Source organism: Papio anubis, chromosome 4 (genome assembly GCF_008728515.1).
Source record: "Papio anubis isolate 15944 chromosome 4, Panubis1.0, whole genome shotgun sequence".
Classification (NCBI taxonomy): domain Eukaryota; kingdom Metazoa; phylum Chordata; class Mammalia; order Primates; family Cercopithecidae; genus Papio; species Papio anubis.
In genome coordinates, this window is record NC_044979.1 from 74,471,436 (window position 1) to 74,543,524 (window position 72,089).

A 72,089-nucleotide genomic window follows, 5' to 3' on the forward strand; every position below is an offset into this window, starting at 1 on the left:
TACACATGGGCAGGGATTTTTGTGTTTGTTCACTGCTGTATCTGCAGTGCCCAGAATAAGTGTCTGGCAAATGGTAGGTACTCGGTGAGTATATGTGGAAAGAATCATAACAATAGCATAAAACAGACTTGCAAAGTGCTCTCTAAGAATGCCAATACAATTTCAACAAAAGCAGTGTGTCACAGAGAGTTGGGAGCCAATCCCTTGGTTGAGGAAGTATTTCCAGATATGGCTCTTTTTGTTATTGCTATTTTTCAAAAATTATGTAATTTAAAATCTTCAAAAATTGTAAAATGTTTAACATTAAAAAATAGAAAAAAAAATTGGCAGGCCACAGTGGCTCATGCCTGTAATCCTAGCACTTTGGATGGCCGAGGCAGGAGGTTCGCTTAAACTTAGGAGTTGGAGATCAGCCTGGGCAACATGGCAAAATCCTATCTCTTCAAAAAAACATACGAAATTTAGCCAGGTGTATCGGTTGCATGCCTGTAGTCCTAACTACTCCAGAGGCTGAGGTGGGAGGATGGCTTGAGCCTAAGAGGCAAAGGTTGCAGTGAGCCCAGATTGCACCACTCCATTCCAGTCTGGGCGACAGAGTGAGACCCTGTCTCAAAATAAAATAACAAACAAAACTAATCTACAGTATTAGAAGTTAAGGCTTATTGTTATCTCTGTGAGGCAGGTGTTTTGATTAGAAGAGGACATAAAAGGGGCTTCAGGTAAACTTGAACTAGTCTATGATTTAACCTCATTGTTGATTACACGAGTGTGTTCACTCAAAATTTGACAAGCTGTATACCTATAACTTGTCAATTTCTTGAATTTATATTACACATCAATAAAACAAGTTAAAAAACATCATTTACATACTTAAGTAAATTCTAAGAATCAAATAGTATCATTGTAAGTTTTTTTAAAAGTCATGTTCTTAATTATTCTGCAGAAAGTTTGCACTAGTTTTGACTTCCACAAACAACATAAAATGCAATTTATTTGCATTCTCTTTAGTACTTGCCATTATAATTTTCCTAATTTTTAATGATTTTATGTAAGAAAAATTAAGTATATACTTTTCTCTCCAACTTTTTATTTGAAAAATTTCAAACTTACAGAAAAGCTGAAAGAATAGTGTAATGGACACCAATATATCCCTTATTAGATTCACCAACTCTTTAAGTTTTTGCCACACTTGCTATTCTCTGTTTCTATTTATACATACGTGTATATATATGTATATGTATATATACACGTGTGTATATATATTACACATGCGTGCGTATATGTATACGTATATATGTATATTTAGTACATATACATATATGTATATTTAGTACATATACATATATATTTAGTACATATACATATATACGTATACATATACATATATACATACACACGCATGTGTAAATAGAATATATATACACACACACATCTATCTATCTGCATTTCCGAGCTACTTTTAAAGAAGTTTTAGACATCATGACAATTTATCCCTTAGTGTATCACTTAAGGGTAAGAATATTTTTTGACATAACCACAACACATTTATCATTACACTTCTATATTGTCAAGTAATATCTAGTCCACGTTTATAGTTCCACAATTGTCCCAATACTGTCTTTTCTAGCTGATTAAAAAACAGGATTCAATAAAGTTCATTCACATGTTGCATTTAGCTGTTTTATCTCTTCAGTTTCTTTTTTACCTAAAATAGTCTCTGCCCCTGACCATCCCCCTGCACCCAGCTTTTCATGATATTAAAATTTTTCAAGTCTAGGTCGCTCGAAAACCTCCTGTTTGTCTTCAAATATGTATGACCGTGGTTGATTTTACAAGCTCATACTGTAAAATTATTACAGGTTTTTAGAAGCACATGTATCACCAACTGTAACAGATTTTCATTTTTGGATATTGGTTAGTCAGAGCAAGACACTGGATCTCCAGCCAGGCACCAGATGTTTTTATTGAGGGGAAAAAAAAGAGCATTAAGAGCTTTTAAATCTTATGTTATTACTTTGATCATATAAGAAATAATTGTGACATTTCGTGCTTGGAAATGTATCGCGGGGGCTTTCCTTCATATTGACACTATATATTACTGAATGGATCAGTTAATATATAACCAGTTTAAAGGACCTGAAAATGTAGTGACAGCCAAGAAGGATATTTTGAAGTTTGAAATGATCCCTATATAAATAGAACGGATCAGCATAACTTTGGGATAAAATTAGCCGACAGTTTGTGGACTCTCCAGCATGCGCCTGTTTGCTTGGTGCTGTTCTCTTGATAAATCACAACAAAGCTTCCAGAAGGAGAGGAAGGATGGACGGCACCACTGCCCCTGTTACTAAATCTGGAGCTGCCAAGTTAGTTAAGAGAAATTTCCTTGAGGCTCTAAAGTCCAATGACTTCGGAAAATTGAAGGCTATTTTAATCCAAAGGCAAATAGATGTGGACACTGTTTTTGAAGTCGAAGATGAGAATATGGTTTTGGCATCTTATAAACAAGGTAAAAACATATAGGTGTTATTGTAAAACTGGTAGAAAATGATTTTTTTTTTAAATGCAATGTCAGTTATCCACTCTAAACAGTAGCTTTAGTATTTAGTAGTATTGTTTCTTTAAGTATTCATTTTAAAAATATTTCTAAATTGATATTTTCTTTCTTTTTAAACTAAAACACATGGTAGACTGATATATATGTATAAGTTGTGTCTCTCCTTTTCTTTTCCCACCCTTGGGCCTAGGACTTGAAATGTCAGACAATCATTTTTAGCAACGCACTCTCTGTTTTTAACTTTTCTTCTGACTATGATGATATAGAAGGAAGAAAACATTTCTAGATTATGGCTAAGCAGATTGTTGAAACCCTATCTTAGACAATGTACCTGGTTTAAGAACAGGCTGCTAATTCTCCATTAACAGCCACTTAAAGATATATCCTCTCTATGTCCATGTGGATGAAAAACAGGACTCTCCCCAGCATTTGGAGGGTTAATAAATGGATAAAGCAGTGTCATAGGCACCTTGATGGTCTTCATCATTTTAATGAGTTTTCAGTTCAGGCACAAAAGCTGAATTCAGCAAAACCAAAAAGTTAACTTTTTTCCTGGACTACAATAATTGTTCAAAATTGTAGATATGCTTAATACAGACTACCTGCCTTATAAAGACCTAAGGAAAACAAAAATTAGAACTTTTTTTTTACCAAGAAATTTTCTGGAACCCATGCTTAATAAATCAGAAATAAATTAGCGTTCCACTGATTCTGATTTCCCAAATCAACTGGCTAATGGAGGGGAACGTGGGCAGTTAGATCATCTGGTGAGCATACTGCAAACATGCTGCTCAACATCACTAATGTTTAATACAAGATAGATGCTAAGGTCTTGTGTATAGCATTTAGAGACAGTCATTATTTTCATGTTTAAAGATTATTTCGGGTCATATATAAATCATCATTATAATCCATTTCCAAATACAAATGCTAATGGTACATTATCTATTTCTTCATTAATTTACTGTCCTCTGTCAGTTCTGAGGGAAGTATAGAAGAGTTGAAGCTACTTACTGTGTTTAAGACTTTTACTCAAAGGCTTTATAATATTTTCACATTAGTGGCATTAATATATTGATGGGAAGACAAAGAAGGGATCTATTTTTTAAACAGTTTATGGGGTCTCTGTTAGAAAGAAAATTTGTATATACTATTTAATTAGATTGCTTTCATCTTATAACTTTGTTCAGTGATAGAGTGTCTGAATGCTAAACTAATTTTAAAGATGTTTTTAAAAAGCTTATAATTCTGCCTAGGGGGAAATAACTCAGGTTCAAGTCAGTGGGTAAGTTATTTGACCGTGAATTGCAAAGACTGTCTACTCTCATCTCCTGAGCAAGTCAAGTTGCACAGATTGTGCAAAGTTTCTGAGGATATAAGAAACGAAGTTTTAGGTGCAGGCTCTAGGGAAGTGGAGGGGAGTGGGGGGGTCGGTTCTCCTGCTTCCACCAGTGTCATCACCCTTGAAGGAAAAGAAAATACATTTTAAATTATTCTTGTCAATGTGAGCTGACTCCTACAGTCCTCATAGAGCTAAATTTTCATTCACAGGAATTGAGGTGTTTTCATAGTGTTAGGACTGTGGGATGTGGCTTTCAATTAAGGAGATAGCAAATTACACCCTCTGGAAAAGGAAAAGAATAGTTCCATTCTTACGTATGCCAGGTGGATGTTTGCACAGAACTAGTAAAATTTGTGGTCTTACTTTTAGGGTTTATGCAGGAAATTTGTGTCTGTGCATTCAGGTGTAGAAAGAAACACACTACTCTGTTTAATATGAGTATGGGCATAAGGACCTGTCTCTTTAGTCTTAAATCCAGGTTAAGACCTCATCTTAAAAGTTTCTTCAATTTTTTTTCACATGCTTCCAGCTTATCATCGATCCTTTTAAACTTAGGAATGGAAAGTTAGGAATGGAAATGATAAATAGAATCCTAGCTGCTAGAGATCTAAGTGGTTATATCAATTTCTTAAGTCATAAAGTCATTGTCAGGCAACAGCCTGGAGCTGAGCAGTCTACAGTGGTTAGTTAGTTGTTTTCTAAATAGTTCAAAGGAACAGGACCCATTTCTATGTGGTTTTAAAGGGTATGTGGCTGGATTAAAGTTTGTGAGACTTTATTAAATCAAAGGAGAAGTTTTGGCCATTGGACACTGTTGAACTGCTACATACTGCTCTTTGATTGTTTTTAAAGCACTTTTGAAAAGCTCTACACAGAAGTGCATGAATAAGCGTGCAACTTGATTACTTTTCACAAAATAACAAACCTATGTAGCCAACATCCAGATGAGGAAACAGAACATTCCTGTTTACTTTTAAAGTGTGGGAATCTTCAGGTTTCAGTTATTTTTGGCTTAATAAGAAAGACAATGTGCAAAACCTATAACAAATCTCATGCTACTCTTAAATTTCCTTGTGTAATCAATACTAAAATTCTGTATTCAACATTTGATAGTCCTATAGAAAATGAAAAGTAGTACAATCAATTCTAAATCATTCTTATTTATTTAGAACATACAGCATTTTTATACGATTTAAAAATTAACTAAATTTTATCCCGAAATATAGTCCATCTAAGCCTATATGAAAGTCAGTGTATAATTTTTGAAAAAGGAACTCAGAATTCTGCTGGCAAATAAATCACCTAAAATCTAAATAGTGCTCCCCAAATTTACAATCTAGTTGGCACACCAGTAATCAAAAGTTGAGCTCATAAGCAAATATGAAATGTAGATTTTGTGAGGAAGACCGAATAAAGCTATTGGAGTACAAATAAGTCTGGAAGCTCATTTCTGCTTTCCTCTGTAGCACTGGGCCCATCTCATTGAGTATCTTCTCTTTCCAGTTTGACAGAAAACAGAGTTCATGTTCAAACTGTGGATACTATCTTTCTCCAGTACCTAATCATGATACTTAAAGTTAGAGAGTTCTCACTTTACTTTTCTAAGTTATTTTAAGCTTCATAATAAAATCTTCAGATGAAATCATGTTTTATTAATTTAAAGAAATTTTCCTCACATTTTGTAAAGCAAACATTTAAAATGTACTGGTTGGCATTTGAGAGACTTCCCTGGGAATGGCGGAGAGAATGGGTCTTAAAAGCAAAAACAAGTAAGCAAAAATTGTGTTTACCAGGTGATCACTTTAAAATAAAAATGATACAAAGAAAACGTAAAGAACAACTTTCTAACTACCAAATGCGATACGTCATTGAAAGTCAAGGGATGTCAGTGATATAAAATTTATTATGAGCCAAGCATAAAATAAATCTTTAAAGAAAACACAAAGGTTCCTTCTATTGGTTTTCACTGGTGAACTCCATACTGGAAACATGAAGCACTGTCCATAAAATTGTTGTCAAAGGCTTTACCAACTACACAGCTTGATCTTCCTTCAGATGTATGAGCTGTGGCTCATAAATGATACGGGCAAAATTTCATACTTATCTCTTTGGTAGGAAACTCCCTAGTCAGCAAGGTTCATCGGAGTCCTTTTATTAATCAGGGTAATGCACTTTAAGTACTTCGTTTATGGCCCATAGCCACTGATTCCTTGGTTGGTGGTCATATTTTTAATTAAAATAACCAATGAATGATTTCACTTGAAAACTTTCTGGCAGGTACTCTATCTACTTTACTAAGTAGTAACTTACATCCAAATATTGTGAAAGCTCTTATTTCCACTCTCCGAATGAATAATTTCTTTATCACCTAATTTTCCTCTTTGCCAGAAATTCACTCTCCTGCTTTCCCATTTCCATCCTAGGGTTCTTTTCCTTTCTTCGATGTTCAAACTTTTTTCTTTTACATTTTACACTTCAAACTTGCTTTTTCCCCCTGCTTCTCAGGGGAACTTGGAGTTATCTGGAAAATATTAGCTATTAAAAAATAGCCAAGAATTGTGCTTCAGTCTGTAATCCTTCAGGACTGTGTAAATACGTGGACACAGGCAGAGCAAATGTCTGCTAATCCAGCCACGAGCAGTGCGTGTAACCTTTGGCTGTAATAACAGAGGCTTCTCGTGTGTGGGGTTCTTTTGACTCAGATAACATTATAGCTGATAACTGTTGCAGAGCCCAGGCTTAGCTGAAGGTTTACCAGAAATGTGTACATCCTCTCCAGACGCTGGAGCAGAACCAAGCCCCTCTTCCAAAAGAAGGCCCAAACACTTTGCTCCTTGCTATATTTCTAGGCAGCTTTCTACCCAGCTATTGGGGCATATCTCTTTGGTTTCAGATTTAAATTAAGCACACACACACGTGTGCGTGCACACACACACACATACACACACACAGGATTAGTCTGCATATTTTTTTTTCCAGGGATAAAACTTCTAAAATTCCTTTAGAACTTTTAGCTACAAGTGATATCAGTTTGGAGGTAAACTGCATGAAGCCTTTGGATCATAGATGGCTATTTAAAGATTTGGGGGCAATGGAGTTTGAGAGTTCGAGCTGATTCTGTCAGTACTTGTTATATGAACATGGACACTTTATACTACTTAACCTCTTCCAGACTAATTATCTTCGTTTGTAAAATGGAAACTTTGACAAGACCCTCTCTAAGTTCAGATTCCTGCATATAGATAATTAATCATATTATGCAGGTGAAGCTGTGTAAACAGATTATGTATCATGGTCAAAGCCACATGAGCATGGCCTGTATTTGGGAGTTCCTGTGGGGTTTGTACATAGGGGAAATAATCTGTATTTTTCTTTTCTTTTTAGTGAGCTTCTTACTCAAACAGAACTCTTCTGCAAGGAGCTGTCACTGCACACAGACTGTAGACATGGGGTAGTGTGTGAGTGGTTTACATTAGAGGGAGGCAGCCGCTCCTTCACCTCCCATCCCCAGCTCCCATGGGCTTGGTCTCCTGGTTCTGCCTCACCTCTGTCCTTTGCGCAGTCTAAACACATAGTAAAAGGGCAACCTGAAATCTGCAGAGGTGAACAGAGAGGGGCTTTGAAAGACAAATACTAGGAATAAATCACATTCTAGGTTCTGAAGTCCTGGGAAAATTTTGCTGTGGGAAGAAGGGAGTGTGTAAAAAATGAATCTGCCTGATCAGTTAATTGTGTTTCTAGCATGCTGTGATCATTGGTGGTTATATTTTGGGGGACGAATTCTGATCTCTTGACATATCAGCATCAGCACAAGATTGTGAACAGGCACAGCCTCCTCTGTGATTTTTGAAGATAGTTTTACCTGTGGTTTGGCCCTCCATGACAGTAAGTGTGTTTTACTTCCACACTTACTACACAACGACCTGTAGGCCCCACCTCATTTTAAAGTTATGATTGTACGTTCATGTCCCTTTTGCCAGGGGCTGCTCTTTTCTCTGCTCAAAGCAGCAGGCTTTCCTGATATGCTCGGGGCTGAATTATTCAACAATCCCTCCCCCCACATTACTACCAAAGTTTTGCAACACAGCCTCCAGATACACTTCAGTACACCCTAAACCATAGCCTGCAATCTGTCCTCTTCCCATTTCTCCACTTCAGCTCCCAGGGGCAGCAGCCAAGGTGTCTTGTTGCCACCTACCTACACACACTCCTATCTTAGGAGAGGTGAGTTGTAGCCACAACTCCATTCTGGGAGTTGGCTGATTTCCAGGACTTGGTAGTCTGTGAGCCTGATTGACCAGTTAATGTTTACGATTACAGGAGATGCAGAAAAAACTGACTGAGAGGCCAAGGATGACTGATTCACGTAATACATGGGCAGGAGAGATTCTTTAGGTGCTACTGGCAAGGTAGGAGGAGGAAAAAAATTCAACTAGCAAATGCATTTCCACATCAGAGATGTGAAATATTACAGATGAATTATGGATCTTCTTCCTTTCCTTGTGATTTGCGAAGCAGGCTTGGAGGTAATTCTATTCTGCTTCCACAAAGACAAAGACAAAGACAGATAGAAATTCTGCATTGCGGGTATTCTGAGTCTATGAGTTTGGATTGAGGCAGGCAACTCATGGCTCTAGCAGGATGAAAAAGTGGCAGTTTTCTCATCTGGAAAATGAAAGGCTTGGACTGGATAATCTTCCCTCCAGTGCTGACATTCTGTGTTTCTTTGATTTTACATCAAAATGGTGTTTTCTTAATCAGCTCTCTGCTGCTTCCTTTCTGGGATCATTTTTCTTCCCATTGCAGAAGCAGGCGCAAGTTTCCAATCAGTTGTCACAGAGAGCTGCCTAATTTTTGCTGTTAATCAGCAGGCAAAACACACCCTGGTTTTCAGACCTGGAACCAACTTCTTAGGCAGTTAGAAAAGACTGTTTTTGCCAATTGCTTTTTGAGGAAATTTGAGTATTAAAATGACTGATTAAGTATTGATGTTAATATGATTCATTCATCATCAAAAGCAAGCTGCATAACATACAGCTTAAGAACTCTGCTTGGAACAGAGATTCAACATACATAACTCAGTAGAAATGTATAAATGAATCTATATGCACATACATAGTGTGTGCATATCAGTTTGCATACACATACACACGAGGCGTGGAGTTGATACTCCCCAGCTCAGACCATCTATGACATTACTTAGTTCTGCCACGGAAAGTCCATATAATCCAACACCATCTCTTCCCAGTGTCTGGAATCTCAAATTAATACCTTAGAATTTAATTCTATTAGCTGAATATAGATTTTTCCATAAATTCAGATAATCCTGAGAGTGATCACACTTTAAACAATCCTCAGTCCATTAGACCTTAAGGTGAAATAACTGGATTTCTTTTTAAAGAGTAGATTTGGATAAAGGGAAAGGTGGAGGGAGAGAAAGCAAGATGGCTCTAGAATTCTGAATGGAGTAAAAAAGGGATTAAAGTTGTGTGTGTGTGTGTGTGTGTGTGTATGTGTGTGTGTGTGTGAAGCTATGTTGGAGGATACATTGCAGAAAGACAAACTTCTGGTTGAGTTCATTCATTCCTGTGGGATTAATCACTGTGCACAACCTTGTAAAGAGCTTATTCAAATTTAATTATTCTTTCCCCTCCAGACAGAGAGACAATAGCTTATTTTAATTTTATTTATTTTTGTTAAAAAGCAATACATGCACAGGATACTACATTTAAAAGTTACTAAGGGGGTATTCAAGAACAAGTGCATGTCTGTCCTGATCCACTAACCCTCCAGTTCTTCTTGGAGGCCACCACTATAACCAGTTTCTTGTTCTCGGTGTTTACAAATATAATTGCTTATGATAGCATAGTCTGTATACTGTTTGGCTCTCTGCTTGTCTCACTCAGTAATATATCTTGAGATCTTTCCATTTCATTCTATACAGAACTGCCCCATTTTTTTAAATGGTTGTATAATATTTGATTGGATGGATGTATCATAATTTATTTAAGAAGTCTCCTATCAATTGACATGGAGGTTGTTTAACCATTCAAAGAATTCTGTAGTGTAGTGCATGTTCTTATATGTAGACCAGGTTGTCAAGATTCCTAAGTGCGGGAGCATGTTTCACAGAGTACAATACAAATGGTGTTCTTTGTGGAGTTGTGCAATACAGTGGTCCTTTAGGATGTTTCACATGGGTGTTTATGCTTATAGCAAATCCACAGGAGTGGCATGTCTCTAGTGTTTTTCACTTAAATGAGAGAAATTTAATACCTGATCACCAGACCCACTTTTAATGTGGTCATCATCTTCAGAGCACCCTCTAGTAGTTCATCATTTCTTGTAAGGGGCAATGCCCAGAAGTAATCATAATATTCTAGATTTCTTCTGGTCTTATCTAATCAGTGAAGAATACAATGTTTGCTTCTCTTGTTCTGGGCACTACACTTTTATTGATGTAGTTTCAGATTGTATTAGTTTTTTGGCAGCACCATCCCACTGTTGGCTTATTTTGAGATTACAGCTCAAATCCCTAGGTTGTTTCTCAAATAAATGACCATTAAATCATATTCTGCTTACCTTGTACTTATAAGTGGAATTTTTATAACCTATAAGCAAACTTTTGATTTACTCATGTTAAAATCTATTTTGTTGTTTCAGACCTAAAGTAACTTCTATGCTGTGGCTGTTGAATAACTATCTCTTCATCTTCTTGCCCTCAGTATTTCTTTCTGTACCTATTTTCCATTCTCCACTCATAAAAGCTTAAATGCTATGGCTATTGACATTGACATAGAAAGGAAGTTTATAAAGTCATCATAGTTATAGCTTGTCAAACGTGGCAATAGTTGGAGACTTATAGAAAAAAGACCAGCTCAGCATATAGAAGTCAGAGATCAGAGGGAGAAGAGAGAGAGAGAGGCTGAGAGAGAGAATGCACATTTCCAAAAACCAATGGGAAAAATTATCAAAGATCTCAGTTCTAGGCGCATCTACACTTCTCCTGCCCAATTCATTTATGTAGGGCTGTAGACATCATTAATTATGCAACATATCTTATTTTCCTGTTTATTTTGGCTGCTAGGAAATTCAAAGGCAAATTTGCAATGCCATTCTAGTGTACAGGATAGAGTTTATATTTTGTGTATGTATTTATCTTACTTTTGACATTTTAATTTTCCTACTTTTTTATTTTGCCCTTATTTTCTAAATCATTTTAAAAATCTTAAGGTGTGTGAAAGTTGAGAGTTGCCTTAAATTCGTCTTTGGAAAGAGATATTGCATAAATCAACAGGCAGGCAAATAAAATTTTGGAGTGATAATTTTTAAAAAAGATTAAACACATTCATATGTTCGATTGACAACAACTATAGGAAAACAGATTTTGGATAGAATAAAAATTATAAGCTTGCAACTAACAGCCTTGGAATCATTCAAGACAAACTCTCAATGATTGACAGCTTTAAAAAATATCCTTGAAGCATCTCAAGTAACTCACCATGCAAAATAAAATACAATTACGTAAATGAAAATCCCAAAATTAAATGCTTGTAAGACCTAGAAAGGTAAAGTAAATAAAGGAACAAGACGCAGTAATAAGAAATAGTAGAGACAGTGAGAGCTTGAGAAAACCTGTTCCCCTGATGAACATCAGAATACCCTATTAAACAAAATGCCTGCAGACCCACTAGCTGTTACTTTAAAACCTCTGTCATCCCCTCTCCACTCCACTTTTGTAAATGTGACCAAAATAAAATATCTTGTAAAAATTTGCATAAAACAGGGAGAAAGCCTAGGTCAAGAAGTTAAACTTTCTTTCCTTTTTTCTTTTTTTTTTTTTTTTCTTCAGGTTATTGGTTGCCTAGCTATAAATTGAAGTCTTCCTGGGCCACAGGCCTGCATCTCTCTGTCTTGTTTGGTCATGTGGAATGCCTTCTGGTGCTACTGGACCACAATGCTACAATCAACTGTAGACCCAATGGGAAAACCCCTCTTCACGTGGCTTGTGAAATGGCCAATGCGGATTGTGTTAAGATCCTCTGTGATCGTGGGGCAAAGCTCAATTGCTACTCCTTAAGTGGACATACAGCTTTGCACTTTTGTACAACTCCAAGTTCCATTCTCTGTGCCAAGCAATTGGTTTGGAAAGGTAAGCCTTTCTGGGTGGCCAACATTGTTGTCTGCTTGTATACTCATGGTTTCAAGACTTTGTGACCATGTGAGGTAGTAAGCATAAAGATGCAATTACATCTAGTACAGAAGGCCCTAAAAATACATAGTTCTGTTGATCCAGGTAATTTAGTGATGATCACATTGGAATCTTATTATTATTATTTAATAGCAGGAAGTTCATTCATTTACTTAACAAATATTTATTTAGTTCCCATTATGCATCAGGTAATGCACTAAGTAAATGAAAAAGAGAAAATACACCTGCCCTCAAAGAAAGTATATTCTAACAGGGGAGGTAAATACTAACAAAATAAATTCATAAATATATAATTATACATTGGGAAAGTGTTGTGAAGAAAACAGAGTTATGAATGAGAATGTCAGAAGTGAATTACTATAAAATGTGTAAAGGCTTCTCTAAGGATATTATGCTAGGTAGGCTGAAACTTTAAGAATGAAAAGGAGGGCCAGGTGCAGTGGCTCATGCTTGTGGTACCAGAATCTTTGGAGGCTAAGGTGGGAGGATCACTTGAGCCCAGGAGTTCGAGACCAGTCTGGGCAACATAGGGAGACCCCCATCTCTACAAAAAGTAAAAAAAATTAGCCAGGCATGGTGGCATGCACCTATGGTCCCAGCTACTCAAGAGACTGAGGCAGGAGGGTCACTCCATCCCAAGAGGTCAAGGCTGCAGTGACTTGTGATTATGCCACTGCACTCCAGCCTGACTGACAGAGTGAAACCCTGTCTCAAAACAAAAAAACAAAAAGCAAAAACAAACAAACAAAAATCAAATGGGAAGGAGACAGCCATTAAAAAAGAAAGCTGAGAGGAAGAGGGGTCTAGCTATAGGAAACAACTTGAGCAAAGTTGCTAAGAGAGCAATAAAACTTGGAATATTAAACGGATAGAAGAGGGCTACTATGATCAGAGTATCATGGGTGTGGGGTAGGGTGGGAAGGACAAGAGGGTAGAGGAGAGAGTCACAAGATGACATTGGATGTGTTAGATCCTGCAGGGCCTTCGAAGGTGAAAGTGTAGGGCTCTGAAATAGAGCCACAAGAAAGTTTTCAGTAAGACAGTGACATGATTTCATTTTCCTTTAAAGTCATTATTCTGGAGTTAGGCAGAAAACAGATTGGAGGTGGACAAGAATGGAAGCAGGGAGACCAGTAGGGAAGCTATTTTAATAGCCTAGGTGAGAGAAGATGGTGGCTTGCACTAGGGGCAAGTTTAGATAGGGAGTTTAGGAGATGGGTTTGCAATACATTTTGGAAGTAGAATTGTTGGGATTTGGAGATGGATTGGATGTGGGTGGGGTGTGAGGGAAAAAGGAAGTCCCAAGTATCATTGCCAGGTTTCAGGTTTTAGAAAATAAGCAGATAGTGATGCCATTTTTTGAGATAAAGAAACTTGAGGAAGAAGCACCTATGTAGGGATAATAATTAAATCCATTTTTTAAAAAGTCAGTTTATGGATGTATAATTACCATGCAGCAAAATTAACAGTACAATTTAACATTTTGAGAAATACTATTTTTGTGAAACCATCATGCCAATCATCTTAAAAAGTTTCCTGACACCCTTTGTAGTTAGTCCTCTCCCCTTCTACATCTACTGACAACGCACTGATGTTTTCCGTCCCTATAATTTTGCCTGTTTTCAGAATGTCATATACATTAAATTATAAAATATGTAGGCTTTTGAATCTGGTTTCTCCCACTTAGCATAATGTATTTGAGATCCATCCATGTGGTTGCATGGACCAATAAATTCGACCTTTTTATTGCTGAGTAGTATTCCATTGTATACACATAACAAAATTGATCTACCCCCAGTAGAGGGACATTTGGAATGTCCTTAGTTTTTGTCAATTTTGAAAGAAAAGCTGACATAAACATTTGCATGCAGGTTTTTATGTGGATGTTTTTATTTCTCTTATGTAAATACCTAGGAGTGGGATGATGGCTATGTGGTTAATTTACAAGACTGCAACACTGTTTTCCAAAGTAGTTCTATCATTTTGTATTTCTGTCAGCACTGTATGAGAATTCCAATTGCTTGGCAGAACTTGATAATGTGAGATAAAAAACAAATTAGGCTGGGCATGGTGGCTCACACCTATAGTGTCAGTGTTTTGGGAGGCCAAGATGGGAGATCTGCTTGAGTCTATGAGTTTGAAGTCAGCGTGGGCAACATCAGTTTGCAATAATTACAAACGTATTAGAATGGCTAACATATTAGCTAACATTCTAAATGTCCCTCTACTGGGGGTAGATCATTAGAATGTTAGCTCTTCTAATATGTTTGTAATGGTATCTCATTGTTTTAATTTGAATTTCCCTGATGCCTAAGGATGTTGAACATGTTTTCATGTATTGATTTGCCATCTGTATATTATTTACTTTGGTAAATGTCTGTAAATTTTGTTCTTTTAAAAATGGGTTGCCTGTATTCTCTATTGATTTGAGAGAGTTCTTTATATATATTCTGAATACTAGTGCTTTATCAGATACATGGTTTTGCAATATACTTTCTTCATTCTGTGGCTTTTCATTTTCCTAACAGTATCTTTCAAAGAGTAGTATTTAATTCTGATATTTCATTTTTATAAATTTTTTCCTCCTTCTTCTATGAACAAAAATTTCTTTTCCTATGTTTATTTCTAGAGGTTTTGTCATTTCAGATTTTACTTTTAGGTCTAGGATTCATTTTGAGTTAATTTTTTTAATATGGTATAAGTTATGGGTTAGGTTTGTTTTTTTTGATATGGATGCCCAATTGTTTCAGCACCGTTTGTTGAAAAGAATATTCTTTCGCCATTGAATTGCCTTAGTATTTCTGTCAAAAATTGATTGGCAATATATGTTTGGGTTTATTTCTGGACTCCAGCCTATTCCATTGACCTATATATCTTTTCATTTTCCTAATGCTGCACTGACTTGGTTGCCATGGGTTTGTATCAAGTCTTGAAATCAGATAGAGTAAGTCCTCCTAAATCTGTTTTAAGTATGAGAGTTTTCATATCTCTTTGAGACTTCAGTGAAAATGTCAAGGATGCACTTTATATAAAAGTATAGATTTCAGAACAGAGCCCTGGACTAAAGCTATAATTTCAGAATTGTCAGCCTATTGATTGTATTTGAAGCCAGGGAAATCAATGGAATCACCTGGATAAAGAGTATATACAGAGAAAAGTGAATCTATGAATAAGCCCCAATGAATTCTAACATTTCAATGTTAGAAGGATAGGGAGAAGCCAATAAAGGAGAGTAAGATATACTGATAAGTAAAGTTGGAGAAAACCAAGAGTATTTTGGCAACACAAGGACTAAGAAAGAGGTAGTAGGTTCCAGAAGCAGAGAGTGGCCAGCTATAGTGATAGCACACAAGGTTAATTAGATGTTCATTAGATTAGGTGACAGAGTTATCACTGACAAAAATAGTTTCGGTGAAACAGTGTTAAAAGTCAGATTTGAATGGTATAAAGTGCAAATGGGTGGTTAGAAACCAGAGATGTCACAGGTAAACAGTTGTTGAAAGGAAGCGAGGCTGCAGAAGTGAACATAAAAAGAGCATGATTGCTGGAGGGGCTGGAGGGAGGTCACAGGAAAGTATTACCTACAGTTGGAGATCGAAGAAAAAGCTTGTGTGCCAAAGGAAATGATTCATAGAAAGAAAACAGTTGAAGATGCACAAGACAAGATAACTGAAAGTCTTTCAGAAGTTGAGGTGAGATTAAATCCAGAGACTATGGGATACATCCTCTTTTCTTTTCTTTTTCTTTTTTTTTTTTTTTTTTTTTTTTGAGACGGAGTCTCGCTCTGTCGCCCAGGCTGGAGTGCAGTGGCGCGATCTCGGCTCACTGCAAGCTCTGCCTCCCTGGTTCACGCCATTCTCCTGCCTCAGCCTGCCCAGTAGCTGTGAACATCCTCATTTTTAAGAAGTGGGACAAAGTAAAAGATGGTTTTAAATGCCAGAATGTTTGTAGATTTGATGACGCTAAGATGAGGGAGTTCTGATGGCTTTTCCCCTCAACAATGTGTCGGGCAGTCATCAGCCAAAAAATGAGAGGAGAGCAGGAAGTGTGGACATTTTCACAAGAATGGAGAAGGAATGGGAAGTTCCGGAGGAAAAAAAAAAAAACGGGAGAAGAAGCTTACTAAAGAAATGTAGTAGGATTACTGGACTTATAAAAGATGCCGTGTGGCTAGGAGCCGTGGCTTATGCTTGTAATCCCAGAACTTTGGGGAGGCTGAGGCAGGAGGACCATTTGAGGCCAGGAGTTTGAGATCAGACTGGGCAACATAATGAGACCACATCTTTACTAAAGGAAAAATAAATTAACCAGGCATGGTGGTGCATCTGTAGTTCTAGCTACTCAGGAGACTGAGGCAGGAGAATTGCTTGAGATCAGGAGTTTGAGGCTGGCTGCTGTGAGCTGTCATTGGACCACTGCACACCAGCCTGTGTGACAGAGCAAGATCTGTCTCAAAAAAAAAAAAAAAAAAAAAAAAAAAACACAAAAAAAAAAACAAAAAAGAAACAAAACCATGATCTTTTCAACCTGTGGAAATGAAGGGGAAGAAAAAATTCAGCCCAGCTTATTCTCCTTCTTTGGTTCACCTGTTAAAAATGAGGGTGTATCCCATATTCTCTGGATTTCATCTCATCTCAACTTCTGAAAGACTGGAACCTTTCAGTTATCCTGTCTCATGCATCTTCAACTGTTTTCTTCCTATGAATCATTTCCTTTGGCACACAAGGTTTTTCTCTGATCTCCAACTGTAGATAATACTGGTCTGTGACCTCCCTCCAGCAATCATGCTCTTCTTATGTTTGCTTTTGCAACCTCCCCCTTAGGAAGGAAGCTACAGGGACAAGGTTAGGCATCATTTGGAGCTTACCCACATTTTCTATGTGTGGCCATCACCACTCTTCACATTTATTCATTCATTTATGTTTAGATTTAGTTTTTATCTTTACTGATTTTTAAATTTAATTAGTTTAAACATGCAAGCTTTTTATTTTTAAGAGTTTTAGGAATTTTGGAAATTATGTATTAATTTATTAACTTTTTAATTAAAACATTTTTTGTCTTACTTTGCAATAATCACATTTAATATCTACTTTCAATAGATTTCCAGTAAATGATGCAGTGTTACTAACTATAGTCATCCTGCTGTACATTAGATCTTTAGAACTTATTCATTCCACATAACTGAAACTTTGTTAACTTTTTATATTGTCACCTTTTTATGTGACTTCATCAACCACAAACTGACAGAGTGGCCAAATCTTTCACTCCCTAGAGGCGTCACCTTTCCCAGCTGGTACAGTTATTCCCCATCTCTTTTGTTCCTGTCAACAGAGGGAGACTACCTAGAGATGAGAAGGAAGAAAGAGGTAGGGGGAAGCTTGGGCAATGCTTGTAGGCTGACACTAATGAATTAGGCTTACAACAGTCAAGGAGAGAGAATGGAAGTCCATTAAAGATCCACTTACTCTTTCAAGCCATGTCATCAAAGGCTGAATTCACATAGAAAATAAAGATAAATTAGAGAAAGCAAAAATGTTCAACTTCAGTAGGGCAAACATCATAAAATTAAAAGGCAATCATAAAAGTGGGAAAAATATTTGAGACTATATGACAAAGGGCTTACTATATACAGAAGTTTTTCAATTAAAGTAACGAGGCTAACAACTAAAAAATAAAAGAAGAGAGAAAGAGGTAAAAAATAAAAAAAAAGAAAAAGAACAAAAGGACCAAGAACAGGAATATTTAAGGGAAAAAAAGGAATAATCATATAAATAGCAAATAAATGTATGACATAATGATAGCATTTATTGGTAATCAGTAACATGTCAATTAAAATAACAATGAGATATTTTGTTGTTGTTTATTACATTAATAAGCATATGAAAGATAATACATATGTGACAAACACTTAGGGAAGTGCTCTCACACACTCTTAATAGAAAGGAAATAGGTACAAGCCTGGGTGGCAAATTGATAACACATATCAAAAGCTGAAAACTTTCTTTTAACTTAGAAATTTCACCTCTAGGATTAGGGACCAATTCTAGGCAGGGGACCTTTTTACCCAGGGCTATCATTTACTTAGGACCTCAAATTCAGACTTGAGATGTTATCTCTGAACTAGGTTTTACCTAAAGTCAAAGAGATAACTGAGGAGACAGAAAAAGAGACACTGATCATGTAACTTAGAATTGTGCGTGGTCACGTGACCTGCAGTACACTAGAAATTAGAGACTTTCTCCTACTTCTGTAAGTTTTCAGAATAATGCAGTTAGAGTATATTTTACTTATTTTACCTTATATTTTTGTCTTAGAAGTTTTGATTGGTTAAGAAAATCATTTAAAATGTACTGCAATTGAAAATATATAGATAGGCACTTTTAATTTTTAAATGTATTTAGAGTCTCAAAAAATTGCTTGAGTCCTATTTGCCCTCAGAGAGTCATTTATATTACTGAAAAACTGAAAAACACTTACATATCTAATAGAAAATTTCATGTTGTTACCACCACGCTGTGCAGATATTTAAAACGATGTTTAAAAGAATGTCCGTTCACATGAGAAGGTTGTAAAAAGCAGCTTATAGGACAGTATGGACTGTATAGATGTATTTTTTAAAACATTGTATGTGACTATGCATATCAAAATAATATTTAAAATGTCAGAGTCAAACTTGATATCATAGCTAATGCTTAACTGTAGCTAAGCAATTTCAAAAGGGCTAATGTATTATTTCAGATCCTTGCTGTTAGAATAATTTTTTAAAGTGTGGCAGCTGGCAGGTATATAAATAAGAAAACAAACCTGTGTATCAGATCATTGGGGACAATTTCAACCCATCTTATGGATGAGGAAATAGAAGGAGAAAGTAAGTGTTTTGCAGGTGGGTCTTCTAACCTGGAAACTAAAAGACTGTGAGCATCTTGTCTTCTTTCCTTTGCATTTTTATGCCTCAGCTTCTTGGACAGTGCTTGGCACATAGAAAGTGCTCAATAAATAGTTACTGAAGTTACTGACAGATCTGGGAATGGCTCCAGAAGCCCTGAGTGCATGGATGGGGACCCACTGCCACCTAATAAATGAAAACTGCGTGGTTCATGGTTAATGAAATGCTGCTCTTCATCAGTTTTACCCTCTCAGTCTCTAGAGATATAGCCAAAGGCTAAATTTTCTCTCTCTTAGATTATATCATAGGTACTCTGGGGGAGAACTCAAATACATCATTTTGTAGCAGGACACAGGAAATTGAGACAACATACAGACAAGGAAAATAAGTCAGGCTAACATTAAGCTGAGGACCAGAGAAGTCCATTAGAGGAAGAACCAATGCCATGGCAACTGAAAACCGATGTAATTTCATTTGCTATTTAATGGGCTCTTTGTGGAAAAGTGCTCTTTGTGGAAAAGGCTAATTGAGGCCAAAAAATTGCATCCAATTTTCTCTTAAAGGATTTTTCCCTGTTTTTTCAGTGTTGCAGAGCCTGCTTTGTCCCCATGCTGGATTTTGTCTGCTATTTTTCTGTTTGCCTTTCTACTTAATGCCCCCATCTCCTGGCCTTTGTTTCCTTTGGTGTTAGTATAATAGTGTTCATCAGTTGAGAAGGCTTATTTACCTTGGTGAAAAACGTCCTCTCCTTGAATCCTGCATTTCCCTATGAATAAAGAGAGTCAGGGCAGGTTTAGGTGGCTGCCAAGCAGCATATTATTGCTACCTATTCCATTCGTAAGAGGAAAATGAAAGCTGCCTGCTTTACTCCGCATGAAGCAAATCCTGACAGTAGGAGAAAAATTTGTTACTGCAGGAAAGCCATAAAAATTCAAATGTTCCTTAGCAGAATGTAGCATGGGGGCAATGTAAAGGGGACCATGCCTTTTAAAAGACTGTTCCCTGCTACTTTATGTGACAGTGACACAACTCACCCACATGTTAGGAAATTCCCTGGTCAATGAAGTGTAACTTGGTAAGGCAAGATGTCACTGGCCTTCATTTTAATCCGAAATAGATATGCCTGCTGGACAGACACGGCTTTTACCACCTCATCGCCTTCCATCTTTTCATCTTCTAAGTTATACATTGTAATAGCATAAATCTGACCAGTCATTTGCAAACCACCCTCAGGATTTTTGCCTCATCTGCTGTATTGCGAGTACCACCTGTACAATATGAATTTAATGTTCTCATCAAATTGATATTACTTATTAAATTCAATTTTAAAGGAAATCTGATATTACTATAAAAAATCAAAACCCAAAATCCCTTGACATACATTGAGGGTAACAGTAACAGTAAATAAAAGGCAATTAAATTCTTGACCTCTGTCTGCTCAGAGACCCTCTGTTCTCGGATGGCAGAAAATGACTCTAAAAAGCTGCGTCTTCTGGTCACTGCTTTTTCCAGAAGCTTTGCCTCCAATCATTCTGCTCTGAGTGAGTTAACTTGAAATGAGTTTGCAGTCCCTATCTCACACCCGGTCAGTCAGCAGTTACTCCAGTCCCGTAAAGAATGTTCCACGAAAAATCATACCACACTTCGGGGAACACAACCTTAAGCAGTGCTTTCAAGTTGATAGTCTATTTAGTGCTGAGATTGTAGAAGCATCTCTTTAGAATCAGGAATGAAACAACTTTTCTGCTCTCATCACAGTCTCTTCAGCCCTGTCCTGGAGGTCCTAACTGGCACAAAGAGAAGAGAAAAATAAATAATGTATGACAATTGAAAAGAGGAAGCAAAATGGCCATTATTTAAAACAGGATGTTTGTCTACATAGAAAATCCAAGAAAATCTACAATTAAATGGTTACAACTAGTAATTGAGTTGCAGAGGTAGTGCATTTAAGATCAATATATAAAAATCAATTACATTTCTGTATACCAGAAATAAGCAGCTAGAAATTGTAATGTAAGAAAGGATATATTTATAATATCACAAGAAATTTAAGGGGCCTAGAAAATATATTTAGCAAAAGAGGTGGAAGAAATATGAACACTGTTTAAAAGACATTAAGAAGATACCATATTCAAGGTTTATTATGAAATATGTAGTACCAGATTATTCCTTCTTCAGAGGCAACCACTTTTACTTCCTTGAGCTGATTAGTTTGATATTTCACTCCAAATTACTAAATAAATACCACTTATTTATCCATAAAAGTGGAAAAGAATAAGTAGCAATAGAAGCAGCTTTATGAGAATCTATTGATTGATTCTAATGGAAAATGAGGATCTGGCTCCTTTTCCGCTCTCCGTGTCCCTCTCCCCAAGTACTTCTTCATTTCCTGTCCCTTATGATGGAGTTACATTATAACTATGAGGCTTGTGGTCAACTATGATAGCCTCTTTTTTTGTGCAATGTTTGTTATCTCTGTAGAAAATTGTCTTATTTCACTCTTTGGCTTAATTTTCTACATACTCATTGCTATTTAACCTCAAAGCTTTTGCCAATAGTTTTATTTTATTTTATTTTATTTATTTTTAGAGACAGGGTTTCACTCTCTCACCCAAGCTAGAATGCAGTAGCATGACCATGGCTCACTGCAGGTTTGACTTCCCAGGCTCAAGCAATCCCCCCACCTCAGCCTCCCAAGTAGCTGAGACTACAGGCGCATGGGCCGTGACTGGCTAATTTTTAAAAGATTATTTTTAGTAGAGACAGGGTCTTGCTATTTTGATGAGGCTAGTCTCCAACTCCTGGCCTCAAGTGATCCTCCTGCTTATGTCTACAAAGTGCTGGAATTATAGGTGTGAGGCATTGTGCCTGGTCAGACAATAGTTTTAATCTTTTCTGAAATATTTAAACTTAGTGGGTATTTTATCAATTTTATTTTCTTGAAAAAGTTCCTTCTGGAGTCTTCAGACCTGCTCCAACTAGGTTCAGGTTGATGTGCATCTGGTGAACCGCTGTCATCCTGGGATCTCCATTCCCTACCATCCCAGGAACACCCTTTTCCTCTCCCCTGTTTCCTGGACCCCAAGTCTTCCTAAATCTTGGTGTCTTGCCTGTTTGGGTTAGATAAATCCTCTGGTAGCTTTCTGAGAAAGGGTGCATGAGACTATACATGCACCCCAGTGCATGAATTCTACCCCACGACTTAGCGTAGAGTTCTTGATTCATAAACATTTTCTTTTAGCATGGTGAAGGCATTGCCCCATTGCCTTCTAGTTTCCAGTACTGCAGCTGGAAAATTGAAAGCCATTTACTTCTTTGTTTTTTTATGGGACTTATTATCTTCCTCTCTGGGGAATTTAGATTTTTTTTTGGTCTTTGATGTTCTAAAATTTCACAATGAACTGCCTTGGTAGGTTTATCTTCATCCTTTGTACTGAGTCCATTCAATTCCACAATGCTTGTCTATCAGTTCTGAGAAATGTTCCTGAATTGTTTCCTGCATGAGTTCTTTTCTTCTGCTTTCTATATGCTATCTTTCTTGAATTACTATTATTTGGATATTGACCCTCCCTGGACTGTTTCTCTAAATTGTCTTGTATCATCTCTCCCATTTTACGTTTCTTTACTCTCTGCTTTCTGGGAGATCTTTTCTAGGTTGTTTTTCTCTGTTTTTATTGCCTCCGTCAAGTATATTAGAGGTTTTCCTTAGATGTCTTATTATCCTTGGCTGTCTGCCTATATTTAAGATCGAGTCACTAAAAGCTGATTCAGAATCTAATTATCTAGGGAGAGTGGTTTTTTTTTTTTTTTTTTTTTTTTTTTTTGCTGTACAGTATCTGGCTGGACATTTCATCTGAGGAATCTCTGACATAGTCTCTTATGAATTAGTCAGATTCTCTGAAGAAAAATGTTTGTTTTTTTTTTTTTTTTCTAGAGAATCAAGACCTAATTGCCATTATTCCAGGTGCTAACTTAGGGGAAAAGGCTGGGGATGCAAATATAGCATATCTGCTATCTAGAATGCCCTGTCCCTCTTCTTTGCTGAGCAAACTTCAACTCCTATGCAAGGTGTTAGTTCAGACTTCACTTCTGAGGATCAGTCTTCCTTCATTCTTTTAAACTCAATTAGGACACTATGCTATGTTCTGTATTCTCATATCTCATTGTAGCTTTCCTTTGTGGTACTTATATTTTATTTGTTGAATTCTTTGATTAGTATCTGCCTCCTTCACTAAACCATAAGTTTCATGAAAGCAGAGACCATTTTGCTTGGCAGAGCCCAGTGCATAGTACATATTGGGTGTTGATTGTTAAAAATTTATTGAATGCTTAATTGACAACAAGTTCTAGCACTAGCGAAAAGAGTGCGATTGAACCAGAGCAATTTCATGATCATTACCGGTAAAATCATGCTCAGTTGTACACATTGCTTCTTTCCCATATGAAGAGAGTATGTCAGGAAGGAGGGAGAAATCAGAAGTGTTAAATACTATGGAGAGATCCAGTAAGTTGAGAGTTAAACAGCTGCTATTGGATTTAGTGACATGGATGGAACTGAAGATTATACCAATCAGTTGAGCGATGGATGTAGAAATCAGAGCGGGGGCGATTGAGAACTAAAAAGGAGGGTGTCTGAAAGTGTGAACAAGCCTTTTAAGGAGTATTTGTGAAGAGAAGACGAGAAGTAGATGAACAGGAAAATGGGTTTGAACTTTTTTTTTTTTTTTTTTTTAGATGGTAGAAACCTGAGCATTTAAAAAGCTGATGGAAAAATCCACCAGTAGGGCATAGATTGAAGACAAAGAAGAGAGGAGGGATAATTTTTGGTGTGAGGATTCTGAGAAGTTTGGGAAATGAGATCCAGAGCAGGTAAAGGGATTGACTTTGGAGAGGAAAAACTTTGTTCTATCATAGCCAGAAGCAGAAAAGGAGAGAATGAGAGTTGATATGTGTGGTGGGAAGGCTTTAAGGAAGCTTCCCTTCAAAGGGCATTTTTTATGTAAAGTAAGAAGTGAAGAGAGTTGAGAGTGAAAAGAGAAGAAGTATAAAAGATTCGAGGCAAAAAGAGGTTTGAAATAATTGTTACAGAGAATATATTATATTTTCTGTAATTATAGAGAATAATTATTATAGGGAATTACAGAGAATGAGAAACTAAGTAAAACAGAGAAACACTGGGTTTCTGAGCAGTCTGGAGGGTCCAGCTGAGTTCTGATGTTTGACTTTATGATGGTACTAGTCTTGCACAGGTGGCACAGGTGTTTTTTGCCACACAGCACTCAGCTGCTTGGGTGCAGATGCTGAGACAGCAGACAATTGGGCTCACGCAGGGTTAGGGTCACTCATAATGGCCCCAGGTAGATGCTATGAAGAGATGAAGGGAATTTAAAGTTTCAGCAAAAGAGTTATTAAAATGATAAAACATGGAACTAAGCTGGATAGAGAAGGAGAGAAGAAAGGAACATTTAATGGACAAAGAGAACACAGAGAGGGATCTGATGGAGTCCAAGAATGGTTATAGTGGACACTGAACAAGCAAGATGCATAGATAGAAGATTGTGGGCAGAGGATTGCATATGTGAATCAGTGATTTCTGGAGACAGATAAATTTCAGGTAATGACTCAGTCCAGGTTTGACTGTGGGTTGGAGTCATCAAGTCAGAGTAGAAGAAAGTCACTGAAGGGAATGAAATTCAGAAACGGGGAGACCAGGAGATTGGGTGGGTCATTCATGCAGTATTAAAGACTCCCAGAATAACGTCAGGAATTTTTGAGGAGAGGAGTAATGTGAGGTAGGTGCCAAAATCTTAAGAAACAGATGGGAAGATAATTATATTAGGGAAGGAGATTAGGTGGTATAGCTGAAAAAGCAAAGCCCTAAAGAAGTAGGGGTGTTCTTTTTATTTATCTTTCCATGAGAATTAGGGAGTAATTGGAAGGAGCAATGGGGAGTCAGACATATGAAAAAGAACACCCAGCTATATACCGCAGGCCAGAGTTAAGCATCCCACATCCGTTGTTTGAGCTTGGAACACAGCAAAGCTAGTTTGGTTGCCATGGTGACCAACGCCATGTCTCCGGGCTCATTAATCCTATGTTCCAAACTAAGCACTTAGCAATAGCTTCTGAATAAATGCAACAAAGCTCTGCATACTGAAAAGGGCACATTCATGTTAAGCAGAGGAAAAGGGTTTTCAATTTCATTCATTAAACTTGAGTAAATAATTTAATATCTTTGTGCGTCAGTCCTCCTAGCTAATGAATAAGGATAAATGCTTAATGGAAAATCTAGCTTAATAAAGTTAACAGCATCGGGGCTACATATAAAGGAAATTGATGTTGCCAGTATATATGCATATGAAGGGGAAAATTGAAAGGAAAATAACGTGTATTAAGCATCTATGATGTGGCTATGTCAGGTACTTGAAAATAAAATGTTTCATTTAATCCTTGCAACAACCATGTGAGGTTGCACATTGTTCTCCTTATTTGAAAAATGAGGAATCACAGACTCAGATAAGTTGAATCAGGCCTCAGTTCACAAAGCTTGTCAGATTCGAGCCGATCAAATTTTATTTGTTTTGGGTCTGTGATGCTCCCACTGTGTCTTGCTGGAAATTGTATAATGCTTATCCTTCTGGGACATTTGGCTAATTAAAAAATTAGGAGGAAAGACTGTGCTAAGCTAACACTATCTAAAAGAGAAACTTAAATGCTATATCAGAATACTATTAGCTTAAAAAAATCAACTATCCTAAGATTTTTAAAAGGCTTTTCTTAAAAAAATAAAAAAGGCAGCTGGGTATATTCGAAGTGTGTTTAATTAAAAGACATGAAAAACTGTCGATGTTTCTTCTGAAATGAGTCCCACCAAGGCAATTGTTTATCCTCATTCTATCGTTTTCTCACATGAAGAATTGGAGTTGCAAAGCACACTCTCAACACAGACACTGATCCTTTCCTTTTAAGTATCATGCCTTTATTTTGGTTTCTGGACTTGCTCCAACAAAGGTGTAGATAAGTGGTTGAAAAAGATATATCGAAAATCCATTAATTCATTTTCCTTAAAATTAAACTCTTTAATTAAAAGCAACACTTTGATCAATTTCTAATTTCTACCTCCAACAATGTAATATAGCAAGGTTTAAAATAATAGAAATAACTAGGTGTATGTTAAATATCCCTGTCACTAACCTTAGATGTTAGCATTTTTCTTTTTTTCTCCAAACACTAATTGTTTTGGTCTCACCTATACGACAATTTTAGGTCAATTTTTTTCAAGTTTGGGTTGCTTACTGCAGCCAGGTGATTCCCAAGTGCATTTTCAGAGGAGAAGTAGTAATCACAGCCTTCTTTCCCACCTGTTAGCATTATAGGTCTCCTTCTCTGACCGACTCTCTTTAAATTCTACAATCAAAAACCATATGTGTCTTCTGTTCTGAGTTTTCAGTCTGGGTGAATTATCTTTGTTTTATAACTGGAAGCATCTGAAACCGGAAATTAAAGGATGAAATTTCCGTGGGCCTGTACTTCTTTATTTATTTTCTATCAGCACTTTTTCTGTAATTTGTTTCTTACTTAGGGGAGCCTGGATCTTATTATCTTCTGAACATTTAAAATACCCATTTAGCAAAAGATATCAGACTTAAAAACAGAAATGCAAGTGTTTTCTTTGTCATCTCTGTAAATAATAACTTATGGAAGATAATCTAAAGAATTTTAGAAGGTTTTTCCATTAAGCTAACCAAGAAAACATACAAATAGGGGAAATGATGAAAGCTCAGAATTGGATGCTAAGAATCAAGCACATGCCAGCTTCTTGAAGTTTTTACTAATTAGAAAGCTAATGGAGACAGAATAACGGTGGACCCCTCTCTTTTTCAAGACAAAACATTTTGCTGGCAGCCAGCCCCCACCAAGAGCTACAAAGAAGTGAACGCTGCAGGGAAGGCCCAGTTAGGGAGTCCGCTGAAAGCAAATCACTCCAGCCCCTTTTGCTTTGTTTTCTTGCGGCCTCAGAATTCTCGCAGCCCTCAGCAACACTCTTCAATTAAGAGGGCCACACCAACCAAAGCCCTGGGTGGTAAGAGGAGGAAGTACACGCACTTCTTGCAAGCATAGTTGAATTAACCTGGGTGGGGCCAGGAGGAAGAGCCATGAAGAAAGATCGGCTTGGACTTAATAATTAATAATAACCCTGTAATCACAGCTTCTAGGGAGGCTGAGGCAGGAGAATCGCTTGAACCCGGGAGGCCGAGGTTGCTGTGAACCGAGATTGCGCCATTGTGCTCCAGCCCGGGCAACAAGAGCAAAACTCCGTCTCAAAAAAAGCAAAGCAAAGCAAAGCAAAGCAAAGCAAAGAAAAGAAAAGATAATAATAACAACAGCTGGATATGGCATTTATTTTGCACGCTTGGCACTTTGTCTATGCTTTCACTAATCCTCACAACTATCCTCTAATGTTAAGACTGTTATCCTAATTTGCGGATTAAAACAATGAGCTTGAGACAAATTGCTTAATAGTGAAATCAGGTTTTGACCGCAGTGACCTTACTGCAGAGCTCTCGTTTTGTCCACTAGGTGGTGCTGCCTTCCCTTTGCTGCTTAGAGTCCTGCTGGTAATGTAACTTAGTCTTGGGACTGCCGTAGGGGACTTTGCTGTTGTTGCCTTATTCTGTGAATCTCATCTCCACTGTAGACTGTATATGTCAGTCAGCAAACCTGCCACTCCCTCAGCTTCTTCTATAACTGCCTTGCTCACAGCCCCTGATGAAGGGGAAGCACAGGTGCTATCTTCTGTAACACTTGATCCTTCCATGCTGTAGCCTATTAGACAAGGGGTGGTGTTCAACCAAGGGCTGGTTAGGAGGCTTGGACATGGCTTAATATGAAAAAAGGAACTCAAGTACAGTGCTTAAAACTGAAGGTTCTGGAGTAAGACACACTGGGTTCAGACTTTGACTCTTCCACTCATGAGGGCAAAATTTAACTTCTTTGAATCTTATCCCTCACCTACTAAATGGGGCTATGGATAATTCAAGTTGATTCTAGGGAACTCCAGCAAGGCTTTATGGATTATGTAAGGCTCTTTTCCCCCATCCCTGGACCTGTGAAAGTATCTTTGTGTTGTCTAGAAATGCATTTCCCAAAGTCCACTGTATTAAACAATGATTCTGGAGCTGTTAATAGGTGTTTCAAAAAGAGAATTCCCTGGAAAAATAAGTCCTGGAAAACCCATGTTAAACGGGACAGACTTCCTCATCATAAACTTCTCAGAATCCTTCATATGCTAATGTGAATTGTAAAGATACAAAGGTACATAGAATCTACACATTTATTTAACCACAGCGCTTTTGTTTTTAATGCATCTTGCAATACTAATATGCCACAAAGCACACTTTGGGTAATGCTGGCTTAGAAGAATGAAATTAGGGCCTGTAGCTAGAAGGGGAACTCATATTTGGTGCAGCAAGAACTCCATTTAGCCCTGTGTACATCAGTCTTCTTTCCAGCTTCTCTTCTGAGGGCAGATTCTATCATTGTGTTAGGCAGAAAAAATGACCCCCAAAGATGTCTAAGTCCGTATCCCTGGGGCCTGTGATTATATGTTACTTTATATGGCAAAAAAGCACTTTGCGGATGTGATTAAATTAATAACTTTGAGATGGGGAGATTATCTTGGATTATCCATGTTGGTCCTGTCTCTTTAAAATCAGAGGACCTTTTTTGGCTATAGTTAGAGGAAATGTGACTATAGAAGGAGGGTCAGAGAGATAGGATGTGTAAGGGATTCTACCCACCATTGTTAGCTTTGAAGAAGGAGGAAGGAGATCATGGTCACGAAATGTGGGAAGCCTCTAGAAGCTGGAAAAGGTGAGGAAATAGACTCCTCTATATATTCTGTTTGACCTCGATCTTAGCCCACTGTCAGAGTTTTTTTTTTTTTTTTTTTTTTTTAAAGAAATCAAGCCAATAGAATGTATGTGTATGTATATGTGTGTGTGTGTGTGTGTGTGTATGTTCAGAGAGGGAATGATTTATTTTAAGGAATTGGCTCACGCAGTGTGAAGGTACAAGTCTGAAATCTGAAGAGAAGACCAGTAGGCTGGAGAGCTAGGAAAGAGATACAGTCTGTTGCCAGAGCCCTTCCTTGCTTATGAGAGGTCAGTCTTTGTTCTACTAAGACTTTCAACTGAGTGGATGAGGCCCACCCACATTAAGGAGAACAATCTGTTTTTAACTCAAACTTTGCTGATTTACATGTGAATCTCATCCAGAAAAACAGCATCACAGAAACATCCAGAATATTGTTTGACCAAATAGCTAAGCAGCATGGCCCAGTCAAGTTGATACATAAAATTAACCATTACATCCACTGAGACTTGTGTCAGACTTCTGACCTGCATAACTATAAATAATCAATTTGTGTTGTTTTCAGCTGCCCAGTTTGTGGTAACTTGTGACAGAAGCAATAAGAAGCTAGGACTCTCACCTACCCATCCTAGGCACCCTAGGCATCCTAGGCATTACTATCTGCTATAATGTAAGTGACTTCCTTTTGAGGACTTGGTCATCTGTCTCTCAGTTCTGGTTCATTTCTTTAATTCTGCCATCATCCACAAAGGATTTTGATGCTGACATAAATTACCAGTCCAAAATCACCCTCACAACTCCTGGACCTCCACAATTCTAACAACCTGCATTTCACTCCAGGTCAGCTGTCCACTCACATGATCTCATCCTTGGCCCTTTTATGTCACTCCAGTATTTTCTCTTCTTATCTTTCCATCATTCTCTCTCAGTTACACCGCACCAATTCTTTAATGTCTTCATGACTCCAGTTCCTTGCCCCTTTTTGTATACAGGTCTCTCACCCTCTCTTAATTTCATTTCTTTCTCCACTCAGTCTGGGCTTCCTTTGTTGATTACTTGAATTACTGTCTCACCGATACTATCACTTTGCCACAGTACAATCCTTCTAGATTAGCACAGACCATATACACCTCTAATACACCGCTTCTTGCCTACTATTAAATCATCTATAAAAATATAGAAAAACTTACCAAACAAAGCCCTTTAGCAATAGCTATGTAAACTAAATATATGAACAAACTATAAAACAAAGAATTGTGAAATTTCTATTCATTACATCATAAAAGGGAATTAATTTGGATGTCCCTCTTAAACAAAATGGACAGACAACGCCCCCAAGAGTTAGAGGAAGAGGTTGACTGACAGGTTCAGTGTCTGGCTTCAGGGTACACAAATTCTCCCTCCCCTTAAATTCATCATTCTGACAGGCATGCAACCTGTCAGGTATTCAAAGAGACACTCTCAGATGATTAGTCACTGCCTGTCTTACCCATTTCTCAGTGATGAAGACGGTACAAAGAAGCGCAACCTGGAGTCCACGAAAATATTCCGGCCCAGCAAAGAGGGAGCCTTACCCTGACTATGCAGGGGAAGATAATTCTGAAATGGTCTTTCTGCAAGAAACAGACAAAAATTGTGAAGGCTTTTGCTTAATTCCATCCAAAGTGTGAAGGGGACTTGGCCTCTATGAGACCTAAGGAGACGATGGACTGAAATAAAGGCAGAAATGCAAAGGGAGCTGGAGAAAAAAAAACTTCCCTCTTCCATTCACCTAAGGGGCTGTTCTTAAACCTTTATATAGCCATAGCCCTAGTTTCACCAGCTGGTGAAGTAGACGGTATCACACCTAGGTACCCCTGTGTTTAACAGCTGTGGTCCTCCACATACTGTGTTAGCAAGGAATGTTGTTTCTTCAAGGTACTCCTTCCTGATATGAATTCCCAGCAGAGGCAACCGCTGTCCAAGTAATTGTTCTTCCTTTCTTTTTTCTTTTCCTTCCTTCCTTCCTTCCTTCCTTCCTTCCTTCCTTCCTTCCTTCCTTCCTTCCTTCCTTTCTCTCTCTCTCTTTCTTTCTTTCTTTCTCTCTTTCTTTCTTCCTTTCAACAGAGTCTCATTCTATCACCAGGCTGGAGTGCAGTGGTGCGATCTCGGCTCACTGCAACCTCCGCATCCTGTGTTCAAGCAATTCTTCTGCCTCAGCCTTCTGAGTAGCTGGGACTATAGGCATGTGCCACCAAGCCCAGCTAATTTTTGTATTTTTTGTAGAGATGGGGTTTCACCGTGTTGGACAGGATGATATCAATCTCTTGACCTTGTGACCCCCCCAACCTTGGCCTCCCAAAATGCTGGGACTACAGGCATGAGCCACTGTGCCTGGCTGCAGTTGCTCTTTATGTAAGGCACTGGTTGTAGAATAAACCCTGGTATTCCCCCTGGACTAAAGGACTCCTTTCTTGTTATCAAAGATGCTGGCTGCTCCAGAGATGGGCATCATCACCCTTGCTTTTGCTGCTGTTACTGCCACTCAAAAATGTAGGCTCACTGTTGCTTGACGAATTCCTTCTCATACAAGTGGCTTCTGATAACCCAATGCCCCATTGGTACCACTCTCCTTCATGCCATATCATCTCCCTGTTTCACTCCAGTCCACCTCCATGAGCCAGGGCCATTCACCTCTACCCCTAGGGCTGGTCCAGGCCTCCTCTTGCCTTTGAGTCCAGAACAGACAGAATTTTGTCCCTGAGTGGGGGAAGAAGTCCTTATCACTTGATCCAAACTTGTACCCTCTGAAAACAATCAATCTTCCTCAGGATTAACCTCTTTTTCAGTTGAATGATAATAGCAGCATTAATTTCCTTCAGTGAAAACATCTCTCCAATGATAATATATGGTCTGATTTCATGAGCTCAACAGATTAGTGCAAAATAATATAGTAATGGTACATATTCCAAAGTCTGAGTTATTCAGTCTTATCTATGGTTACTTTGCAAAATTTTAATCAATAGTTTTTTGGAATTAAAAAGATAAAAAATAAAATAAATGCAGGGTGACTGAGCTCAGTGTCTGCATCTTGGTTATTCTCCAACAGCACGTCTAGAAAGAGATCTTTTCTTTAAGGTTGAGTAAATTAAAAATAAACAAAATGATAAATAAACATGGGTTCAATGAAAAAAATGTGTCTCCCAAAGGATGAGAAGCAATATTCTGAGGAGTTGGCAGTAAGCTTTGATATGAAAAAGATTTGCTTCAGGAGACAGGGGAAATAGTTTGTGATATTTGCTTCCTGTTTTCAATATGGCTTAAAAAATACAAGTAGCTGTTAAAGAAGAAGAAACTCGTTATGAGAACAGACCAAGTGTCAAATAGTTTGGTTTAATAAGCATTTATAAAGCCGAGCTGTTTTCCTATTCCTTCAGTGGTGTTTGTTCAGTCTTATTTGCCGGATCCGTTACTCTTTTCTATGTTTAAATGTTTGCATGTCCTAGGCTCAGTCTAAGAGGCCCTTTTCTCCATCTGAACTCAAGCCTGTGTGATCCCATCTGCTCCTATGACTTCAAATGTCATCAAATGGTGTTCACTTCCAGCTTGGTATCTCTGGCTTGAGCCTCTGCTCTGAACTCCAGACTCATCTATCCAACTGTATATAATCTGTCTCCACTGGATGTTTAGTTATCCTCTCAAGCTTTCCATGTCCAGAATGAAGGTGTTTCCTATCCCTGTGTTAATGATCATTTGCGTGGTTTGTTCTTGTAGAAATGTCTGTTTATACACTTTGTCCATTTTTAAATTGGGTTATTTGGCTTTTTCTATTGAGTTGTAATAGTTCTATTTTTTGTTGTTATTGTTGGAGACAGGTTCTCACTGTTGCCCAGGCTGAGGTGCAGTGGAGCCATCATAGCTCACTCTAACCTCAAATTCCTGGGCTCAGGCGATCCTCCTGCCTCAGACTCCCCAAATGCTGGGACTACAGACGTGAGCTACCATGCCAGGTCTAGTTTTAATAGCTCTTTATGTATTCTAGACACAAGTCTTTTCTCATATATATGATGATATAATTTGGGGAGCTGTCTTCACAGATAAAGAGAAAATTGTAGTTTTGATTGCTCAAGGAAGTTGTGCATAATAGGAAGTGCAAAGAGCAAATGATGACACCCAAAGTGAAGCAAAAATTTAGGGAGTGGGAAGAAAGAAATAACAGAAAAATCATCTCGGATTTTGTTTTCAGAGAGGGAGAAGAAAGCACACCCAAGAAAACTGAAAAAAAAAAAAAAAAAAAAAAAAAAAGAAGAGAATTTCAAGAAATGAGTCATCAATACCATTAGATGTAGTAGAGAAGTGTGGTAACTGGAAGGTTGAAAAATATAGATAATCAATTACACGCCACTAGTGATCTTCGTCTGAACAGTTCCAGTGGAATGTGGGGACAGAGGCAGGGTTTGTTGGACTGAGGAGTGTATGGATGGTGAGACAGTGGATGCAGAAAACAGAGACAGCCCTTTCCAGGATTTCAAACAAAAAGCAACAGAAAGAAATTGGAGGTTAGCTAAACGGGAGAAAAGAGTTGCAAAAGCTTAAGTATGCTTAGAAAATGAGGGCAAAGAGTCCATGTAAGTGGAGATGTTGGGTAAATAATACAGATAAGTTCCTTGTAGAGCAACATTGTACTGCTGGGTGTATGATCCATTGCAAAGAGGAAGGTGTTGGTCTTAAATTGGAGGAGAGATCTCACTTACCCTAAAATATAAAGAGAAGGTAAAGATGCTGAATTAGTCAGCATTTTTTGTTTGTTTTACCAAAACCCACAGAAACTCAATTCAGCTATGGCAGAAATAACTATCACCAATATCTAGTTGTCTTCCACTCCAGGTTCATGGAAGACCACATTTTCTAGTCCCCTTGAAGTTCAGCAGGCATATGTCTCTTCTAGCTAATGACATGTGAACGAAAGAAATGAGAGTGGCTTCCAGGCTTAGACAATGAAAAGTCCATGAGGGATTTTTAAAGCCTTCTTCTCCCCATGGCATTGTGACAGTGGGGCAAGCCTCAGGTAGAGATGGTGAAGCCATAAGACCGAGGCAGCTCGGAGCCCTGAGAAATCAAATGGAGGGCCTTGATTCTGAATTGCCCCTTGGAACTGCAGTGCACTATGTGACAGCGAGAAATAAACCTCTGTTGCTCTAAGCCACTGAAATATGAGTGTCTTTACAACAGCATAATTAAGGTTATTCTGGTTAAATCCTAACCTAAGGGAAAAAAAATAAACTACACTGGCACTCAAGAAAGAGTCGAATGACCTAGATATCTAAATAAGGGTAAGATAGAGATGAAACTGGGCAACTGGAACCACTAACTCAAACTGAGTCCAACAAGATGATGTACAAATCTTTAACAGGAAGTCCACTGCAGGAATGACCAATGAGATTTTTTATCATTGCCATACAGTTTGCCCCAGAAGGTTTAGAATTGTGAGTGCAAGTGTGTTGAATGGGCATCCATAAAGGTTTCTGAGGGTGACGTCAGGACAGAGATAAAAGGAAGACTTGAGCCAGATACCTATGCCTTCAGGGAAAATGGGAGAGTCACTGGGAGTTTGTAAGATTATAGATAAGAAGAAATAAAGGGTAATTTCACTGGATGACATAAATCTTAAAGAATGAGGTGCACAGGTGAGGAATTAATGGCTCCTGTTGCTCTAGAAGAAGGTAGTTCTCAACCCCAGACTCTAGAGAATGTGAGTATTAGATAAATGAGAACTTAAGGAAAATAGTATTTCATTTAAGATTTCATTTGAGACAAGACTATGGAAGACACAACAGAATATATTTGCCATAGAATGTAGACTGAAAGGGCAAAATTGAAACTAGAACAAAGCAGCCAACTGAAAATATGCTTTGGTGACAGTTCATAACATACTCGACACTGTACAAAATTGCATCCTTGAAAAAGAAGCAGACTTGAGAAATAATTCCAGAACACACAGAAAATGAAAAGTCCTGAATAGAATAAAAGGGATCTAACCTTTGAACAATAGATGTTTCTAAATAATTCGTGCTATGAAAAATAAGCAAGATGATATATGTAAAACTCTTAGTGAGTGCTCAAAAAATAGCAGACACAATTAATATTTTCATAAAAGAACGCAGGACAAATGTGCTGTTCTTTATTTGCACAGAAGCCTATACCAGCCCAGCAGGGTTTTGTACTGAGGCAGGTGCAGATCAAGGTGATGAGAACAAGTGTAAACCAACAAGGATCAAACATCTCAGATAAAATAAACAACTAACAAGCATTCTGAACTTCTACCTGAAGTTATAGTAAATGGAACCAAATTCCTTCTCAAATCCTTACTAATAAACCATGATAATATTTTCTCCATGGTCTTTCTGATTTGTCTTAATCCCTTTTCTAAGAAAAGTGTAATTTTTTAAGGTGATGTTAAAAAGGCAGGCATTAGTGATTTTTTATGTTTGAAGTCATGCATTTGAGGACTGGAGTTAAAAATTGTGAGAGGGGATTTTTTTTTCATTGACTATAACTTACTTGATAATTGGTGGGTGGTGAATATTTTAAGCAAAAATGGTTTTATAGTTTTCAATACATAAAGAAGTGTTTTCTTTTTGAATATGAACAATGTATCGAAACAGAGTAGAAGAAAAAAAACCTTCATCTAAGAAACATGCCTTTGTTTAGAGATGAAATGGGTAGGTTCAGTTTTGGTAAAATTAATGAAAACATCTAAACCCAGAAAAACCTTTAATAAAATATTAAATTTCAGTGCTGGGGCATTATATTCAATAACATGGTATAGCCCTGAGTTAAGGAATAATTTGAATTCTGAATTTTGAGAATGTCCCCCAACAGGGGCACATGTGCCTCTGACACGGTGGTGGGTACTGCACTGCAGGATCTTTAAGGAAGTTATGGACAAAGGGAGCAGGAACAAAATATATCATTAACAGCTGTTCGGCTGATCTCTCCACCTCTTCCAGCCAGCTAAGAGACTGAACAAAATGAAAACAATTAACACTCTGTCTACAAACTCAGGTTTATTGGAAAGTATTCAAACAAGCTCAACTGGTGGAAGAATAAAAAAAAATAATGCTCTGTTGTTTCAGATCTAATAGAAGACTTGGCTTAAAATGCACCCATCAAAAGTAAATAAGCTGAGAGGGTATTCTGGAAACATAGTGACTGAATACAGAGTATTGCTCATTCTTTTCCAATCCCTACTTCTATATCTTTATCTTAGAAGCTTATTATTTAGCTTTTCATTTACTTTTAATTTATCTGAAATTAAACACGCACTCCCACTCCCCACCCCCCATTCCCATCCACACACACTAGAGATGAAATCTGTGCTTTTACAACTTTGATTGTCTTTGATTCCAATACCTATATTAATAGTCCATTATTTATCCACTGCCACACCTGTCATTACAAATGTTTTCTGTAGGTAGGTCTGTTTCTAGGCTTTACATTCTATTTCATTGGTCCAGTTTTCTCTTTATGCATCAGCACCACAGTATTTTAATTAGTTTGCTTTAATATTTGGTGGGGTAAGTACCCTTATTCACTGTCTTTTCTTTCCATCTTATTCTTTTTTAATTAAAAAAAAATTTCTTTCTCATTCTTTTTACTTCACTTTCCCAAAATTGGTATGTTGTTTTTGCTCTTTACCCTGCAAATTTTGTGGGGAAAAATGTTCAAATTGCATTGAATTTATAGACTAATTCTGAAAGAATTGCCATCTTTACAATAATGAGTCTTTCTATTTATGAACTTAGTAAAACTTTCCATTTATTGTCTTTTGCCTTCAATAAAAATTTTATCATTTCCTTCATAGTAGATCTTTATATATTCTGATTATGTTTTCAATACATAAAGAAATGTTTCCTTTTTGAATATGACCTTTATTATGAAAAATAAATAAGAAAAGCACAACCCAACGAAAAATGGGCAGAAGCTATGAAGAGACAATTCTTACAAGTGAGATTCTGTGGCCTGTATACATATAAGAATATACTTTACTGGTAATCAGGAGAATGCAAATTAAATCAAAATACCATTTAATTGGCAAACACTAAGAAGTTTGAGAGTATCAAATGTTGGAAATGATTTTGAACCTTTAAACTCTACTGATGGACATACAGATTGATATATACACTGATGAATATAATTTAATATGGTTGAAAATGTTCATACATTGCTTCCCGGTAATTCTATTTCTTCCTCTCAAGTAACTACTGCACAATTTGAAAGATACTTATTATTGGGAAAAAGCTAAAACAACTTTACCTTCGTAAAGGAATAGCTAAACTATGGTTTATACAAGGGAATTCTGTTCAGCAGTTGAAATAAAAAAAAAAAAAACATCAGTTCTCTATTCAAAGATATATTGTGATTATATTGTGATGGATAAAAACTGATTGCAAAAGTGAGACACAATGTATGTAGTTTTTTAAAACACAAAATAATAGTATATTTTTTAAATGGATACACATACAAATAGTAAAAAGAACAAAAATTTACCAAGCAATGACAAGCATCAATTTTAGAACAGTAGTAATCTCTGTGGAGGAAAAAAAACATGGGAGGAGAGAAGAAAGAAAAGGGCTAGGGCTTTCTGTAAAATTCACAGGACAAAAGAGAACTACAGCAAATATGGCAATAATTAAATTCAGTCAAATATGGGTATGGTATACAGGTGTCAATATTTTCTGGAATTTTCCCTGTGTTTGACTATTTCATAATTCATTAAAGACTTAGATTTAGTGCTGATGTAATCATAGATATTTAGATGCAGTAACACAGCAGACTTCTCTCTTTTATATATAAACACAAAATAATTTTGAATTTTTAAATAACTATAGAGGTTTCTAGAAATGCAGCTATGGTATAAATCAAGGTGAGGCTGAACTTTGATTTATTCAGAACTTTACCAATAATTTTTCTTATTTTAGAATACCATTCATGATGGCAATGATGCTCGTGGTGTTTGAATTACAATATAAAACACCTCTATCAGTTTGAATATGTAGCTGTTTGGATTCTATGCATGGGTTCGAGCAAATCATATTTCATTATCTCACTTAGGATAATCTTTCCTAAATATTAACATATTGAATTTCACACTACATCACTATAGTTTATTTATTCTATTTGTAACAATCATGAGTTTACCTCTACATGTTAGCCAGGGCATTATATTTATTTTTAAAAGATTATGTGTGAAGGTAGATGTTGCTTTCTATGGCATGCACTGCAGCATAGGAAGTGTCTGGAAGGGTTGGGAAGCACTTATCTGAGTTGGTCCTCCCATTTAGTACCACACAAAGGCTCTTCAAGGAATCAAGACCATCAGGACCGGAAGAGGTCTCCATCTTCTCTGCTGAAATTCTTATCCTGTCTCTGCTCTTCATCCCATTCTCAGTGCACACAAACCAGTGTTTCTTTTGCCCACAGATGAAATCTGAAAATTCCTTCTTCTTTATCATGCAGAGAAAATTTAAATTTTTATCTGTCTCATTTGCTATCATTCTAGACTAGTTCTGGAGACCCTCTTGCAAAAATTAAAAGATTCATGAAGGAACTTCTCCCATTAAAAGTCACTTTATCTCCCCAAGAAACAATGTACTCTGCCCATCTAGAATGAAAACTGCTGCAAATTTTATAGGGTACAGTTTATAGAAATGTAAAGAAAACTTTTTAGAGAAAGTATGTCTGCATGGAAGGACTCCCTACTGTAAGAATGTCAATTCTTCCTAAATTGATATGTACACCAAAATAAAATCCAGGCGAATCAAACGTTAAACATTTTTTTAACATTTATAAAAACTAGATTATAATTAATTGAGATTGTTATGCAACTTATGAAAGGAGTAGGACATTCTGGTACAAAGGAAAAGGCAAGGGAAAACTTGACAATCGAAAGTTAACATCACTGTATTTAGGAAAAATCAAACTGGTTACAATGTTTATAGCAATTATGAGAGCATAAGCTTATATCTTGATGAAGAGCTCATAAAAGTGCAAAGAAAGCAGAACAATTTCAACTAATAAAGATGTGAGAACTAAATTTGGACAATTAACTAAAAAAGAAATACCACTAGTTAATAATTACAGATAAAGTGTCTAAACTCTAATAGTCAAATGAATTTGGATTTCAAAAAAATAAGACTTTATTTTTGCTACCAAACTAGCAAGAATTTCTCTTTAAATGTGTAATACACTGGTTAGTGAAGTAAGTAGTCTTATGCATCACAGAGAGAGATAAAAATGTAACTTTTGGTAGTTATTAATAAAGACCCTTAACATAGTTCAAATGTTTCAGCTTAATAATTCTATTTTGGGGAATTTATTCCAAGGAAATAATCCTAAAACCACATACAAAATTATTAATTGTAGCATTAATTTTAAGATCAAAATTTTGGAAAAAATCAACACAGTGGGGTAAACTTACTCTAAGGAGTATGTAGTTATTTTATATTATGTTTAAAATGTCTGTACGATAACATGGAAATGCTTCTAAGAGTAACATAAAAGCACTGTTGGTCAGTAAAAATATTAACATGTCTAACTTCATTGGTAATTAGGGAAACCATTCAGATGAAATGAGATATCACTCTACAACGAACAAGTTGGCTAAAATTAAATAGACGGAAAATACCAATGTTGATAAGGTTGTAGTACAATGAGAAACCCTCATGCATGGCTTATCAGAGTGTAAGCTGGTACAACTGCTTATCTGACAGTACTTAATGAAGTTGAAGATATGCATACGCAGTGGCCCAGCAATTCCACTCATAGATGTAGAGCCCAGAGAAACCCCTGCACGTGAGCACCAGAGTACAAGAATGTGCAAGAATGCCCATGGCATCAGTGCTTGGGATAGCCTGACACAGGTAATGCCCACCTCCAGTTGAATGGATAAATTGTGCTAAAAGACAGATATAATAAAATGAACAAATGAGAACTAAACCTCACAAGGTACATTGTTTTCACCAATACAATGTTGAGTGAAAGAAGCAAAAGAATTTGTGTTTATGATTCCATTTATTCAAAATTCAAAAATTGAAAAATGGAAGGATTTTCTGGGTCTAAGAGTGTCTGATTTCTTGACCAAGGATGTAATTAGATGGTGATGGCTTTATAATAATTTTTAAAAACTGTGCATACTTATTTTTATATACTGTGTAATGTATGTTATGTGTTATGGGTCAAATTGTGTGCCACTCCCCAAAACACACACACACAAAGATACGTTCAAGTTCTAATCTCCAATACCTCAGCATGTGAATTTACTTGGAAATAGGGTTGCTGCAGGTGTAATTAAGTTATGTTAAAATCATGCTAGAGTAAGGTTTTTCCTTATTGCCGTATGACTGGTGTTCTTATAAGAAGATGACCATGTGGAGACACAAATGAGACAGCCAAGTATAATGGGGTCCCCAGAGACCCTCCAACCAACCTGCACACTGGGAGAATGGGATGGAGCTATGGAAGTTCCTGCCGTTTGCAGTGGAGAGCAGCCTGGCCTCTCCTGTTCCTGGGTGGTAACCTGGGATTCAGTCTGTGAGATGGGGCCTGTTAACAGGAACCCCTCTCACTTTGCTGAGAGTCTTTTTCCTTTTTGTTGAATAAAGTCTGTAACCACTCATCCTTCAAAGTGTCTGCATGCCAAATTAACCTGGTCATGTGACAGGAACCCGGATTTTCCTAAAACACAGAGACACAGAGAGAATGCCATGTGACGGTGAAGGCAGAGACTAGAGTGATAGGTCTACAAGCCAAGGACTGCCAGCCATCAACAGAAGGTAGGAGAGAGCTCTGAGGCAGATTCTCCTTCAAAGTATTTGGAAGAAACCGACACTAGACACTTTAATTTTGGACTTCTAGTCTCCAGAGGTGTAGGAGAATAAATTTCTGTTGTTTTAAGCTACCCAGTGTGTGGCATTTTGTTAGGGCAGCTCTTGGAAACTAATACATTGTATTTTCACATTAAAAATATATTCAAAGCTCCCAGGAATTTATGTTTCTGATCTCTAATTTATTGAATAAATCACAAAATCTAAAATAAAAAAGTAGTCAAATCATTGTACTTTGTATATTTCCTGGAAAAGTTACACTGGCGACATAATTCAAGTATAAAAATAAGGAACTCCTATTCAGAAAAGGAAACCATGTAGCACATCTAGTTGTACCAACAGGTCAAAGATCAATTGTAAATGTCCAACTGCATTAAAAAGTAAAGGATATGGTTTGTTCCAAGTTGGCCTGTAAGAATTTCATCCTGACCCTTTGATTCTCTTCCTTACTGGAAATTCTCCAGCGTCTGAAGTGACACTGCACATGGCTTCTGGGAAGACATTCTCATTCATTCCATTTCACTCTAGAGCAAAGACGAGCTGACCTGAAATAAGACCTGACCCAGAACTTCTCTAGGGCAGAATACTGATAAACACAGATGGCTTCATGAAACACCATCTTTGGTTACAGTTCTGCCTTCTACAAGTTACGAATACAGTCTCAGAGTTTACAGAGCAATGTACTCTTGGGTACCTTCCTTGGGGACTGATTTTGTATAGGATATTGAGCATGCTTGTAGGAGTTTTGGCTTTCTCAAATATGTTCCATATGATCAGCAGATGCCATAAATAAGGGCATAAAGGAACAATACATGGTGAACGGATTTTTTTAAAGCTAACAAAATGTAATGTTATCTTTTTACTACTTTCTGGTTTTCATACAGTAAAAGAGAGTAAACTACAGAAAAATTTTCCTTCAGAAAAGTAATATGAGGTAAAATAGAACAGTGATAAGGAATTTCCAAGCCAGGCTATCTGTTTTCAAACCTTGGTTCAACAACGAGGAAGGGGTCCCTGGTGGGCGAGAGCCCCAGGTGGGGAAGAACAATGAACAATTGTTCTGAGAAATGGGAAATCACAATGACTTCTTCCTGGCACAATGACCTTGTTCTGTGGGCACAATGACCTCCTTCAGCACAGCAGCTCCCTCCAGCACAACCCTATAAAACTTCGCTGCAGTTGCACCGTGCCTCTACCCAGCCTCTTCTCTGCTGTGCTGCCGGTTGCAACCTTGCAATGTATTTTCATACTTCTCTAATAAAACTGCCTTTCTTTACCTAGAACTGTCTTGGTAAATTACTTTACCACCTGTGACACTGACCCCAGCTAGTTGCACCTGTGACAACTAGCTGGTTGTACTTTTGGCCAATTATTAAACTCTCTGAGTAGAAATTTCTTCATCCATCAAATTAGGATAAAAACTGCACCTACTGCAAAGGATTACTTGGAAGATTCAATGAAGCAGTATATGAAAAGCATTTAGCCCAGAATGTTGCACATGGTTAAGAGTTTAATAAATACTAGTTACTAGCATAGTAATAGTAATAATAATAATAATAATAAGTCTCTACAGACTTGAAGTAGCTATAAAAAATTCCAGGAGAGTTGATTAATTAGAGTTGGCCCCCTAGGGGTCATTTGGTTCACCTCATTAAATTAGGCAGAGAAGGAAAATTTCAGCTTCTTGAGTTGACCGCTCTCACACTTAACATTTCGAATTAGAAAAACAAAATTCACTTAAGTTTTGTAGTCTGTTAAATAAGTGGGTTGGATTAAGTAATTCTAAGGAGTTTTTCAAGCACAAAAAGTTCGTATTTCTAACATCCTTTGTCAACCATAAATCAAACATTTTACAGTCTCTGAATCATTTTCTGTCTTTCAGTGAGTATTTCTACTATACCAGCTTCTACACCTTTTGATGAAAAGTATAACCTTTAGGCTAGTTTGGGGACTAAAGTCGTGTGTGTGTGTATGTGTGTGTGTGCACGCACATGCATATTTGGTGGTGGTGGTACTGTGTTCCAAGAAAGCCTCACAGACTTGGGCAGCCCTAATACTGTAATTTCAGTCAAAGGGATAGGAAATTTCCATACCACTGAAGTTTACTTGCATCAAACTTTTAGGTTCATCTGCTATGAAAGAGAAGAAAAGTATTATTTTGTGGAATATTCAAAACGGTTGATTTTTAAAGAGTCAAAGTTTGTGATATAACATTTGCTTTTAATGATATTAGCAAATATCATTGTTATATTGATAAAAACGACTTAGTTATAGAAATCTCTTGGTATTTCCAAGTCCACCTGGGAGTAAGAAGCAAAATTCAGCAAGGCTCCAGCATTCTGGCACAAATCCTTCCTTCTCCTCCCATGGGTACCTTTGCTGGTTATCCAGGAGATGGCAATGTTGCTTCAAGGGAATGGCTTCCACCAGGCCCAGGAAGGGAGCCTGGGGACAAAGAGGTTGAGGGCTGGGGATACTATATGGCAGTCAGAAGTTAAAAGAGAAACAGTGAGAAAAGTCTTATTTAATGAACCTTAGGAATAATGACAAAACCCGTTTAAATAATTGTCTTCCTCAATTTCCCTTTATAGGGGCGAATGTGAACATGAAGACCAACAACCAAGATGAGGAGACGCCCTTGCACACGGCTGCCCACTTCGGCCTTTCAGAGCTGGTGGCCTTTTACGTGGAACACGGGGCCATAGTGGACAGTGTGAATGCCCACATGGAGACCCCCCTGGCCATCGCCGCCTACTGGGCCCTCCGCTTTAAGGAGCAGGAGTACAGTACAGAGCACCACCTCGTCTGCCGCATGCTGCTTGACTACAAAGCCGAAGTCAATGCCCGGGATGACGACTTTAAATCTCCCCTCCACAAGGCAGCCTGGAACTGTGACCACGTGCTCATGCACATGATGCTGGAAGCTGGCGCCGAAGCCAATCTTATGGATATCAACGGCTGTGCTGCCATCCAGTACGTGCTGAAGGTCACCTCCGTGCGCCCTGCTGCCCAGCCTGAAATCTGTTACCAGCTCCTGTTGAACCATGGTGCCGCCCGAATATACCCTCCCCAGTTCCACAAGGTGAGGCTCTGCCCAGTGGTCAGGAGGTTGAGGGAGATTCAAATGGTGGCCCTGTCTGAAATCTCCAAGTAACTGAAGCTTGTTTGAGGCTTGAGTCCTGGGCTAACTACTTCTGATCCTCTTTGACCTTCCATTACATACCTAATCCTAGCTGTCTCCTCATCTCATCCTAGTCTAGGTTTGCTTGAAATTGGGTGTGACAGCTAGAATGAGAACAAGAGTAGCAAATAATTTTTTATACCTTGTGTGAACACCAATGCACTGGTGGCTTCCTGGGGGACTGAGGTAAGTCTGCCAGAAAGGTGAATAGTGTTAGACAGGCATACATTTGCCATCTTTTAAACAGAATGACTGATCTAAAGATGACTCAGTCTGCTTTGAAATTAGCTTGTAGCCATGAAAGGGCCACCCGATTTTCCAGTTTAATGAAAGCTGACATTTATTAAGTACTAAAAATTATATTTATTATATATAATAAATAAGCACACTGTTACAAGAATTTTGTATCTCTTAATTCTTACAATAATCATACAAGGTATATATTATTATTGCCCCTATTCTACAGAGGAGGAAACTGAGGCACAGTTAAGTAAATTACCTGAGCTTCCACAGTGCCAGTGCCAGGATTCAACCTTAGATATTTTGGTTCCAGCATCTATTCTTATGATATCACACTGCACAGTTTTTCTTAATAACAGTCGTAATCTCAAACAGACTCGTAGGGACCAGTTGCTAACAGTATTGATATGACTAAGACATGGGACCTATCCTCAAGAAGCTTAGAATCTAGCAGATGAGACAAACAAATAAAGGGGTAATTTTAATAGGCTGTGATAAATGATAAGGTAGAAGAATAATGAGTGCTACAGAAATATGGAGGAGAGCGAATTTTGCATAGTTTTTTTGCTGGTAATTTGGAGGCCAAAATGCATTTTATCTGAAAATAAATCAAATAGTACTGTACTTAGGATTCTCCCTTACTCTAAAAATTTAACAAGAAGAAGAGTTTGAAGTATACAACAGCTGACTAAGTAGGCCACAGAAAGCAAATTAACAGATGTTTTTCTGAATTCACAGCTTAAGTTCTACTTCTTACCTGGGTAAAATGTCAGGGACTCGTCTGAAGTCCTGCAGTGTGAGGCTCAGTTAGAAGAAAAGTTCTACTAGAGAATTTAAGGGTAGTTCATTCAGTCAGGACAAATTCCAGATGGACAAACCAGAGAACTTTCAAATGAAGATTTGATGGATTCAGCAATTCCTGTGATCTCAGTAAGGAATTTTCTCTTGGTTGTCAGGATGTTAATGGAAGATTAACTAATTCTTCTTTTAAAATTGTATGTAAAACCCAGAATGTCATGAATTTTTACAAAACTTTCTTAGAGAACTATAAATGATTAAGACGAGGAATAGAGTAAGAAGAATGTTACAATAACTGTCCTGTGTTGAGCTCTAAATAGGTTTTATACAGATTATTTCGTTTTATTTTTATAATTGACTCTGAGGTAGGCACTGGCATTATTCACATTTAAAAGGCGATTAAGCTAAAGCTAATAGTCTTAATATATTTTCATCAAGTCACACAGAGTAAGTGTCAAATTCACTCATTTGTTTATTTAACAAATATTTACTAGACACCTCCAAAGTGTCGAGCACTGTTTTATTTGCTGGAGGTAGAGCAATGAACCAAAGGCCTTCATGAAAGATACTTTCTAGTGGGAGACAGAAAACAAACAAAACAAAACCAAATAAATATACTCTGATATGTTAGGTACTATGGAGAAAAATCAGGGTAAAAAAAAAAAAAGAGAGAATGCCAGATTTTGTGTGCTACTTTAAGTTGATTAGAAAAAATAAGGATGTGGAGGAACAAGCCATGCAAACACCTGATGGGGAGGTGTGGAGAGCATTCCAGGCCTAAGGAAAAGCAGGTGAGAGGGTCCTGAGGTAGGAGAGGGCTAAGCATGTTTGAAGGAGAGCAAGGAAGCCACAGTGGCTGAAGTGGAGTGAGCAAGGGGAAGATAAATCCAAGAGGTATATATGTGGGTTGTCTGCAGACCATATGTGTGGCCTTGTAAGCTGTGGGAATGTTCTTGGTGTTTTACTCTGCATGGGAGAGGAAGTCACTGAAAGATTTTGAGTTGGAAAAAATAAAAATCTGATTTATATTCTAAAATGATCCTTTAGACTGCCTTTAAGAGAATAACTCTGAGTGGGGGCCAGCAAAGTTGTAATAATTTAGATGAGAGATGAGGGTAGCTTAGACTCACAGCAGAAATAGTGAGGGTGGTAAGAAGCACAGACTTTGGGGTCAAACTTGATTTCTGTCACTTACCTAAGAGTGTGACTAAATAAACTGCTGAAAGTTTCTGGGCCTCAGTTTCTTCCCCTGTTGAATGAGTGTACCCTGAATTTATGCCTTGGCAATAATATGCAGACTGAATCCTTCCCCAGAAGGAAGTTATTCCTACTCATAGCACATCACAAATATGCTCAAAGCCCAGAGGATGGTGCCAAACATTTCTTTCCTCTTTCTCTTGGACTTCTTTCAGTCCTTGCAGAGTCTCTTTCCCAGTTCCTCCCTTCAGTCTTATCCTGCATCTATAAACATCTCTATCTTTGTTTACTTCCATCTTTTTTTCTTACTTACATCTTGCTAAGGGCTGGTCATTCTTCATGATGTTACCTCTAGAAGACAAAAACATCTACCTCTGTAATACAGCTCACTTCACAAAGCATGATTTTCTGCATATTGTCGTTCAAAGACTACTTTCCTTCCAGGGAAAAGGATGGACAGGGACACAGGGCATGAAGGTGCCAGAGAAACATACTCTATCACTTTATCCATGATTAGTAATAGCCTTCTTGTAAGGTTGTTTTGAGAATTAAATGAGATAGTATTTGAGAAGTGGTTAGCACGGTGCCATGGGCATGGTAACCATTAAACAAATGATGGCTATGACTATTATTATTCTTACACATGTGTTGAGCAGGAGAATTGGTGCTCCTGGGCCTGGTTTACTATAGCAATCTTCCCAACCAGGAGCGACAGTATGTGTGTGAGTCCCTGCCCAGAGACTAAATGTTGAGTTGTATTCTGAAACTTGCTGTGGACTCCAGTAGTGGCATTCAACCCTGGTGTTTCCTTTTCTCCTCCTCTCAACATGTGCTCTTGGTCCAGCATAGGCATCTCCCCTGCTGGCTTTTCTTGATGGCTCCACCAGCCTGTAAAGTAGGCATACAATTGTGTGTTCCAACCAACTTTGTCCATGGTTAGCATTTTCTTATGCAGTTATTTTGTTCCTTTGAGTTCCTTTAGTTTGGCTGTATGCTAAAGAGATTAAGATAAGAGTTGGCTACTGGTAGATGGCTGGTATTACAAACAAACATTTTCGTTGCTACTCAACAGACTGTGTAGGAGAGCTGGACCTCTTCCAAAGGAAAAGCAAAGAAAAACTATTCAATTTACTATGTAGATGCTTCAAAGTGATTTAGAACAACTACTCCACAGTCTGACTTTCCAAAGAGAAAGTCATCTTTATGACAAGTAAGTGACTGACTCATTTATCCAGAAGATAAAGTGATTCATTCTTGTGTGGATGGGGAATTCAGTTTCCTTATTTACAAGGAACAAGGTCAGAGCTGAAGATGCTTTCTTCCAAACACAAAGCAAATTTGTAGAGGGTGTATTTCACTGAAAGCCAATGTGTAAATTACATAAGTGGGAGAAAAAAGAACTATAGGGTCTGCAATTGCTTTCCAGGGTACAAAAGGACGTTTGATTTTTTTTTTTCCTCCCAGCATAATTCAGAAGAAAGTGACACCCCAGGGAGCCAAGATTGGGTTTTCTTGTAGGGCAAGAAAGACATTTTTCTACAGGAGGAAAGGTAACATGAGGGTTTGGGGGAGGTGAGGATGATTTCTGCCATTGAACAATGCTGTGTATGAAGCTAGGCAGTTCTCTTTGATCATTAAGTACCTTTCTGAACACATATATATCAATATATAAGAGTGCAAGTGGCTTGAGAATGTTTATGCTGAAGTGACTTACAGATGATGTTTGGATGAGAAGAGAGGCAGGGAGACTTACCTTGAATCTCTTTTTTAATAGATTATGTATTAATCCATGATTTTGGGGTTGGATGATGAGGTGAGGTATCTAAATCTCTCTCCAGTAGTCACCACAGTAGAAATAGCTTTTTTTTTGTCTAATTGTTCCTCCATGAAGGGAGAATAGAGATGCCAGAGACTCATGAAGGTGAAGCTTACTGAGCATCTTCTGTTTTCTGGGCTGGGAAGGCCAAAAGGAGGCTGTGGTTTCTCCCTTTGGGGTCCACACCAGTCTGCTGTCTCATGTTTCCTTTGTCTCATGTTTTCATGAGGAAAATGCTACTAAAATAAAACCCCCACTAATCTCTGTCCCCAACCTTCTCACTTCACTTAACAGATTGATGAGTTGGGAGTCGGAGTTGAGTTAGCTTGCTTAACCTTGGGTCTAGAGGATCTTTGAATTCTTTGTTCGTTCATGTGGCAAGCTTCCAATAATAAACTCGGTCTGGCAGGGAGAGGCCTGCAATTTGGGGGCATAAATTCAGTTTAGGGGCAGAGTGTTAGAATCTGTGTATGGCCCCTAACTAAACATATGTAATCTATTTTATCAGTAATAAAGATGATATTCTGATCTCTGATTGTCATCTTCATTTCATTTTTTAATGGGTCCTACACTAAGAAGGGAAAATTATTTATTGGGCCTCTAATACTCTGCATGCTATGACACCAAGGGTCTTAAAGATGAGGACAGGCCAGCCCTAGCTACAACTTTTCGTTTATCCTTTATTTATCCCCCATAATCTGTTCCCTACCTGTTTCAGTCCACTCAACTCCCAGTGACTTAACCTTCTAATTCAATCTGCTAGTATTTAATCTGTCTTCATCTCTTGATCTTCACGACCCCCGTGATAACCTCACTTTGAATGCTTTCTTCATTTGGTGTCTTTTACTCTGACGTGTCTGGTTTTCTTTTGACTTTGGAGTCATGCAGACTTGAGTTTAAATCCTGACTCTACCATTTCCTAGCTAAAAGACCCAGAGGTTAAATTTTCTCAGCCTTTGGCCTTCAATCTCTGAAATGGGGATGATTATAGGACCAATCTCATAGGATTGTTGAATGGTTAAGCAAGTTAAAGTATATGAAGATTTAGCACAGTCTCTTGCACATAGTAAGTCCTCAAAAAATGGTAGCTGTTATTTTCCTTTCTTCCTCTCTCATGCCTACTAGGATTTCTGAAGCTGTAGGTAATGATCCTCTATCTTTTCCATTTATACCCATTTAGAGTGTCACTGAACTTCATGGCTTTAGCCAGCACATACTTTGTTGACACATAATAACTATATATTAGCCTTCTCATGGGAGCCGCTATTGTGTACATTTTTGGCTGATATGAATGGCTGGGTGCGGTGGCTCACACCTGTAATCCCAGCACTTTGGGATGCCTAGGCGGGCAGATTACTGGAGGTCAGGAGTTCAACACCAGCCTGACTAACATGGTGAAACCTCGTCTCTGCTAAAAATGCAAAAATTAGTCGGGAGTGGTGGCATGATCTGTAATTCCAGCTACTTGGGAGGTGAGGAAGGAGAATTGCTTGAACCCAGGAGGTGGAGGTTGCAGTGAGCCAAGATTGTGCCATTGCACTTCACCCTGGGCTAAAAGAGTAAAATTCTGCCTCAAAACAAAAACAAAAACAAAAACAAAACAAAACAAAAAAACAAAACTATCCTCCTCCTCATTATCTGTCCATCCCAGATTAGTATGTTCCTCATTTCTGTCAATCAGTGGCAACTCTGTTTGTCCTCTATCTCTGGCTTCCAAGTTGTATTCTTTCCTCCTCCTATCTGATTAATATTAAGCCCTAGACTTGTTCCTTCTCCCAGCTTCAGCCACCCTTCCTTCCCAGCACTAGCGCTGACGCCAGCCTAGGAGCCGGTTGGTGTACTTCCCATCAGCCTCCCCTCCACTCTCTGCCCTTGATGCACTGGTCTTCTCCTCTGTGCGTTGCTGATGGTGCTCAAGCAGCACTTGATGATCTTTAAGTAAGTCTTTTATTGCTTACTGACTTATATTGCTCTCTAACTCTTTGAAATTATTTGTGTCTTTTCTCTTCAACTAGGTTGTAAACTCCTTAAAGACAAAAAACAGGTCATAAATGTCCCAGAATTACTGTCATAGTACTACACCTGTGCTCAATAAAGGCTTCCTAAAGAATGGATAGGTTGAATATCACCTCTTCTTGTTAAGAGTGTATAATAGCCTCTTGTTCTCTGTCAAGTCAATCCCAAGCTCTTCAGACTGGCTTCCAGGTGTGCTGCCAGCTGGCTTCATCTTACCAGCTCTGACCTTTAGCCCTTCCCTGACTCCATCCAGGTTGGCCTCTTTACTGTCAACACACACAGACACACTCACACACACACACACATGCACACACTCTTACTTAGTTGGGTATTAAGATCATAGCCTTTCTGTCTGTGTTTTATCTGCGATCCCAAGACATTAGGTCTTTACCACCCTACACTGAAAAAGGCAATGCTAGACCACCTATGAGGAAGGTTGTCAAGCATCACATTTCCCTATGGAAGGAAAGTCGGTTTTATGATCTTTTGCTCAACAATAATAAGTTGAGGTTGAGATGGTCTGGGAAATTAGGAAGAAATGTCTTTGGAGAAAGTTGTTTAAGTGCAGAGGCATGCCTCTCTTCTAATGGTGAAGGATGGGCTTCCTCCTCACCTAACATGAAGTGAAAGGGGCTTTAGGAGGACCCCTTGGAGAAGTTGATTTATGTTTTCCAAAGTTTCAAGGGAAAAATGGGACTGATATGAAACTCATGATGAGAAAATTTAGAAGAGCAGGTCTGTGGCTGGAGCTGCTTGTCTGGTGGCAATGGAAAGAAAGATGATTAAACTAGGACTCAGGAGTGCCTTTTCCTGGCCACACCAAAAGTTGGTTAAGTGTATAAACATCCATCTAGTTTGATCTAAATGTTAAACTTAAATCTTTCTGTCTCCTGAAGGAAATTCTGGCCACTTTGACTCAGCTTTCGAGTATTTTTGGTTGGTCAATAAACTGTTAAGCAGAGTGTGCTAAGAGCGAACTGAATTTCATGTCGTCTTTTATTTGTTGATGAAAGGTAAAACACCAATAAGTGTGGTTTAGTACATGACACCAGTCCTCTGCAGGTATTCAACTGGGAAGATAACGAGGCTCAACTTGCATGTTACTCTGTAGTTTACTTTACCTCATGGTCACCAGCGAATCTAAGTTGATTGATTAACATAGAATTTTTTGATAAAATGTTCTGTAGAGCTGGAAGAGTTTCCCAGGCAGCTGGAAACGTATTCTGTGTCCAGTCTGTCTCAAAATTGCTTCAGTTATGTACAAAGGCAAAGTAATTCTTCGGTTCTCATCTTCTTTGTTAGTGACTCTTTTTCACTTGCTCGTGGAAGGTGAAAGAAATTGATCTGATTTTTATTAATCTGCCTATCTGCCATGGTGGCAGTGTACTGGAATACTTAAAGGCATGAGACTTCTTAAAATCATTTTAGCAATACAGGGAGCTTAATTAGTCTGTGGGTTCTGGGTTTTTTTTGTTTTTTGTTTTTTGTTTTTTTATTCTTACAGATAGGGTCTTGCTATGATGCCCAAGATAGCTTTGAACTCTTAGGCTCAAGCAATCCTCCTGCCTCAGTCTCCCAAGTAGCTGGGATTACAGGAACATGCTACCATGCCCACTGGTCTGTGAACTCTTGATGTCTCTGTGAGCAAAAAGAATGAACCATATATGTGCATCAAGCTAATGAAACTCTGTGCTTCCTCTGCAGGTGATACAGGCCTGCCATTCTTGTCCTAAAGCAATTGAAGTTGTAGTCAATGCCTATGAACACATCAGATGGAACACAAAGTGGAGAAGAGCTATCCCCAATGATGACCTGGAGGTAAATAATTGATTCCTTTCCTATAATTTTCACTATCGAGTACTTCCAGACTACTCTAGAAGTACGCAAAATTCTAATAAAACAGTTGGTTTTGAGAATGCCTTTACAGCCTATTCAAATGCAGTGAGACAAAGGGTTATAAAATACGAGTTTGAGAGTTAATATTTCCATCAAATATGTGGCATTAAGGAGTGTTTTGGGGAATTCCTCCATTTAAGGGCAAGTTGAATTAAGTATATAAAGGGAGCAGCTTTCCTTTCTTCTGATTAATTTAGATGAGTTAAATGATGGCATTTGGGATTACTCATATAGTATTTTTACTGGAATATTAAAGCGTTTTGTGTAGATTATTTCATTTACTTTTAAATATTGTGAAGTGACTATTAGGCAGGAAAGAGTTTTAAAAACCCTGTCTTGGGTCCTACAGAAAGCCATTGGCAGAGTCAAGTTCTCACTTGCAGACTTTCAGACTTCGCTACCTATGTATACCAGTCCTTCCCACTGAACATCCTTGGTTCTTGGTTTTAGAAGTCAAAGTCTGTCTCTAACACATGAAAGGTATCAGGCACAGGGTGCAGAGTTCACTGGGCTTGGAGGTCTGTGGCTTAGGTGTAATCTTATTCTGCTACTTATTAGCTGTGTTACTTTTTTAAGTCACCTAACTTGAGTGAGCTGCATTAATCCTTGACTTCCATTAAATATCTGAATATATGCATCACACCAAGCATATAATGTGTTTAAAATTGCTATTTTGGTTTAGATTGGTCCAGGCAGTTCACACATGCATATTTTATCTTATCTCCTGGGTTCTGAATTGTAGAGTGTTATTTCCCCTCCCCTTTCCTTGTATACCACCGCCTCACTGCTCCCATTTCATTATTGCGTTTAATTTTTGCCTCACCAATAGAGACCCTAGGAAGCTGCCATTATGTGTAAAGTAGAGGTTAGTTTGTTGATTTTTATTGATGTAAACTGTGGGGACTTGCTAACTTTAATTTGTCTTGCCTTCCTTTTCAGAAATACTGGGATTTTTACCACTCTCTCTTTACTGTGTGCTGTAACTCTCCAAGGACTCTCATGCATTTATCGAGATGTGCCATTAGAAGAACGTTACACAACAGATGCCATAAAGCAATTCCTTTGCTTTCCCTCCCATTGTCATTGAAAAAGTACTTGCTTTTAGAGCCAGAGGGAATTATTTATTAAGCCTTATGAGACAGCAGTTCCCAATCCTAGGTATTTAAGTGGACTCGCTGCGTAGACACAGTTTGCATAAATAAAATGGTACTTGGGTTGATTATAACACTTCAGGGATTTCAAAACACTTTACAAACACTGTCATTAATCCTAGAATATCATGGTATGGGGAAATAAACAAGAAGTAAAGTTAAGGAATTTTCAAAGACAAGGATGTATTCAGAATGCACTGATATGACAGTAATAACTAATACGTATAGTGCTCTAAGTACCTGAAATATTTTTGTAAAACTTCTCATATCTTATCTCATCTGAAATGGGACCCAGGTTTTCTTCCAACCAATCTAATTCTGTGCCTTATCAGTAATATGTTTACATTCTCATTCTAATGGCCATATAGTAGGCTTTGCAATTGGCCTCTTAAACTTGATGTCTTCCCCCATTACCCCTTAGCAGTAATTACTGTCGCTGGTTTTGCAAACTCCTGCCCCCCAAACCAAGCTACTCGAATTTATTTCAGTGATGAAAGCATATGAGCATAGTCAAAACAAGGAGATCTTGGAGTCAAATTAGAAATGAGAAAGAAACATCAGTCCAGTTAATAGTCAAGAATGGACATTTGAACGGACATCATTGAGCCAGAGACTGGAGATGCAAAGATGAGTCCCAAGTGACTCCTGCCCTCCAGGTTCTCACCATTTAGCAGAGGATCCAGACATATACACAGCTAATTGCAATATAAAGTGACGGGGCAAGAGTACAGGTGCAGACTCATTTTTAACGCTTGTCTTTCAAAGTTGTGTTTCTGACATGAAGTGTGATTTTTCTTTTAAGCATGAAGATAAAGAGTGAAGGGGTTATGTAAAGTAGAGGGATCTCTTGCTCTTGTTAGGGTATTTTAAAGGTTTTTTCTAGATAGTGTGTCATTTTGGTATGGTTTCTTTGTTAGTATTAACACTTTCTCAGACTCCTTGAGTAAAATATTGCACACTCAATGGCTCCAGTGCATGTGGAAAGGAAGCATAGGAAAATGGGGAAAAGAAAGTGTGTGAGGGGACTTAGTTGATTACTTTGGTCTTTTTATGTAGCAGACTGACATTTCATAGCATTGTAGCTAAGAGATAAGGAGCACTTTGCTAGTGACAGTGGGCTACAAAAAGTAAATAGAGAGACTTTTTGAAAATGGTAAAAGTTTGAGAAACGTGGGAAGATAAATGTGTTAGTCAGGCTAGCTAGTTAGTGGATTGCAGGAAGAGAAATGTAGGCGATTAAGCTCTGGGCTTTGTGGTTTATGAGGTCAATTTTGCTTCACTTTTTTTTGTTATTGCTAATCACTTTTAGATAAGCTCATTGCCTCTTAGCATCATTTTTTAGAGGTTAAAGCAGAAGTAAATTGCAAACAAATCTGTCAGTTGTGAGCAGGTTTCTTTTATGTGTGTGGTTCTCCGTCATATTTAACTTTGGATGCTGGAGTGTTGAATAGAGATGATGTCAGATATTCCAATAGGCTATCATTTAATGTAACTGGCAATCACCTAACTGGTTAATCCCAGTTGAGACTGTGCTTCTCAACTGGGATTGTCTTACTCCCAGGGCTGTGTAGGAAAAGTCATAGGTGGATACAGTAATCTCTTTTAAGTATCAGTTTTACTCAGATATTTTGGTAGAGATATTTTGTACTAAAACAAGATCTATATCATGGAATAGAATGCTGAATTTGTATGAATTATTCATATAAAGCTTGATCCTTCAAAAAATAGTTTGCTTATAGCAACTGGTATTAGAACACATCCTAGAACAGAATGAAATGATGTCTTTTGCAGCAACTTGAATGGAGCTGGAGGCCATTATTCTAAGTGAAGTAACTCGGGAATGGAAAGTGAAATACCATATGTTCTCGCTTATAAGTGTGAGCTAAGGGATGAGGATGCAAAGACATAGAGAGTGATATAATGGACTATGGGGACTTGCAAGGGGAAGCCTGAGAGCGGGGTGAGGGATAAAAGACTACATATTGGGACACTGCTCCAGTGATGGGTGCACTAAAATCTCAAAATTCACCACTAAAGAATTTATCTGTGTAACCAAAAACCACCTGGACCACCAAAACTATTGCAATCTTAAAATAGTAGTAATTTAAAAAGTAAAACAAGATCATACCCTGAAGCAATTGGAGGATTGCTTGCTGCCCTGCATCTTAAGGAGTATTCTAACAGAAAAGCTTGTGATGCACTGACTTGGGGCAGGTAAAACTGATGCTGAGGACAAAGGAGAAGATGTTCCTCGCCGAGGGAAATGAAAACTTTTCTTATTCACCTTGCTTGTGCTTAAACACTCATGTTCCTCTAGTGTAGAATACATGGCTACTTGTTTGTAATTTTTTTATTGGTGGAATTAAAGTGATTTTTCCTTAACTTTGAACTTCTATTTAGAGAACTTAAATAAAGCTCTTCTGTCTCCTTTCATCTTTGTAAGTTGTTTACTTACCAATAAGACTCTTTTCCCTAACCCAACTTTGACTTTTCAGCAATGGCACTGAAGAACTCTATACATTTCATTGCTTTTATCAACAGTTAGAAAGAAAAAGAGAATCAGGGATTGTGCCTGTAAAAAAATAATGTTTTCAAAAGAAAGTAAAGGGTGACCAAAACACAAATACAATGCAGACTCTTGCTATAAGAACAGGGTGTTTTAATAATAATAAAGAAATTGTACTGAATCATTCTCCTCTGCCTCTCACCATATCTGTCTTCCTGGGGTTTTTCATTTTCCTTCATTCTCACTGTCCACTAAACCTGGGCAAAGCCACAGAGGAAATTATATCCTCCTGATGCCTTTGTTACTTTCTTAGAAAACTTTCTGTAAATAGGATCTACTATCTTGAAGAAAAAACTATCTCTCTTCTGAAACTTACATGAGAGGAAGAATCTTAGATATGAGGGAAAGACCACCTATCTGGTTTTCTCTGCTTCTTAGGAACTAGACACACTTGTGTTCTATTTTTTAATCACCGAGTGTTATGTCTCTACTTCGTCCTTCCATTCTAAACCCAGTGGGTTCTGATAAAAACACAGTAGTCGAACGATGATTGTAGGGATAAGAAAAGTAACAAACCATTTGCAGTGGGTTATCAATGTTGGAAAAGACAGCTGAGCCTTATGTTTTTATTACTTATCTGATTGTGAAGAACTCACAAAATTCTAAGTTGGTACACTTTCAAAACTTTTACAAATGAATTCAACTACTCACTCATTTTCTTTGAAACACAAACACCGCAGCTAGTATCTGGAAGGAATTCCTGTTACTTTCTTTAGGAGGATAAAGTAGATGCATTACAGTTAGACGTTCAGAGGTTTGGCTCCGATGCTATCTGTCTGGGTCCCGTCTTTATCTGACTCATAATATATGGAAAATGACATACCTGCTCCATGCCTGGGTTTTCTCATTTGTAAAATGAGAATAGTCATGGTGCCTACTTCATAGGACTTTTGTAGGATTGTTTTGAAGGTTAAGTTAATTAACAGATTAAAACATGTAGAGCAGACCATGACACTCAGTAGCATTTTATTACTACTCACGTCCTTGTTTTTGTCGTAATCATTATATTATACAGATAGACTCCCACCAGTGGAGTAGTATATCCTTAGAGTGAAGCTGTAGCTGCCGGTGATGCATTGTAGATTTCTATTCACTTTGGGAACCGTTGGGTGAGCTTGTACTGTGTCAGGACTTTGACGACAGCTGGGAATCCATGGGGGAACAAGACAAAACAGGTCCCTGACCTTCTTGGGCTTTTTTGAGGTAGGGAGTAGGGATAGAAATTCTCCACTGAGTGGAGGATTAGTAAACATGCCAACCAATTAATTTTTGAATCTTTGTATTTTTGTAAGTAGTAACATAGATGCAATGATCTATTTTACTATGGAAAAATTTAGTCACCTGAAAATTTATCACGTACAGAACTGATTTCTCAGTTGTTTCCATCTTCAATGGGGGAAAGAGAAGGAGGAGATGAATTTTGTAGCGGGACATAGATTAGCAATGAGATTCCTAGCAGGGAGGGTCATTGGTCATCAGAATGAATGAACAGAGGGTAGAATAATTTCATTCATTTATTTTTTCACATGCAAGAATTTATTCTCTTAGCTGGGTGTGGAGGCACACGCCTGTAGTTCCAGTTCCTCCAGAGGCTGAGGCAGGAAAATCACTTGAGCCCACGAGTTCAAGGTTGCATTGACCTGTGACTAGACCACTGTATTCCAACCTGGGCAACAGAGCAAGACCTTGACTGTAAAGAAAAAATTTTTAAAAAGGACTTTATTCAGTATTACTACCTGTGTAGTTCTCTGATAAATGTGGGAGGAGGAAGGAGTGTTGTTACCAAGTCACTTTAAGGTTCATTTTTAGTAGCTCAAGGTTTTGGTTTATTTGCTTTTATTTAGAAATAAGGATAAAAGCTACACAGTTTTTAAAAAAAATTAGATGCTATCTAACCAAGCCATTTGGTTGATCAGAAAGGATTTTCAAAACCTTCATTTCAGTGATAAGTTGCTTTGTTCATGTTTGATCATATCTGCCATCAGTGAAAAACAATGTATGCAAAAGCATCCCCCAAAAGTGGCTTGTTGTTGTTGTTGTTGTTTGTTTGTTTCTTTGTTTTGAGACAGAGTCTCTCTCTGTTGCCCAGGCTGGAGTGCCATGGCATGATCTCTGCTTATTGCAATCTCCATCTCCTGGGTTCAAGCGATTCTCCTGCCTCAGCCTCCCAAGTAGCTAGGACTACAGGCGTCCACCACCATGCCTGGCTAATTTTTGTATTTTTAGTAGAGGTGGGGTTTCACCATGTTGGCCAGGCTGGTCTCGAACTCCTGGCCTCAAACGATCCACCCATCTTGGCCTCCCAAAGTGCTGGGATTACAGGCCTGGCCAGCAGTTGTTGTTGTTGTTGTTGCTGTTGTTGTTTTTCTTTTTAAAAAAGCTACACTAAGTGGTTTAAGTGAGCTTTAATTTCTTCTTTACTAATTGTTTTTCTGTTTTCTCAGATAGAGGTATGCCTCAATGATATTGGATAGCCACTATGTAAATATATGCTGAATCCAGTTATGGAAATAAAATAGCCACCTTGTATTTCTTAAAGACAACCTGGATTAGTTTTCAGTGCTTACTAAGCAGGGAAAAATGGACAAAACAGAGCTATCATGCTGGGGTGTGTAAGGCAGCCTCAGATGTAGAAGGTAGGTACTGAGGTCCTTCTCAAGATCCAGGAGCCTAGACACCTGCTGATAGGCACAAAGGCAAACATTCACTCCTTGTCCTGTTCCAGATGTAGTGGAAGCTGAAAGTCAGTATTTGACTGACAAATGGTGGGAACCAATATAGATTGCAATTAATTTGATCCAGGAAGCAAGACATACAAAATGAGCTGCCCATTCTCTAAACAAGGATCCTCTCTCTACCCTGCTCTGGGTCTTGGCAGAAAGCCTTTCACAGACTGTATCAACTAACTCCCTGTCGCCTGGCTTCCTAGAGGGTTCAGTCCATGGGAAGATAAGCAGAAGATTGGGGCCCTTCCTGGCTCCCTCCCTGCTTGGTCACTACTTGCTGGTGGATGAATTCCTTTACCAAGACCACACCTCCTGTCAGCAGCCACTCTTAAACTCCTATTCTCCCTGGGTTATAGTAGCTGCTTCCTCAACTTGCTTTCTCAGACCCAGGGGTAGTCACAGCTTCCACTGAGTTGCCTGCGCCCCTGTCCGGGTGCTTCCTCATTCCTTGCTTGCTTCCTCTAAGCTACCTACACTTCCACAGATAGCCCTTGATTAGATTCTCTTCAGTCTCCCCTATTGAGTGTGTCCTCCATTTCCGCTAAGGATCTGACTGATGCACACACAGAAAGCACTGTAACAAGTCAACAAGTCCGTGACAACCTGGGCGGTGGTCGGAATGGTAAGTTCTATTGGATTTGAGGGCAGATAGAAGCCACTATGGACCAGGGAAGGCAGGTGGACTTGATCTGTGGCCTGAAGAGGGGTGGGGTTTAGGTAATAGTTTGGGTAGGCCCTGGGGTTTGGAGGGAAATTTAAAAGTGAGTATCCCTGACAAAGGGTGAGAGCTAGAGTATACACTGAGTTTTCACCACTGTCAGTTAGAGTAAATTGATGCACGTAGATGAACATTTGTTGTGTGTGGGAAGCAGAGGATGAGGTTGGAAGAACTGAGTGGGATGAAATCATGAAATGTCTCAAAGAGTGGGGAAGCACCATGGGGAATCAATGAATATTATTATCATCATAATTGTACTTTTTCCAACCTTATCATTTTTACAGCAGTAACAATTATGATACAACCGTGTAACATTTACAGGGTATTCATCATTTTCAGGGCATCTTCATGACATTTAAGACCAGATAATTGCCTTTATCATTACTCTTTTCTTCCATGCCACCCCCAAATACAATTCTGATCCTTTAGATCTGAAAAAAATATATAAAAATAACACTAATTAACCCTCCCTTCTCATGTAAAACACTCCAATCATATGGAATAATTTATTCTGGAGCAAAAAAAGGGACGATAGCCTTACTTTTTCTTTTTATCAAAAGCTAAAGATTTTAAAAATTGCATTAAAAAAAAAAAGAAAGAAATGTTTCTTCCAGGGCATCAGGAAATGACAGAACAGAGCAAAATTTGGAGGTCTAGGACTGCTTATACTTTTCAACATGGCAGTGTTCAAGTGCTGAATTATTCACTGAAGCCCTGATGTCATTACAGTCCTTCAGGGACCCCAGGACTCCAAATACTGCTGAAGTCAGATGGACAACAAAAGGTCTCAGGATGATCCATCGAGGAAAACACAGGCAACAGCAAATTGTTCCTAAGCAACGTCTGGTTAATTCTACACAAAAATACAAAGAAGCTGAAAACTGTTTACTCCAATTAGCACTGCAGTGTGGCACAAAGAAAAATATATGGACTTTGCAATTCAATGACTGAGTTTTAATCTTGATTGTTCCATTTAATATCTGTGTGAACTTGGGTCAGTTTCTTAACTCAAGTGTCAATTTCTTTATTTAGGTAATGGTGATTAACTACTTGACATTCAGGACTCTTTGGGGGAATTTATTTATTTTTATTTATTTTATTTTATTTGTTTGGGATGGGGTCTCACTCTGTTGCTTAGGCTGGAGTGCAGTGGCACAACCTCGGCTCACTGCAACCTCTGTGTCCCAGGTTAAAGGGAGTCTGTCATCACAGCCTCCCAAGTAGCTGGGATTACAGGTGCATGCCATCATGCCCAACTAATTTTCCTATTTTTTTGGTAGACAGGGGGTTTCACTACGCTAAGCAGGCTGGTCTCAAACTCCTGTGATCCACCTGTCTTGGCCTCCCAAAGTGCTGGGATTACAGGCATGAGTCACTGTGCCCAGCCAGATACGGCAGAGTTTCTAAGACATTTATGTGGACAGGCCAAATACCCAGCTTTTTGTTTTTGTTTTGTTTTGTTTTGTTTTTTCTGTTTATTGCATTTTAACTGCAGTGATTTTCCTGTAATACAGACTCACTCTCTGAAACAAACTGTCCCAAGCTGTTTTGTTAAGGGTTCATTGCTCCTGACAGTTTGGCCTGAAGGAGGCGCTGTAGGAGAATTTTCTCCCTGTCGTGAATCACAGCCATGGAATTACAGACAGCTTTCATTTCTAAAGGCCGTCTTGAAGAAAATTAAACCCAAAAGATCAAGAAAGGTAAATAGGCATTCTATGGCACTTTTCTTTAATCTCCTGCTTACAGTTTCAAAGAATTTTGCTCTTCCCTTCACTGGAAGGAGATCTGGGTATCAGGAAATGATTTTAGAACCATAGGTTTCTGTCCTGTGGTTACATAATCTGGAAGGAAAAAACAACATTGCAGTTAGTTTCTCTCTGTGTGGCACTGAAATCGACAATTTCATTAGCAATTCCATTCATTCAGTTTCCCTTCTTTCTTTCTTCCTCCCTGTTTTTCTTTCTCTCTCTTTCACATTCTCTCCTTTTCTCCCTTCCCTTATTATTTCTTGTCCTCATTCCCGGGTGTGTTTTTGTTTTTGTTTTTGTTTTGCCTCTTCATGGCTAGGATCTCAGTGTGAGCATGTACTTATGTAGAGTACATGTTGATATATTCTTGGGTACTTTCAACAACTGACGAGAATAGCGTTTGTTGTCTTTCTAGCAATAGATTACATGTGAGAGATCAGGACCAAGCTAGGATCAAAAATTACCAAAGAGACAGGAGAAAAGCCTCCAAAATGAGACATGCATGTTTCTGCCCATCCCAGGCAATGCCAGAGAAGCCTAATCATGCTATCTGGGTTACAGGTGTCCAATGCACTTTTGCGCATAGTCAGACATATCCACCAGTATGGTCACAGAGTTGCTCCCTTCTGGAAAATCATAAAAGAATTAGTTATTGAGATAATATGGCTGAATAGGTAACCATACGGACTAATGCATAGAATCAGACACGCCAAAGTTGGAATTCCTCCCTGCCACTTAATATTTTCTGAGGCCCAGTTAGCACCTTTGTAACTAGGAACAATAATTGTAAGTACAATGTCAGGCAGCAGGTTAACTTTTAATAAATTGTAATTATTATTATAATCCCACCCTACTTGAGTTCTAGATTTCTGTAAGTGACTGACTTGTAGACCCTGCACATTCCAGAAATGGTTAGACACACACATGTCTAACAAAAATATGTGAGCGTATGAATAGTTATTCAATGATATTCCAGTTGCAGCCCACTGAAGGAAATCTGCCCATTTGTAGACATGGGACGCATCTAAATAAATTAGTACGGGCCCTCTTTCAATGTGTGGATATTTGATTTGGTCTCCAATAATTCTTAAATATTGTTTTTTCTGCACTGGAGCAAGGTTGACTCACTCAACATATGCTGTGTCTGTATCTTATTTAGATATATGTGGTGCTTGAATTTGAGCGCTTCAGGGATGGCAAAAGTGGGATGTGTTATTTTTTACACCTATGGCAGACAATAATAACCAACCAAAATATTCTCTCCTTTTGAGCCCAGACTCAGCCACAGAGTTCTTCTTAGTACAGTGTAAGGACTGTTACTTCCAATTGCTTAGAGTTGATAGGCAAGGTGAAATACATTTGTCATCCCTGGATTTCATTCTCAATCCTCTCACAGGTTCTTCATCTCGAATTATGTAAATAAAAAGCTGAATGGAATTAGAAGGCAGGGTTGCCGGCACAGGATTTCACTTTTGGTTTTCTTTGGTCAGGAGAAGCATAGAATTTTGCCATTTATTCAACAAATATTTATTGAGCTGGACTCTGTACCTGCTGTGGATTCAAAGGTGAATAATGGCAAAATCTTGGCCTTCATTGGGGAACTGATGAGTCTGCACATTAAGATACTGGGGTGCTTTCAAAAATACCACTCCAATTTCCCACGTCCCCTTTTAAAAGCTTTAATAAGCTAATTAGGTTAAGTACCTCACTTATACTGTGTTGTAAATGCCTGTCTGCCAGTCTCTACCACCAGGCTGTAACCTCCTTAAAAGAAGAAACTATAATCTCTTCAGTTTTTTAAAAGGCTAAGGTAAAATTTACCAATAGTGAAATACACAACTTTAAAATGGATAATCATATGAATGTTTACAAGTGTATATACCCTTGTAATCAACACTCTAATCAAGGTAAACAATACATTTATTACCCCAGAATATCTTCATGTTTTCTTTTGTCTCTTTCTAGTAAATTCCTATCTCCCACAGGCAACCACTGTACTGTTTCTATCACCATGGGTTAGGTTTACTTGGTTTTGAACTTCATAAAAACAGAATGACACAGCATATATTCTTATGTATTTGGTATCATTCTCTTAACATATTTTGGAGATTCATCCATATTTTGCTTATATTCATAGTTCATACTTCTTTATTGCTTAATCGTGTTCTATCCTGTGAATACACCAAAATAAATATTTATCCATTCTCCTAGCAATGAAGATTTGGGTTATTTCCAGCTTAGGGTAGTAGTAGATGTGAGGGTTAGTTTTGTGTGTTAACTTGGCTAGGCTATGTGTATCCAGATATTTGGTCAAACATCAGTTTAGATGTTGTTGTGGAAATATTTTTTAGAAGTAACAAACATTTAAGTTAATAGGTTTTGAGTAAAGCAGATCACTCTCCATAATACGGGGTTTGTTCTCATCCCATCAGTTGAATGCCTTACAAGAAAAAGACTGAGGTCCCCTGAGAAAGTGGCAATTCTGCCTCCATATTGTCTTTAGATTCATGACTGAAACATTAACTCTTCCCTGACTCTCCAGCCTGCTTTCCCTGCAGATTTCAAACTTGTTAGTCCCTATAATCATCTGAACCAATTTCTTAACATATTTTTTCTCTCTCTTTCTATGTATATATAACCTACTGGTTCTGTTTCTTTGGAGAGCCTTGACTAATACAATGGACAAATATGCTGTAAACATTCTTGCTCAAATCTTTTTTGTGGGCATGTTTCCATTTCCCTTGGGCAAATGTCTAGAAGTGAAATTCAAGGTCAGCCACTTTACTATTACAAGAAAGTACCAAACTGTTTTCCAAAGCGATGTACATGTTTTCACTTCTACCAGCAATATGAGAGTTTCGATTGCTGTCATTCTTGTCAATAGTTGGTGATGTAAGTCTTTTTAATTTTAGCCATTCTGATAGGTGAATAGTGATAAGTCTCTGTACTTTTCATTTGCATTTCTCTGAAGGCTAATGATGTTAAACAGCTTTTCACTTGCTTATTTGCTATTTGTGTATCTTCTTTGGTGAACTGTATGTTGGAAGAGTTTGTCATTTGTTCCCTTTGTATCTCAACTACTAGAATTTAATAGTCACTCAGTGTATACTGTTTTATGAATGAATGAATGTTATATCGTCTATCAGTGATGATTCCAAAATGATTATTAAACTTTTGTGTTATTATTTTTAATGCCTATAAAGTACTCAGCAATGGTGCCTAACACATAGTCAACACCCCACAGTTGGTAGCTATTAGTGCCATCCCTATTTTGACTATGAGGAAGTGAGGATTGGAAAAGTTGTGTTACTCAATCAAGGTCTAGTTACTAATTATCAAAGTTGCTGCTGAAATCTGGACTTATCAAATCTGTATTTCATGTTTTGAGTTTTTTGTTACCATTAGCTTGACTAAGTATTAGATTAAGCATTAACTGTGTTGCTTCATTCATTTTTTAACTCTTATTTGTAGCAAACCTGACATGGAAAATATAAAGATGCTAATTCCTTTACATGTTTAATTTATTTAATTCTCACTATAACCCTATCATGAGGAAAATACTATTATTTTTATTTTATAGACGATTAAACTGTAGTATAGACAGGTTATGCAATTGCCTAGGATCTCACAGGTAATTAGAGGTGGAGGCAGGATTCAAACCCAATCACTTCCATACCAATACCTGTGTGTTTTGCTTTGTTTTTAAACCATTATACTATCCTGTTTCTTATGACAAAATTAATTTTGGACATGTTGATTTTGAGGGGCTTATGGGATAGCAGGATGGGGATGTCCAGTAAATCCCTGACACTTAGGAGAGAGTTACAGGAGGATGGGGATATAGAAAGAGAGTGTACTTGGTAACTACAGTGCAAGACTGTATTAAGAAAGTGGTTAAAGTGCCTGAAATATTGGAAGATGGAGGAATTTCACTAGATTCAATTCCAGAAAGTTCCATGGGAGACTCCATTTTTAAAATGGACTTAACCTTGTTCACAAGAACAGGTCAGTAATGATTAAATCTTACAGTCTATTTTTAAGAAACTGTACAATATTTTGGTTGTTGTTTGTTATTCGAATATAAGATAGGTGGACCTAGGTTGCCTGCCTAGAGGTTCTAGGAGCTCACGGTTTCTCTAAAGACCCCTTTTCTGTTTACTAGAAACCCTAGGCACTCTCTTAGGGGCTTCTCAGGCCAAGCTGATTAATCCTTCCTTCTGCTCAAATTTCAGTCTTCTGAAAAGGGAGTTTGAGGAGCAGGGAGTGAGTCACTAGCTCCAAGATGGCAGCAAGGAGCCCTGGTGTTAATCTGTGTTATCTTAGTTCCCACAGGGTGAGTAATCATGCCTGGCCAAATCTCACTGGGGAAAACAGGTGCAAGTTTCCAAAGGAAGGCTTTGTGACCATAATAGGAGTTTAGCTGAAATCCAACCTATATTTACTCCTTGCAACAGAATACTTTAAGAACCATGGTTTACAGGAACATACAGGTTCCCTAAAAACTTATCTCTTCCATGATGATGGAAACACAGCAACGTACCCAGCCTGGACCTGGGGACTATCTTAGCTTCTGAGGACTTGCACTGCAGGTCTAAAAGCCAAAGGCTACCTCCTGACATTCCAGAGAGGAAGTATATGACACAGAGCAACTAAGCCAGGCCCTGCCCACAGGGTTGCACACACAAACATGTTTTCCAAGCCCTTTATACACTCAGCAGGGAACACACCGTTCTCTCTGGGACGTTGCCAGAAACTTATAAGAGAGTCTGGTCAGTGCCAAGAATAGACAAGCAAGGCCTCTCTCCTGACTCGGAAGGGAACACTGTGTGGTGCTGAGTTGTTACCGCCCCTTTGTGCTCCTCTAGCCTGCTAAAGCAAGCCTGAAACTGTTTCCCTGCACTGCTCAATCTCTTGATCAGTTGAAAAATTATTGCTGGAGGTCGCTATACCTCTTTGGGCACCTGTAATCTTGTTGTCCAAACCCAAATGCAAATATTTTCCTTCTGCTTGCATTTGTTTTGCATCTCAGAGACTCAGGCCATGGATCTTTTAGGTGGAACCCAAGGAAAATAATCAACAAATTTGTCCATTTACCCAGGAAGAGTCTGAGTTCTGCTGTTCCTTGTTAGCCCTCTGCTTTAGCTTCAGCAAGGATGGCAAAGGTTACTTGAAATTCAGCCAGTGCAGGCAATGTTGAGAAAAAACTTGACTCTTCTCTTTGATGTACAACACGTCTCTCCAACCCCTTCCCCAAAGTTTTCTTAAATCCTAGTGTCTTCAACTTGGCCCAGCTCTAAAATCAAATATTTACCATGTTTTTTTCCTCTATAATAATACTGGGAAGAATCAACCATCCGTTTTTAAATAAAAGTCTCACTTTTGTCACCCAGGCTGGAGTGCAATGGCATGATCTTGGCTCACTGCAACCTCCATCTACTAGGTCCAAGCAATCCTCCTGCATCAGCTGCCCGAGTAGCTGAGACTACAGGCGCATGCCACCATGCCAGGCTAATTTTTGAATTTTTAATAGAGACACGGTTTCACCATATTGGCCAGGCTGGTCTCGAACTCCTGACCTCAGGTGATCCACCTGGGTTGGCCTCCCTAAATGCTGGAATTACAAGCATGAACCACTGAGCCTGACCAGTTTTTAAATAAAACACTTTAAGTGAGTTATTCACATATCCCTTGTATTTATATAGGGTACAGCTTTTTTGTTTTAAAGCTATTTGAATCATTCTCCAAGTTTCTGAGACTCAAATGCTTTTTTGGCTTATGAAATTTCCATTAATCAAGATGCATTCATAAGGTATCAATTCCCTGAAATGTAGGTATTTAGTCCATTCCATCCATCTATCCATCCATCCATCCATCCATCCATCCGTCCATCCATCCATCCAATAATTTTTGTTTGAAGTCCCTAAAATAACTAACCATCCTTTATATGACTGAATTTGAGAACCTGTGGCAATTAACAGATGATAAATGGCACACAGATCCTTATTGTTTATTAAGCAACTGAAAATAGGCTCAGGGGAAAATGATACTTGTAAATGTTAGAGATTTTGCCATGGAGAGATTTCACCAAACATATGCAACTACAAAATATAGAACATCAAACCCAGGCACAATAAGCTCATTCTAGTCTTAGGACCTGCCAATTGGTTTCACATGTGTGTGGAACCAACCCAGGGCTGGATTCCAATATGGGGAGAGAAATGAGGTATTTCACTGAATGGTATGACTGAGTTAGACTGAAGGAACTCTTATATGACACTGTACTATGACTTTAATCAGCATTAGTGTTAGGATGATATTTTGCTTAGAGGGATATTGATGGTAAAAAAGAAAAGTGTTTTTACTCCAGTTCACCATTTCCTAAGCATGACCTTGAGCTATTCATTCACTTTATGTAGCCATTTAGTAAATATCTATTGAGCCCTATATAGGCCAAGCACTCTGTGAGGTGATGGAAATTCTCCTGCCCTCAAAAAGTAACAGTAATTATTATTTGCAATCTACCTCCCTAAGGCATAACTATGCCTGTCTTTCAGAGTTGTGTGTAATAGGATATGAAGTGGAATTTTTTTGTTGTCTCATAGTTGTCTACTTGGCTCCAAAGTTAGAGACAAATAGGTGAAAATTAGGGGACAAATAGATGATTGGTAAACACCGATCATTAAGAGGCAAATTCATTCTGCTACTCTGCTTACCACTGTACTCACTAATCTTGAGGGGACTATTGAATTGTAAATATTCAGCCTCAGAAAGGGTTCTGTGTCTTTTTCTTTTACTCTTTCTCAGTGCTCCTTATGCATAATCCAATGGGGTATTCCAAGGAAAATATTTTTAATGATTGGGGGGTGCCTGCAATAAGTTGAGCCTGAAATCTCATTTTTCAGTTGGATACTTACTCATGTCATGGATCTGTACTATTCTTTTTGCTTACTCCAGCAGTAGGAAAAAAATATAGGGACAGAACTCAGGACAGAGAAAATGAGCAATAGGGCAATGAGGCACACTCCCATTGTCTGGAAGAAAAGAGATGCATGAGTCTTCCGTAGGTCAAGTAGATAGGACAAAGGTACCAGGCTTGAACTATTGTGATGCAAGTCCATCCTAGACTGTGACTTACTAAGAGAAGAGACCCCCAGCAGCAAAAGCCTGTAAGGTGAGTTATGTAGGAAACTAAGAGAGACTGGAAGAGGTCTACAGGGGCTGATTTCCTATGAAAGGAGGTTGTGCAATGAAGAAACTGCCTGTTACATGGAGGACAGAGGTCACAACAGCAACTGGTAAGCAAAACATTTCTGCTGCCTTTTGAGAATTCTCTCTTCTTCCTCAACATAGAAAAGGGCTCAGAAAATGCAAGAGGGAGGGGAAAGAGTTAAGAGTAGCCTCCTCTCCCTGCCACTGTGTCCTGGGGAGGAGATGGACATTTGAATTGGACAAGAAACTGAAGTGGATGGCACTGGATTGCATATTTTCCAAACTAAAAAGTTCAGAAAATTGGCATTTGCAGGAGAAGCCATGAAGTCTTGGGAATGGGAGATTCGACAGAGCATGTTACAACCACAGTAGGAGAAAAATAAAAGCTTCTCAGGTTTGAACCCTGCTGAGTTCACAGTGTTCAATAAGTTGCTGACAAATGTAAAGTGCTTAGACAAGTAGGTAGTGCTCTACAAATGATAGATATTATTCTGGTCACCTAGAGAGAATAAATGTTCAGAAAATGTCTACATATGTTTTTCTATCAAAGAGCGAATAAGATATTCAATTTGTATTTTTGCTTTAGATAAAGCGTAGTATGCTTATTATGCCTTCAAGTCTTCATTTCCCCCATGAAGGAAAGTTTTTCTATGTTATTTGACTATATGCCTTTTGCTGGGCTGGGCATTTGCCTTCTTTGACCTTTTATGGACAGTTGCACTTTACCCGCCAGGGATTGAGGAGATTACAAAGGTCATCTAACCATCTAATCTCGTTTCCAATTTGGTTAAGATAAAATATTATTTTATTACTGGAAAAATACTTTGTTATTAAAATCAAAGTGTCTTGTGCTGGTTTGCAAACAAAGTCATTTCTACACGCTAATAACACAAAGAGGAGACTAGATGTGGCGAAGTAGAAGAAACAGGACACTGGCTTTGGAGTGGCTCCCAGTAATGTGATATTTTATGTGTTTTCCAACCCCATGCAGCATCTATTTCCTCACCTGTAAAATAGGGATTTTGACAAGGACCACACTGAGTTATTGTGAAGAGTAAATAGATGATTATAGAAAACATGTCACCCAGTGCTAGGCACATAGCTGAAGCTTGTCCTGTTTCCAAGGTTACAGAGTCAGAAGACACCCCTAAGAAGAATAAGGTACTGTTGTGCAGAAGGAAGGCATTGGGAAAGTCAAAAGGACACCAGAAGTGGTGAACTCAACATTCATTTACACATTTGACCAAGGGTGGTGATCATTTATGCAGCAGTATTGAGATGATCCGTAGAAAGTCATGATGACACTATTGGAGCAAAATCACAATATTGATATTTTCATATGTATCTCATGACGTATATAAATACTCATATTAACACCCATTGTTTAAAAACTGTTCAGAATTCAGGAAAGTTTAAAAAATCATTTAAACTAAATATTACATATATTGACTATAACTTAAATTTCAAAATGTAAACATTAACCATCTATTATCATTATAATTTGAATTATCTGGATAAAAAGCAATAAAAAATATATAAAATAAAGTAAACATTTTATAAAATGAAGAAAATGAATCCTGAAAATTGAAAATGAATTAAATTGGATTTACTGGCAAATATGGTCTTAAGAACAATGTGTATCAATGGTGTTATCTTTGATGATGAGCCTCATTTTGGGGCAAATTCTTCTAGCCACTAGAAACAATGTCCATAATTTACAATAGACAGAAAAATAGTGAAGAGACAAAAAGCAACTAAGTCCAAATGTCTTCCTCTGGAACTTTTATTTACAAATAATTCCATCTCTTTGTGATAGTACAAAGATGATCTTTTAGAAATTTTTATTTGTATTAAATACTACAATATTTTTATTGACAGCTGTAGTTTTTGTTATTAAGGCCCAGAAGTCAGCTTACTGGATGCCTGGTTCTTAGCTTTTGCTGTGAAATAGCCTTCCTTAAAACAAAACAAATCCACCAGACAGGCAAGAGCTTCTACCACTAAACACTGACTGTTTTAGCTATCAATCTGATACCATTGGAGGCAGTCTTATATTGAGAGTAAGACGGACTCCTTTTTCCTTATAACTCTCTTTTAGGGAGGGCCTATTTAATTAAATATTCAGGGAAAACTTTTTCTTTTTTAAATCTTTCAGGAAGTAGAACGAGGGTGAATTTAATCTGGGAAAATTTGGGTTACAGTCCCAGTCGTCTTCGCTTTCTAGCTCAGAGGCCGTGAGAGATCATAAGGCCTCTCTTTTAATGCTGGGTTTAACTCTCTGGTACTTCTCAAAGCAGAAATAATTCATGTCTCAGGTTTAAAAAGTATTAAAATAATGATATCACACTAACAAAATATTGGTGTTTGGGTACATAAGAGTATGTAGTATGATCTACTAGAGTTCTAGAATGTTGAAAATTGATGGTGCAATTACTAATTAAAATTATCTTGCTCAGAAGGTTTTACTCCATTAAACTACACTTTTTATATTAACTCACTTTGGTTTAAGGCACCTGTTCATAGGATATCCTTAAATATATGAATATTGCCTTAGGAATTACCCTTTTAGTCATTAATAACTGGGCATAAATCACTTATCAGCCAGGCAATCAAGAATAGGACCCAGAACAAGTCTTTTTCTTTCTTTCTTTCTTTCTTATTTCCTTAGGCGGAGCAGTGGAAAGACAACTGTGCACAAGGATGAGGAGAATATTTCTGATTGTGGGACAGGACCCTGGAAGGGAGGTATAGCAGACTGGTCTTGGAAAGCCTGCAGCTGCATCAGGAAGGCAAAGCATGCTTGGAGAAAAATGCTGACTGAAGTCAGGCAGAAGCTGGAGGGTGGGTGGATACCTTGTCTCCATAACTGTATCTACATTGGGCACTCTCTTCTTGCAGAGCCTTTGCATAAGTGCATCTGAGAAAACAGACGGCAAAAAAAAAATAGCCTATGCTGTGACCAGCTCGAGGATGGGGGAAAATCATGCGTAATATGTGCTAACTATGTGAAGAAAAGCACAAGTTAATATGATTACAAAAATATTGAGAAAAACATAGGGTGAAGGAGGTAAGATAAGAAGTAATGAAATAGTTAGTGAAGTATGGGCTCCTGTGCAAGGGAATATCCTGAGACAGATTTTTGAAGAGAAGTTGGATGTGGGCTGATGAAGAGGAACTGTCACTCCACATTGAGGGAGTGGTCTTTGCAAAGGTGGTAGCTTAGCTTGGATTCCTAAGAAAAGAGTGTGAGGTTAATCTTACGAGCACAAGCTTTATTGTGGAGTACAAGTCCAGAGAAGCAAGTGTGACAAAAAAGGAAGGACAGGAAACAAAAGGTCATGTTATTGAGCTCTGGTTATAGGAAATTTAAATGGTTACTCAGTTACACCGAACATCTCCAGAGAGATTCATGAATTCACAGCATCTTAGAAAAATTCTTTGGTGGAAAGAAGGGCGAACAATCTATCTACTGGCTTCTTTTCATCTCCTGCTTCATATGCCTACTTGACCTAACAAAGTGTTAACTTGCAAATCTTCCCTCTAGACAGCTGCTTGGTTAGTAACTAACTCCGACTTAGTTACTGGAGCTGCTGCGGTTTCTGCTGTGTTGAGAGGTATGGAGGCCATGTCAAATCCTGTTTTTTTCTCCCCAGGATTTGCAGGGAAGGCTGCAAAAACCAGGGTGAGAGATGCTGAGTCTTCTGAGTTTCATAACCATTGGAATGGCATGAGTCAATCAACTATTGCTGAGCTCCTCTGATCAGGACCGTGGGCAAGCAACAGTCTGGGGTTGAGGGCAGATGAAGCCCAGGAGGATCTGAGGAAATGTACAAGATAGGTCTGGAGGAGTGAGGAAAATGGATGGTGAAAAACTTAGCATGTCTAGAGGGATTGAGGCCTCAACAAATGTGTAACTTAGTGTATGTAGTATTGGAGTGACATTCTAGGAATGGCCAAAAGCTAGGATTTCATAGGCTGATTTGGGTGAATTTGAAATGTGTGCCCATTTTGTTGTGCTTATTATGACTGATCCCATAGTTTTACCTATTCAATGATCATCTCAACTTGCTTCTTAAACAGCTGAGCCCAGAAA

At 38.1% G+C, this 72,089-nt stretch overlaps 1 protein-coding gene across 1 annotated transcript; it reads left to right on the forward strand.

Moving 5' to 3' along the window:
- The first annotated feature begins 1,397 nt into the window (after positions 1–1,397).
- On the forward strand, positions 1,398–55,462 carry ASB4 (ankyrin repeat and SOCS box containing 4). The gene is made up of 5 exons (XM_031665293.1): positions 1,398–2,509; positions 11,752–12,051; positions 43,326–43,816; positions 51,687–51,800; positions 52,818–55,462. Exons 1-5 carry the CDS (start codon positions 2,323–2,325, stop codon positions 53,004–53,006), a joined length of 1,281 nt encoding a protein of 426 aa, XP_031521153.1. The 5' UTR covers positions 1,398–2,322; the 3' UTR covers positions 53,007–55,462.
- The last annotated feature ends 16,627 nt before the right edge of the window (positions 55,463–72,089 follow it).

Coding starts and splice junctions, on each gene's coding strand:
- ASB4 (XM_031665293.1), top strand. CDS start 2,323: ATGGACGGCACCACTGCCCCTGTTACTAAATCTGGAGCTGCCAAGTTA. Junction 12,052..43,325: donor CAAGCAATTGGTTTGGAAAG/GTAAGCCTTTCT, acceptor TTCCCTTTATAG/GGGCGAATGTGAACATGAAG. Junction 51,801..52,817: donor TCCCCAATGATGACCTGGAG/GTAAATAATTGA, acceptor CTTCCTTTTCAG/AAATACTGGGATTTTTACCA.